The sequence below is a fragment of the Myodes glareolus genome, chromosome 7, assembly GCF_982192425.1.
Source record: "Myodes glareolus chromosome 7, mMyoGla1.1, whole genome shotgun sequence".
NCBI lineage: Eukaryota > Metazoa > Chordata > Mammalia > Rodentia > Cricetidae > Myodes > Myodes glareolus.
The window spans coordinates 100,905,511-100,977,599 of NC_142032.1; the positions used below are offsets into that span (position 1 = coordinate 100,905,511).

The following is a 72,089-nucleotide window of genomic DNA, read 5'->3' on the forward strand; positions in this document are numbered from 1 at the left end:
GGAGTGACAGGTGGTTGTGGGCCTCCATGTGAGTGCTATGAACTGAAGCCAGGTCCATTGCGCGAACTGCAAGCGCTCTTAGTTACTGAGTCCTCTCTTCAGACATTGAACGTATAGAACTGAAAGAAACAGCCAAAGCCCAAGAGGAAACTCAGTCCTCTTCCCGGGAAACTGGCACAAAAGTGAAAATTCAGTCTTGTGAAACAATATTCACTAATAACCTGCAAGCTTTGTGGAATTCTCAGGATTATCATGGCAGTGCAGAGGGACATTGTACTGTTCAGTGTTTTCCCCCGTCCCAGTTCTGGTTTCCTTAGATCTTCTGTCTCTAAGGGACCATCAGCTCTCTGAATCTGAGGGGCCTCTTGGGAAATGGACTACTATATTACAAAGTAACCATAGCCTCTTACCTGACACAAAGTCCACACTGAATGATAAAACAGTAATTTCTTCATATCACCTGCATCATAAACATTAAAGCAGTATTCAATGTGAAGAAAAAGCCAAATGGGAAAGGAATAACTGTACACACATAAATGGCAGTACATAGTTTAATAATTTGAGTAGGGAAGTAGAATATACTTAATATCATATTGTTCAAAGAAGGACCATGTTAATTTGTTACAAGACTATTTCAGTTAAGTAACTTAGGATAAGAATGATTTGGAAAGAATATATTCCAAGAAGTTGGTTGAAATAAATGGTTGTTGGACAGTAACTGTGAACAAATGGGCCACTTATAGAAAGAAGAAACATTAGGTACAAAATAAGATATCCATGAATTATTATTGGACTGTAGAAAGTGCAGAATTTCCGTGAGAATTTATTGACTTTGTTGGACTTCTGGAAATCCTTTTAGTGCACAAGTCTCAGGAATAAGACTGACAACAGACAGAAATCAAAAGGTAAGAACTCTAGCAGAAATAGAGTTAGCAGCTGCTGGCACCAAGTAAATCCAGAGATAAGTGTTCTTCTGAGTAGATGATTCTGACACTGAAGAAAATGTGATGGCACAGAGGTGACTCTTTACGAATCCAGTTAGTGTTTCTTTATGTGTGTTGCTATAATACATTAAGATAAAGCATATATTAGATTGAAAAGGGATACTGTTTTTTATATTTATATACTATACATAATATATTTTTAATTTTATATTTATATATTAGAACAGAAATATGGTTTTTGTCTTTTATTCATGTCTCCTTCTCTTAAAGGAAGAGATCCAGGTATAAAATTTGATTAAATGATTGAGAAACAAACAAAATCTGGGCACTGGGAACTTTGTTTGAAAGTAGTTCCTTTGTATTTTATGAACGTAGTTTGTATTCTAGTGAAAGAGAAAGAAAGAAAGGGTGTGGATTTGGGTGGGGGGGTAAGTGGGAAGGATCTGGGAAGAGTTGGGAGAGGAGAAACTGTAATCAGAATATATTGTATGAAAAAAAATCTATTTTCAATAAAACAAAGATCATAGAAGAAAGTAACCATGTTAGCAGAAATCTAGAGGTGAGGGCATTCTCTGCAACTCCCTATCTGGTGCTGATGTTAAAAATAAATGAAAAAATGTTAATTAAAAAAATTAGGTTTTTAAATTTTCGTATTGACAACAACAGCTGCTAGAGCTGTGTAGTGTTTATAAGTGGAGAGGCGCTGTGTTTTCGGGTTTTAACCTGCCTCTTCTCAAGTCCTTTCAATTCTACTTAAACATTATTGTTTAAGCCAGGCATGCTGGTGCACATACATACTTCAAACATTTGGGAGGCTGAGACAGAAGACTGATGATCTAGAATCTAAGTCAGTGAGTTTGGTGGCTGCTCAGGCTGTTAGTGAGACCCAGTTTCAAGTAAACAGTTACTGTTTAAAACAAGTGTGTGTGTGTGTGTGTGTGTGTGTGTGTGTGCGCACACGTGGCACAGCTGCAGATAACTAACATATTATAAAATAGCTTTCAGTTATGTGTAAAGTGTGTGTTGCTGTAGATAACTAATGTATTATAAAATCGCTTTCAGTTATGTGTAAAGTGTGTGTTGCTACACAGCTGTAGATAACTAATGTATTATAAAATCACTTTCAGTTATGTGTAAAGTGTGTGTTGCTACACAACTGTAGATAACTAATGTATTATAAAATCACTTTCAGTTATGTGTAAAGGAACAAATTAAGCAAACAGAAGAAGAAAGCCCTGCCCACAGTAAATGACCATTTCCAGATTCGATTCGAAGTAACCCTGGGTGACAGAGAAGTAAACCTGGGTGACATCCCTCCTCTTAGGAGGAGGAGGGATGGGATAAGCAGATCACATCTGGGGTCTGTAAAAGAACATGTATTTGTAGAATCACTTAAAAAATAGATTGTCCCCATGAAGGTAACATTATTAGAAAGAAAACTTGCTTTACTGTAATGACAGATTTGACAAGAATATGCTTGCTTGTTTATACTTTAGCAAAGTGTACTTGCTTATCATGTTCGGATAGCTTCCCTTAGCCCCACACATGTTTGATTCTCTCAGAGATTTGACTGCGGCTCAGGTCTCCTAGAGGACTATGTCATATGAGGGTTGACACATAGAAATTGTGTATTAAAACCTCAGTAAATCTTATTGTGATATGAGAGCTCAAAATATGCATCTCGCTTTAATTTCTTATCTTTATGTATTGCTCTAAGCTTCATCTGCTGTGTGTAATTTTTAAAACTGAAAGTTTCCCTGTTATGCTGAAAAAGTATTTTCTATTTTTTTGATGTGTTTGATAAGTCCCTGACAATTTTTTAATTCCTCATGAAAATACCTCAGAAAGTAATTTATGTTGGTCCTGAGCAGCAAATGATTGAGCACAGAATGCACAGACCACGTTGTTTTGTCTTTTCTGCATGAAGTTATTACTGGACATCCAGACATGAAGAATTCCCATTGGGGATATTTGAAAAGATGTGTCATGAAGAATTTTAATTAATATTCCACAATTTGAGGTGATAGGTGGAAACTAGACTCTAAAATGACCGACAGCTGTGTTAGAAACTTCAGAATATAGTCAGGAGAAGAGTCCTAAACAGGTGATCCTGTTGCTTCAACAACACAATGCTGATCTTTGATTCCCACAGTTCACCTTTTCAGGTGAACGGCACAGCTGGAGGAAGGGCCTGTGGCTCAGCAAGGAAACTGTTTATTCTTCTTACCAACTAAAGTGCTTATAAACAATAATTTGAGACCACCTTACTGCACAATAATAAGTGCTTCTTTATTTTATATTGTTTGGTAACTTGCCCATCAAGAGATCTTTATATGGAGTCAATACTGTTACGTAAAAATGTTTGCAGGTCACTGTTTGAAATTATGATCTTGTGTCTGAACCCTGACTGAAAATCACCGTGCTGTTGATCATGATAAACTTCTAAGTCACCAAAATGAATGAAAAACTAGGGGGATCACTTCTAGAAATAAGTGCTGGTTAGATGGCTCAGTGGGGAGAGGTGCCGAATCCTAACCTGGGTGGCCAGCGTTCGATCCCTGGTGGCTACACAGGGAGAAATGACTGCTAAAAGTTTGCTTCTGACATCCACATTTGTGTTGTGGCACATGTGTGTACAAAACATGGAATAAAGTAGATGTAGAAAGTGCTTTTTAAATGAACTAAGGAGTTAAATAATGCTCAAAATTCACAAATAAGACTCTTGCAATTGGCATTAGTCCTTATAAGAAGGCAGCGTGTGGTGGCCTAATGCTAACTAGTATGAAATTTCCTTATAGATTTGTCTTCCTGTCTCTACCTTATAAGAAAAACAACTTTGAAACAACCAATCTAAGTTTTCTTCTGCTTCTTACCAAATTCCAGCCTCCTCTGCTCAGGAATGAAGCATCACCCAGCTCTGAAAATGAAAACTGAAGGAAAAGATATTTAAATCTATATACTGTTCACTTTTGACAACCCGAAATACATATAAATTCACCTTTGATGGATTATGAATCAGTCAATTTCTATGACTGGATGTGCTTTATTCTTACTAGATTTTTGTATTCCAACAATCTAGCTAGGCCGCCTAAGGAAAAACAGTATCCTGTGATAAGTGTCTTCTTGAAATGTTTGCTGATGGTTGGAGTTTTGTGTATATTTATGGTTATTCTATTACCAACAATTGAAATATTTGTTGTAGAATTTAATCACATGTTAAGATCAGAAAAAACTAAGTAAATATATTTTCCTTTGAAAATGCAGATCCTATGCCTCTAAATGCAGATCCAGTGCCACTAAAGGTTGAGGAAATATTCCTGAAGGTTTACAGAGGCTGGGAGATGAGTCAGACCTTCAAGGTAGGTTTTCCAGCGCGATTCTAGATGACCAGTAAAACACTTAAAATTCACCTAAGCATCCTGTTTTCAGTGAGTGGGACACTTTTGCTTACTGTATTATTATTATGTTTCAGCTGAACAAAGTCTTGCCCTTTAACTTTTCATTTTATTTCATTTTTTTAAATGGAAAACTATCAGTTTTTATTTTACATACCATTTCCAGTTCCCACTCGATTCCCTCCTCCCATTCCCTTTACCTTTCTTCCCGACTCCATCCACTCCTAAGAGAGGGTAAGGCACATTGCTTTGGGAAAGTCCAAGGCCCTCCCTACTATATCTAGCCTGAGAAAGGGTTGTCAGAAAGCCGGTACAAGCAGTAGAGATAAATCCTGGTGCCACTGCCAGTGGCTCCTCAATCTGCCCTAGCCATACAACTGTCATCCACATTTGGAGGGTCCTGTTTGGTCCTATGCTGGTTCCTTCCCTGTCTGGCTGGAGTTGGAGAGCTCCCATTTGCTCAGGTAAACTGTTTCAATGGGAGTCACCATCATGGGCTTGACCTCTTTGCTCCTAATTTCACTCCTTCCACTCTTCATCTGGGCTTTGGAAGCTCAGCCCAGTGCTCCACTGTGGGTCTCTGCCTCCGTCTTCATCAGTTGCTGGGTGAAGGTTCTATGGTGATATTTAAGATAGTCATCTGACTACAGGGCAAGGCAAGTTTGGGCACCTTCTCCTCTATTACTCAGGGTCCTAGCTGGAGTCATCCTCGGACTCCCAGGAATTTCACTAGTGTCAGGTTTCTTGCTAACCCCATAATGGCTTCCTCAATCAAAATATCTCTTTCCTTGCTCTCCATCTCTGCCCTTCTTCCATCTTGACTATGCCACTCCCTCAAGTTTTCCCTTTCTTCCCCTTCTCCCCTCCTCCTTCTCTTCTGCCCTCCTTCCTCCCCTCCTACCCCATTCTGTCAGGAGATCAAGTCTATTTTCCCTTTCAAGGTGGGATCTGTATATGTTTTTCTTAGGACTCACCTTGTTACCTAGCTTCTCTAGGGTTGTATCCTATAGGCTTGTTATCCTTTGCTTTAGAGCTAGTATGAGTTTATAAGTGAGTACATACCATGTTTATCTTTTTGGAACTGGACTACTTCACTCAGAATGTTTTTTCTAGTTCCATCCATTTGCATGCAAATTTCAAGATATCATTTTTTTTTAATGCTGAGTAGTACTCCATTGAGTAAATGTACCACATTTTCTTTATCCATTCTTTAATTGTTTCCAGGTTTTGGCTATTACAAATAATGCTGCTATGAACATAGTTGAACAAATGTCTTTGTAGTATGATTGAGCATTCTTTGGTTATGCCCAAGAGTGATATTGCTGGGTCCTGAGGTAGGTTGATTCCCAATTTTCTGAGAAACCACCATACTGGTCTAGAGAGTAGTTGTAAAAACTTGCATTTGTACCAGCAATGGAGTCTTTCCCTTACTCCACATCTTGTCTATCAGCTATCATTAGTGTTTTTTATCTTAGTCATTCTTACTGTTGTAAGATGGTATCTCAGAGTCATTTTGATTTGCATTTCCCTGATGGCTAAGGTTGTTGAACATTTTCTTAAGTATCTTTCAGCCATTTGAGATTCTTCTATTGAGAATTCTCTGTTTATTTCTGAACTCCATTTTGTTTTTACTTGGATTATTTGGAATTTTGATGTCCATTATCTTGAGTTTTTTATCTGTTTTGGAGATCAGACCTCTTTCTGATGTGGAGTTAGTGAAAATCTTTTCCCATTCTGTGGGCTGTCGTTTTGTCTTGTCGAGCATGTCCTTTGCGTTAGAGAAGGTTCTCAGTTTCAGGAGGTTCCATTTATTAATTGTTTCTTTCAGGGTCTGGGATTCTGGTGTTATATTTATGAGGTGGTCTCCCGTGCCTGTGCATTGAAGGGTACTTGCACTTTCTCTTCTATGAAGTTCGTTGTGGTTGGTTTTATTTTGAGGACTTTGATCATTTGGACTTGAGTTTTGAGCACAGGGATAGATATGTATCTGTTTGCATTCTTCTACATGTTGACATCCAGTTTTGTCAGTACTATTTGTTGAAGATGCTTTGTTATTTCTATTGTATATTTTAGTTTCTTTGTCAAAAATCAGGTGTTTATAGGTGTGTAGATTAATATCCGGGTCTTCAATTTGATTCCATTAGTCAATGTCTCAGTTTTTATGGCAATACCAAGCTATTTCGGTTACTGTAGTTCTGTAATAGAGCTTGATGTCAGGGATGGTAATACCTCCGGAAGTTCCTTTAATGTATAAAATTGTTTGGCTATCCTTGGTTATTTGTTTTTCCGTAAGAAGTTGATTATTGTTCTTTCAAGGTCTGTGAAGAATTGTGTTGGGTTTTTAATGGGGATTGTATTGAATCTATAGATTGCTTTTGGAAGGATTGCTGTTTTTAATATGTTGATCCTACCTATCCAAGCGCATGGGAGATCCTTTCATTTCCTGGTATCTTCTTCAATTTCTTTCTTCAAAGACTTAAAGTTCTTGTTGAACAGGTCCTAATTTCCTTGGTTAATGCTACCCCAAGATATTTTATATTATTTGTGGCTATTATGAAAGGTGATGTTTCTCTGATTTCCTTCTCAGCTTCTTTATCATTTGTGTATAGGAGGGCTACTGATTTTTTTTAAAGTTGATCTTGTATTCTGCTAAATTACAGAAGGTATTTATTAAATGTAGGATTTCCTTGGTAGAGCTTCTGGAGTCATCTATGTATACGATGATAATCTGCAAATAGTGAAATTTTGACTTCATCCTTCCAATTTGTATCCTTGATACCCTTTTGTTGTCTTATTGTTCTAGCCAGAACTTCAAGAACTATGTTGAATAGATACAGAGAAAGTGAACAGATTTGTCATGTTCCTGATTTTAGTGGTATTGCTTTGAGTTTCTCTCCATTTAATTTGATGTTGGCTTTCAGCTTGCTGTATATTGCTTTTATTATGTTTAGATATGTTCCTTGTATCCCTGATCTCTCAAGTCCTTTATCATGAAGGGTGTTGGATTTTGTCAAATGATTTTTCAGTGTCTAATAAGATGATCATATCTTTTTTCTTTCTGTTTATTTATATGTAAGACAACATTGATAGATTTTCATATGTTGAACTATCTGTGCTTCTCTGGGATGAAGCCGCCTTGATCATGGTGGATGATTTTTTTTGATGTGTTCTTGAATTCTGTTTGCCAATATTTTATTGAGCATTTTTTTGTAACTATGTTCATGAGTGTTATTGGTCTATAATTCTTTTTCTTCGTTGAGTCATTGTGTGGTTTCGGTATCAGGGTAACTGTAACCTCAAAGAAAAAAGAGTTTGGTAATGTTCCTTCTATTATATGGAATAATTTGAAAAGTATAGGTATTAGCTCTTCTGGGCTTTTTTTTGTGTGTGTTGTTCTTGTTGCTGAGCGGCTTTTGAAGGTTATAGGACTCCTTAAATTGTCCACCTGGTCTTGATTTACTTTTTGTATGTGGTAACTATCCAGAAAATTATTTATTTCTTTTACATTTTCCAATTTTGTGGAGTACAGTTTTTGTGGGATGACCTAATGATTCTCTGGATTTCCTCAGTGTCTGTTGTTTTGCCCCCCTTTCATTTCTGTTTTTCTTAATTTGAATGTTCTTTTTTTTCCTGCCTTTTGATTAGTTTGGATAAGGGTTTGTCAGTCTTGCTGATTTTCTCAAAGAACCAGTTCTTTGTTTCATTGATTCTTTGTTTCTAGTTTATTGATTTTAGCCCTCAGTTTGATTATTTCATGTTGTTTATTCCTCCTGGGTGAATCTGTTTCTTTTTGTTCTATAACTTTCAGATGTGCGGTTAAGTCACTCGTGTGCGATTTCTCCACTTTATGTAGGCATTTAGTGCTATGAACTTTTCTCTTAGTACTGCTTTCATAGTGTCCCACAGGGTTGGGTACTTTGTGCCCTCATTTTCATGGAATTCTAGGAAGTCTTTAAGTTATTTCTTTATTTCTTCCTTGACCCAGGGGTGGTTCATCTGAGCGCTGTTCAATTTCCATAAGTTTTTAGGCTTTCTGCAATTAGCTTTGTTGTTAAATTCTAATTTTAAACCATGGTGATCCAATAACATATAGTTGGTTATTTCAATTTAATTATGTAATTTTTGAGATTTGCTTTGTTACTGAGTATGTAGTCAGTTTTAGAGAAGGTTCAATGAGGTGCTGAAAAGAAGGTATATTCTGTTATGTTTGGATGCAATGTTCTGTAGATGTCTGTTAGGTCCATTTGAGTCATGATATCTGTTAGTTCTCTTTTATCTCTGTTAATGTCTGATTGACCTGTCCATTGTGGAGAGTGGGGTGTTGAAATCTCCTATTATTAGTGTGTGTGGTTTGATATGTAATTTAAACTTTAGTAATGTTTCTTTTACATAAGTTGGTGTTCTTGGATTTGGCTCATAGATGTTCAGGATTGAGATTTCATCTTCATTGGTTGTTTCTCTGATGAGTATAAAGTGTTCTTCTCCATCTCTTCTGATTGATTTTAGTTTGAAGTCTATTTTGTTAGATATTAGGATAGCTACACCCACTTCTTTCTTGGTCCATTTGATTGGAAAATCTTTTCCCAGCCCTTTACTCTGAGGTAATATCTGTCTTTGAAGTTGAGGTGTGTTTCTTGTATACAGCAGAAGGATGGATCCTGCTTTTGTATTCATTCTCTTAGCCTGTGTCTTTTTATAGGTGAATTGACTCCATTGATATTAAGAGATATTAATGATCAGTGATTGTTAATTCCTGTTATTTTTTGGTGGTAGCGTTTGTGTGTTTTCCTTCTTTGGGGTTTGCTGGTGTGAAGTTATCTGTTGCCTGTGTGTCTGTGAGTGCAGTTATTTTCCTTGTGTTGGAGTTTTCCTTCTAGAACTTTCTGTAGGGCTGGATTTGTGGATAGGTATTGTTTAAATATGATTTTGTCATGGAATATCTTGTTTTCTCCATCGATGGTGATTGAAAGCTTTGCTGGATATAGCAGCCGGGTTTTGCATCTGTGTCTCTTAGTGTTTGCAGCACTTCTGCCCAGGATCTTCTGGCTTTCATGGTTTCCATTGAGATGTCGGGTGTAATTCTGATAGGTCTGCCTTTATATGTTACTTGATCTTTTTCCTTTGCAACTCTTAATATTCTTTCTTTATTCTATATATTTTGCATTTTAATTATTATATGGTAAGGGAACTTTTTTTGTTCCAATCTTTTTGGTGTTCTGTATGCTTCTTGTACCTTCATAGGAATATCCTTCTTTTGGTTGGGAAAGTTTTATTCTATGATTTTGTTGAATTTATTATTTGTTTGTTTGAGCTGGCGTTCTTCTCCTTCTTCTATTCCTATTATTCTTAGCTTTGGTCTTTTCATGGTATTCCAGATTTCTTGGATACTTTATGTTAAAAATTTGTTAGATTTAAAGTTTTCTTTCATCAATAAATCTGTTTCATCTATAGTATCTTCAACACCTCAGATTCTCTCTTCCGTCTCTTTTATTCTGTGGGTTATGCTTGCCTCTGTAGTTCTCGTTTATTTACACAGATTTTCCAATCTAAAATTCTCTCAGTTTGTGTTTTCTTTTGCCTCTATTTCAGTGATCATGTCTTGAAGTGTTTGAACTGTTTGCTTCACCTGTTTGATTGTTTTTTTTTTCCTTGGGTCTCCTGGGTTTCTTTGAGAAATTTATTGTTTTCTTCCAATTTTTTGTTTGTCTTTTCCTCCATTTCTCATAAGGTTAAATTTCATTTCCTTTTTAAGGGTCCCATCATCCTCATAAAATAACATTTAAAATTGTTGTCTTCAGCTTCTTCTGGGTTAGGATGATCAAGTAAGTATTCTTGTTGTATGACCGCTGGTTTCTAGGGTAACCATCTTGTTGTTTATGTCGAATGAATTCTTGCATTGGCGCCTACCCATCTCTTCCTCCAATTGGTGCCGGTAGTGTTTTTGCCTCTTGGCCCAATCCTTGCAGAGGCTGTCTGTGTCTTTGGGAGCTATTTTTTGTCTGCTCTGTACTTTCTCTGCCTATGTCTAGGAGCCACTGAGGTCTCTCTTGGCCTGGTTTCTTGGTTCATTTTATTGGTCCTCTCTGTGTAGTTGCAGACTGTGTTTCCGAGTTCCTCTGAGGTGTTGGGGGATATAAGAATTTGGGGGAAGTGAGGGACTTGTAGTTTATAGGATCTGATGGATGGGGTGGGTGTGTTGGAGCAGCCTACCTCTTGCACCCCTCTGTAGTGTTTCAGAGTTACTCTAAGGTCTCGGGGAGGTGGGGAAAGGAGGGGTTTGGGGATGGAGTGGTACATATAGCTTACAGGGTCCAATGAATGCGGTGGGGTTGTTGAAGCAGCCTACATGCAGGAAGCTTGCCTGCTGACGACTGCCTAGCGAAGCGGCAGCAGGAGGGGAAGGGTCCCGGGGTTCTGTCCCAATATGGATGACCTAGAGAGTGTGGTGGCCCACGGTGGTCTCTCACCTCTTGGTCCTCTCTGTGCATTTTAGCCTGTGTTTCAGAGTTCCTCTGAGGTCACAGAGGATAAAATGGTTTGGGGGTGAAGTGGGGTTTGTAGTTTACAGGGTCCCATCGATGGAATGGGGATGTTAGATCAGCCTACCTACAGGACGTTTGCCTGTTGGTCGGTTACTGTATTTTTTGTTTTGTTTTGTTTTTGTTTTTGTTTTTCGAGACAGGGTTTCTCTGTAGTCGGTTACTGTATTTTTAACATTCAGCATCCCTAGGTTTAACATGGAAGACAATGCTACGTATCACATTGCATCTTTCTTCCTGGTTGGTATTCCTGGGTTGGAAAGCTTTCACTGCTGGATCGGCATCCCCATCTGTCTCCTGTTTGTCCTGACCTTGCTGGGGAACAGCATTATCATCACCACTGTCAAGTCAGAGCCAAGTCTCCACCAGCCTATGTATTTCTTCCTTTGCATGCTGGCAATGAACGACATGTGTCTTACCTGCTCAGCGGCTCTGCAGATGCTTGCCATCTTCTGGTTTGGTGCACACTGGATCAACTTTGATGCTTGTCTAACACAAATGTTTTTCATTCACACACTTTGCATCATGGAGTCTGCTATCCTAGTGGCCATGGCTTTTGATCGCTTTGTGGCCATTTGCATCCCACTGCATTATGCATCAACCCTGACAACACCCACGGTGATTAAAATAGGCCTAGCCGGCCTCAGCCGAGCTACACTTATGATTATGCCATGTCCCCTTTTCATTAAGAGGTTGCTGTACTATACTAAACATGTCATCCAGCATGCCTATTGTGAGCACATGGCTGTGGTGAAGGTGGCCAGTGCTAACACCTATGTGAACAGAATATATGGAATTTTAGTGGCCCTTTCAGTGGCAGTATTTGACCTCGGGCTCATAGGCACATCCTATATAAAAATTCTCCAGGCAGTGTTCCGACTCTCTTCCCAGAGAGCTCGCTCTAAAGCCTTGGGCACCTGTGCGGCCCATGTTTGCACCATTCTTGCTTTCTACACACCTGCATTGTTTAGCTTTCTGACTCATCGTTTTGGCAAGAATGTGCCTCCAAGTGTCCATATAATTTTTGCAATCCTGTACTTACTAGTTCCCCCCACATTCAATCCGTTGGTGTATGGTGTTAAGATCAAACAGATTCGTGACCGAGTAGTGGGTCTTCTCCTTCTAAAAAAGAAAATTTCTGAATACTAAAACATTTAGATACAACTTCTGTTGAAATGTGTTCTTCACAGCAATAGTGTATTAACCTTAGTTGTCACTGTGTCCTCAATTTTTTATTTAATAGAAGACATTATATTATATATAATGTTGTATTTCTATATTTATCTTAAATATTGAATTTTATGAAAACTGCTGATAAAATTATTTATCATTTCATTGAGAATCTTCAAATTTCTCAGGTGTGGTTTTTACTTTCCTTTTCTTTTTGAGATGGGAGCTTGCTATGTAGACTGGACTGGCCTTCAACTTGCAGAGATCCATTTGCCTCTGCTTCTCAAGTACTGTGATTCAAGTTATGTGATACAAAGCCCAGCTCTAGTTCTTGTTTAATATGAACACACATTTATCCATCGCCATCTATCTTCTTGTCTGTTTCTCTTTATCTATGAAGAGAAATGAGTTTATATATATTTAGCGTTGCATTTCAAAGTAAAATAAATGTAATGGTGGTAGTTTTGATTTTAGTATATTAAAATTTATAAATTATCTCCAATAACCTTTTTCCAGTCATCAGAGAAATGAGGTTGCATGGCAAATTGCCACTCCAAAATATGGGAGGAGACAACAGAGAATCACAGTCAGTTTCAATTGATCTGAATTAGAAGGCTTTCCCTATAAGAACAGTCAGTGTAATTTTTCTGAGACATGGTAATTAATATAGCACAAAGATTCAAATCTATGTGAAGAGCCCTTCAGAAAAGAGAACAGATGAAGTATTGATTTCATTTTTCATTATTTAATATATTTCTCTGTTCAAAAAACTAGTAATATTGAGGCAATATATAGATATAATATTTTGAGATAACAAAGGAAAGTACTACTATGGTAATAGATCGACAGATTTGATATGCAAATTAAATATGATAGTAAAGACATTTTAGAAATTTTTAGAAGAAATAAAAATTGACAACATGGCCTATTAATATGACAAATATGAAACAATGCCACTAAAGTGTATAAGCAGGGATAAGTTACTGATTTATTTTAGAAAGGAGCACAGTGTAAACATTAAAAAACAGAACCAACATGAAAAAATGCTTTGCTTTAGTTCAGATTATTTTTGTTTGTTTGTTTGTTTTTCATAACAGGGTTTCTCTGTATAGCTCTGACTGTCCTAGAACTTGCTCTGTAGACCAGGCTGGCCTGGAAGTCACAGAGATCTGCCTTCCTCTGCCTCCCGAGTGTTGGGATTGAACCACCGCCTTGTGTTAGTCACAAATTCTTAAATTGTGTGTCATGGTATTACCTAGGGTAGTATATCTGCATGGGGATTGCAAATATTTGACAACAGTAAAACGTTTCTGAATCTGCAATGATCAAATAAGAAATCCAAATTAAATGAGTGATGAGCCCAGTGAGCTCCTGGGAGTGTCTCCCTGGGTAGCAACAAGTGATCACTGAGCACCAGGCATGGGTGATGTGTACTGTGCATGTGGTCATACCATGAAAGGCCAGTGGAGGCTGCCCGAAACACCTCGGTCAAGAATTGAGATCTTCTTGTGTAATGGATTATATGAAAACTTTCCTCCTTTAATCTACATGATTTAATTACAGAAAATATGGACTTTAATAGTTTTCTACTACTGTTCTTCAGAATGTAACTAATGTGTTTGAATGTTTTGTAATAATTTTTAAAAATAGCTTTTAAGGAAGATTTATTTTTATTTGTGTGTGTGTGTGTGTGTGTGTGTGTGTGCACATGTGTGGGGGCCTGTAGCGCATAGAAGATGGCAACATATCCCTTGGAGCTTGGGCTGTACTGCCTGTGAGCTGCTTGATGGTAGGATAAGAGCCCTTCATGCAGACCTGTGGCACAGCTGGAATATCTGCATGAGCTTGAGGCAGTAGCACTGTTGCAAACCGTGTGCTGTCATGTTGACAGTAGAAGCCATGAAGGAATCACTGGCGGGCAGTGAGGACTGCACTAGACCTTCAAGGTTCTTTGCACAGCACTAGAATTGCACAGCTTAAACAGACCCTACCCCAGTCTAAAGACAGTTCCTAAGTAATTAAAGAAGAACATAGATATTAAAGTGTGTCTAATATGGAGGCCTAAAATGAAAAGTAGCCTGTACAGTGAATTCAAGGTCGCTGAAGTGGACTGTGTCATAGGATTCAGAGTTTAGGATTCTTCCTCACGATGATGATGAATGCATGGCAGAAGAGGATGAAGCATGTTATTTGGAAGCTTTGAAAGAATCCCTGCTCAAAAGCAACAGGAAGCTTGGGCGTCTACAATTCCACAGCCACTCACATTCACAGACGTGGTCACCACACATGCAGCATGTCTGGGTCACTCACACTCACAGACGTGGTCACCACACATACAGCATGTCTGGGTCACTCACACTCACAGACGTGGTCACCACACATACAGCATGTCTGGGTCACTCACACTCACAGACGTGGTCACCACACATACAGCCTGTCTGGGTCACTCACACTCACAGATGTGGTCACCACACATACGGCATGTCTGGGTCACTCACACTCATAGACATGGTCACCACACATACAGCATGTCTGGGTCACTCACACTCACAGACGTGGTCACCACACATACAGCATGTCTGGGTCACTCACACTCACAGACGTGGTCACCACACATACAGCATGTCTGGGTCACTCACACTCACAGACGTGGTCACCACACATACAGCATGTCTGGGTCACTCACACTCACAGACGTGGTCACCACACATACAGCATGTCTGGGTCACTCACATACACAGACGTGGTCACCACACATACGGTATGTCTGGAGTTACTTTCCTAGAGGTTAAAAACTCTCAAAACTTTGAGGCCTCAGTGACCGATATCGTCGATGCAAATCCTCAGCTACAGGTTTTGTTCCATTGGAGGTCTGTGACTTCTATTCTAAGTAGAAGTTTAGGCTTTCCAAACATATGTGTGTACTTTCATCATTTCTGCTATTCATTAGAAATCTAACAAAGCCAGAATAAAATTAATTAAATATTAATTAAATTTTGTTGTATCTTTATTAAAATATTCTTTATATAGAAGAGATGAATGAAAATGAGGACATGATTGCTCCCAGGTATGGTTGAAGATAAAGTTTTTATTAGCTATATGAGGGAGAGGACCAGACTGAACATGGCCAGAACAGAACAGAGCATCAAGAGGGGAGGGGGAGAGTGAGCGGAGGAGGAAAGAGAGGGAGACAAAGAGGGCAAAGAGAACCAAGAGCAGAGTGAAAATGGCAGGATTATGTAGGGAAGAGAAGCTGGGGGCAGGGAAGGAAAGTTCAGGGGCTGGAGAAGATTAAGGAAGGGACTGGGAGAAGAGCTGGGAAGAGCCCACTGTTACTGGTTCCTGCAATGCTGGGAGATGCTGAAAGAACCAGGCAGCCAATGTCCACTCTGATATGATAATAGGCTTCTCAGTTAGCCATTTTCCCTAGGTTTCTTCAGGACCTAACAGCATGAGATACAGCTATGAATTGCTGCCTAATTTCCTATACTCTGTTTACAACTGTCAAGTGGATATGCAAAGAATTCAATTTCCCTAAATATTCATTTTGTCAGCAACATAGGCCGATCTCCTTTATTTATCAACTTCCATCCTTTAAATTTCTAATTTCACTGATACCAAGTTCAAACACTGAAACACATATGAGAGAGTTAATATAGGCATTACTTAGCAAGTGTCACTTATATGAGAAAAAGTATGTGGCAGTAAGACACAATATTTTATTCACTTGGATTTTTTTTTCATGAAACAACACACACATCTTCATATAACATAGCTTGACAACACTATGGAAGACAATGCATCTTGAAAAACAAAGCAAAGTGAAACATCCTGGGAGAAATGATAGGAAAAATAAAAATATAGGTGGCTGGAGAAAAGGCTTAGAGATGAAGAGCACTGGCTGCTCTTGCAGAGGACTTGTGTACCAGTCCTAGCTCACCTACAGTGACCATCATTTGCCTGTAATTCGGGTTCCAGCGGCTCTGACTCCTGCTCCTGGCCCCTGCAAGAATGCAGTACATGGACATGCATGTAAGCAAATCACACTACAAGTAAAATAAAAAAAATGATTTAAAGAAACTAAATATGTAGTCTTAGAGCATAAAATCATTTCACTAATAACCTGTCAGGGTAAGGAATCTGTGTGGCAGAGGACTCACCACAGGAGAGTGAGTGGGATGTAAATATCTGAAAACATTTCCTTAAGAGAACAACGCCTTTAATTGAACAATAGGTGCCCAAATAGGAAAACAGATTTTGACATTATTAAAGCCACTGGATTTTATTGGACTTAAAGACAGTTTAATGATAATTCGGAAATGAAAAATAAATCTAGATAAAACTATAAATAAATGAATAAGTAAATACAGAACAGATGGTTATGACTGAACATAAGAAGCACAGTCCTCAGGACTGAAGAGATGGCTCAGTTGTTAAGAGAATTTTCTGCTCCTCTAGAGGACCTGGTTTCAAATTGAATTCTCACATGGTGGTTCAAAACTGCCTGTAACCCCAGTTCTAGGGGATCTGATACATTTTGATTTTCATGGGGTACCAGATACTAATATGGTACACAAATATACCTACAGGGAAAACACTCGCATACATAAAATAATAAAATGAAAACAATCTTTAAAAAATAAAATGAAATAGTAAGTCAAAAGACAGTCCACATTCATCATCTCCTATATAATGAAAACTCTATGTTTTGTAGGGAGGAGTCTGAAATGACATATTTTTTTATCAATCATTTTGAATGTAAACATGGCTAGGCAATATCAAAAGCACAGTGTAACATATCACAACAAGGAAGCATAATCCAGAATGAGAGAGCCTCTAGTCTACATATTAAATACTCCACTTGCTATTAGTTGGTTGTATTCTTAGATCAATGTGTTGTCTCTTATTTATAATATTTAAACCATATATTTAGAATATTTTCAAAAACTCATTATTCTATCATGGGCAAAAATATTTACAGAAACCCATTTTAAGAAAAAATAACCTAAAAGACTTAAACATACTTTGTTCTCATCCATGCAAATGAGATAATTACTCCAGATATTAGATTTACAGAAATGTAAAACACTGAAGATGTCATAAATATAAACAAAAATATTTGAATTTGAGGACCTCCTATTCTATCAGTAACATTTACTATCATTTCTTTTACCTCTATGTAAATTTTTTTATTCTTACTTTTTAAAAAGAAAACAAACTATCTTTTTTCATTTTACATACTAATTCTAATTCCAGTTTCCTCTCCTTCCCCTCCTCCCATTCCCTATTCACTCCTCAGAGAGGGTAAGGCACATTGCTTTGGGGATGGTCCAAGGCCCTCCCTACTATATCTAGGCTGAGCAAGGTATCCATACAAAGAGAATAGGTTCCCACAAAGACAGTACAAGCAGTAGGGATAAATCCTGGTGCCAGTGACAGTGGCCCAACAGTTTGCCATAGCCATTCAACTATCTCCCACACTCAGAGGGACTAGTTTGGACCTATGCTGGTTCCTTCCTTGTGCAGCAGGAGTTGATGAGCTCCCATTAGCTCAGGAACCCTAAGCAAAAACATACATAGATCCACCTGGAAAGGAAAATAGACAAGATCACCTGACAAAATTGGGAGCATGGGAGTGAGAGAAGGGAGGGTGGATGGGGAAGAGGAGGGAAGAATGAGACAAGAACTTGTAGGAATAGGATAGTCAAGATGGAGGAAGGACAGATATGAGAGCAAACAAATATTTTGATTGAGGGAGCCATTATGGGGCAAACAAGTAACCTGGCACTAGAGAAACTACCAAGAATCCACAAGGTCATCAACCCCAGCTAATGCCCTAAGCAATAGTGGACCAGGTGCCCAAACTGGCCTTGTCCTGTAGTCAAAATGATGAATATCTTAAATATCACCATAGAACCTTCATCCAACAACTGATGGAAACAGAAGCAGAGACCCACAGTGGAGCACTGGGCTGAGTTCCAAAGTTCAGCTGAAGTGTTGGAGGAGTGAGAATATGAGCAAAGATGCCAAGACCATGATGGGGACACTCACTGCAACAGCCACCTTATACTTTTAAGTAGAACTTAAAATGTTACCAGGTAGAGTTACTTTTTGAAAGGCGTTCACTATAAAGAGTTTAATTTATTCATAAATATCTTTTGCAATAAATTAAGATCAAATGTGTTTAACATCATGTTTCAATTACAATCATAACAGAAAGAGATATAATTAATTAGGAAGCATTCAGGGTTTCTTTTTTAAGTTGTGAAAGAAGCCTTAAGCTAAAGCTTAGTACATGTTCACAGGGAACTCTCAGGAACAAAGGTTTGGGGTTGTCAAGATAGCTCAGCTGGTAAAGTACTTGCTGCTCAAACATAAATCAAACCCCCTGACCTTATATAAAAAGCTGGCTGTGATGGCATGTGCTTTAGTTCAAGGGCTGGAATGGTAGATGAAGACTACTAGGGCCCTTGGGTTCTCTTCCCTTCCAGAGCAGTCTAATTGTGAACCCCAGACCATCAGAGGCCACTCTCAAACAAACAAAATACAAAGCAAAAACAAACAAAAGCCAAGGAAACAAGGTGGACTGTATCTTGACCTCTGGCTTTCCCATGCACATGTACAACACACACACACACACACACACACACACACACACACACACACACACACACACACACACACAGAGAGAGAGAGAGAGAGATCCTACAAGCAAAATCTAAGGGTTTTGAGTGAGATTTGTTATTTGAAACAAAAGTAAATAAACTGAAAATCAAGAAGGATAATTACAGCAGAAAATTCTGGACACTTGATCTCGAATTTGTTTGGTCTTCACCCCATAAACAATAGGGTTGAGCAAAGGTGGGACAAGTAGGTAAAGGTTAGACAGGAGAATGTGAATGTAGGATGGAATGTGGAAGCCAAACCTATGTGTAAAAAAGGAGAAGAAGGCTAGGAGATAAAACTCCAAGAAGACACAAATGTGGGCAATGCATGTGTTAAAGGCTTTGAGTCTTGCTTCCTTTTGAGGCAGTTTGAAGACAGTTATAAATATTCTAATGTAGGAGAGTGTTATGAAAATTATGTCCAGTCCAAGTATACTGAAAGCCACAAAAAGACCATAGATCTTGTTGACACGAACATCTTCTACTGCCAGCTTGACAATCGCCATGTGCTCACAGTATGAATGGGATACAACTGTGGTCCAGTAAAAATTCAACCTGCATTTGATGAGAATGAGACATGGAGCTACAAAGAGGGCAGCTCTGAGTGTGACTCCTAGTCCTATTTGAGTGAGGAGTCGCTGGGTAAAAATTGATGCATGTCTTAGAGGATCACAGATTGCCACATAACGATCCACTGCCATAGCAAACAAAATGCCTGACTCAATACACTGGAATGTGTGAATTAGCCACATCTGCAAGAGGCAAGCATCAAAGTATATGTTTGGAAGGTGAAACCAGAATATTCCTAGCATTTTCGGTAAGATGCAAGTACTGAGAGCAATGTCTGTTGCTCCAAGCATTGCTAGGAAGAGGTACATGGGTTCATGGAGGCTTCGTTCAACTTTGATGACAACAAGGAGCAGAAAATTCCCCAAAAGAGCGATGATGTACATGCCAAAGAAAGGAATCCCAATCCAGAACTGCACCGACTCCAAGCCAGGAATCCCAATCAGGGTCAGCACTGAGGGCCTGAAGATGGAGCTATTGAAATGGGGCATGCTGCCTTAGGGACTGCGGGTATACGGCTTCTCAATTAGACCATTAGCTTGTGTTGGGAACATTTTTTCTGTTTTCAGTTAGAGAAAATTCACACAGAGACTGAGTGAATTTCTCATGGCAGTTTTCAGATATCAACTTTTCCTGAGGAGATCCATTCATGTACATCCAAGAGGTCTACACATCTCTTCTAAGTGGGAATGATTTATTTCAGAGTCCAGTTTTCTGTCTACCTGTCTCACTTTCTTCTCTTTCCATGTCTGTCTCATCACAAACAGACATCATAGACATGCATACACTCCAAATAAAAGCTTATTAGGTATATTCTAGAAAGAAAACATCTTTCTGAATATTTATGAAAAATATTCACATGAAAGTAAGGGTTGGTTTTCTGTGAAATATCCTCCTGCTATTTAAATAATTAAATATCTTCTTTGTTATATCCTTGTCAAAAAGTATTTATCCTCTTTAGAGAAATCATAAAAGGGCAATGATATATGTTTACTGTTTCAGTAAGTGCTGAATGAAGAATAAATCATGAAGAAGCTTGCTATATTTTAATATTTCATGACATGGATATTTGCTTATTTCACCTTGCCCCTGTCTTCAAGTTCTCTTTTCCCCTACCCTTGTCATTTTACTTTAGTATATAATGCTGAGTGAGATGTTCTTATGTGTTTAAAAATATTATTTCATATGTTTCCCATTATTGTGATTATTATGCTTAACCTGGAATCTAATATTATTTGTTTCAATATAGCGATGTAAATTGTCTTCAAATTTCAATCTAGCTCAATTTGGGGATCCACATAGGGTAATTTTTCTTGGATGAAATGATATCTGGAGGAAAAGGAAGGGAGACATATAAGTGAAACTCAATCTCACAATGAACAGAAAGCTACCATATAGAGATAACATTAACATTACTGGCTCATTATTTCACTATAGAGAAAATATTGACATTATTGGATTATTACTTTAATATAGAGATAATATTAACATTACTAGTTCATGACTTCCATCATTTTTACATGCTTTTAGTCTTTGGGGGAATTTATCTTTTAATTCTACATGGTATTTAAAATAAACATATATTTATACTTTCACGTAATTTTCTTGTGTTTTACCCAACACAATTGTTTCTTGCTTAACTCCCAGGTCAAACATTTTTTTTCTATAAATTCTCCTCATTTTTAATCAGATGTTAAATTCTTAAGAAGTTAGTCTTTTTGTTTTCTTGCTGATGAAGTATTTAATAATTGTAATATTTTAGAAACTAGTAAGTCAACTGGAGTTTACCTTCCATCTATTGTTTAAGTTTCAAAATAATATGATTTTTTATGTAACTGTGTTGTATGTCAGTTGTATTCATGCAGGGAGATCTGAAGAATTAGAAAAAGGAAACAATGAAGCTCAAAAATGCTAAAAGTCTTGGTTTCTTGATGTGTAAGTTTCATGGGTTTTATTATTGCCTGCTGTTCCTACAGTGACCAAAAGTAGCTTACATACCTCTGTCCGTGAGAGACTAGAAGCAAAGATGGGAGAAATATCTACTAGATAAAGAGAAAGTCAGTGCTGCGTTTTAACTTTCTTTATATCTAGGTCAAGTGCTGTGGAAATCTTTGCTTCCTTCAGATACTGTCTACTCTGAGGTGACATATATAATTAGAAATCTCCCCATATGTCAATTCCCATAGTCTCTTCACACATTACCTGAGTATTTCTTTTGGAAGTTCAGAGGCACCCATGGGAATACAATCAAGATTAATTTTCCAACTTTGTTGTGTGAGTTCACATATTAATACCAGTGTAGCTTTTCAGAGGCAACTAAAGAACAAAAAAAACGTTCAGCATTAAGAAGAGTATGGTACAATTCTCAATGAAGAGATGAGTGACCAAATAATCTTACAAGCCCCAATTGTTAACGAATCTCTGTCTTAGTACTTACGCAGAACCTGCACACATGAAGTATTACAGTGGTCCACAGTACTCCTCTCTTAACCCAAGTGACTCCAGTAACGTTCAGACAGGTTTTGAGGAGCAAACATGATCTCAACACAAGTTGACAAAGAAAGCTCTAGAAATGATATTTTAAAAAACAGAGTACTTTTTGTGGTTTAAATGACTTGTAAAAGTTATTACATCAACACCAGGGAGAAGTCAGGTCCAATTCTAGTACCACAGTATCAATACATTCAGGAAATTTCAATTCAACTTTGCAAAAGTGGGAGTGTCTTCAGCAACAGCTATGAAAATATTACTGAGACATAGAGCTAAGAACTTTCACTTTTGCAAATATTCCTTCCCACCACATTTACTTTTCTCACTAATCATAATTACTGATATCAACTGCAGAAACATGACTGATAGTCTTAGGTTGAGGTTTTATGTGGAGTAAAAATACTGTAGTTGGAAAGGGGAAAAACTCCTTAGAATTAAGGAACGAATACAATCATAGAAGTCAAAGGTTGACTTTCCTCCATTTTAATAACTGTTGCTTCTTTTAAGACAGGGTTTCTCTGGAGCTTTGGAGCCTGCCCTGGAATTAGCTGTTGTAGACCAGGCTGGCCTCGAACTCACAGAGATCTGCTGGCCTCTGCCCTCCCGTGTGCTGGGATTAAAGGCATACACCGCTTCTGGCTGGAACAACTATTACATTTTGTAAAGAGACAAAGTGTCAAATACAAAGTGTGATTCATTTTTTTAAAAATATATTTATTAAGTCTTTGACATTGTATTTTGGTTGTATTTATTTGACTCCCCCATCCTTCCACTGATAGATACACCACCACTATTCAAAGTCTTCATTTTATTCATCCCTTAAATTCCATATGGTCACTTTAGTTCTGACCATTATTCTTAGGTGGGTTACCAAACATGGGGCTACAACTTTAAAGAAAACCAACTCTTTCTCTTTGGCAGCTATCAATTGCCACTATAGTGACATATTAATATCATTGTCTGGTGGGCCAGGCCCCAGCAGTGTATGGTTCAAAGGGAAGTCACAGAGTTTGCACTTATTAGACTTTTCTGTCAGAGGGGGTTAGGAAAAAAAGACACTCACATTTTTTTCAATAGATTTCTTTTGTATTCTCTATTCTTCCACTGTATTCTTTTTTTCTGCAGTTTATATACCCCAGCAAAATATTTCAGGCAATATAAGAATTACAATGGGGTTACATTCTAATTTTCAAGTGAATGAATGTAAGTAAAAAAACATGTTTTCCATATTCCTTATGTTATTAAACATTTTATGAATTACAGGAGAAAAACAAATTATCCCAAGAACTCACATATGGTGTGGGAAGTCCTTTCTATGTGTTGCTTTCATTGGTTAATGAATAAAGAACTGCTTTGAGCCTATGGCAGGGAAGAACAGAACAATGCAGGGAAAGCTAGGCTGTATGCTGGGATGAAGAAGGGCAGGGTTGGAGAGAAGCCATGGAGCTGCCACCAGAGTCAGACATAACAAAATTTTGCTGGTAAGACACTGCTACGTGGCTTACATAGATTAATAGAGATGGGTTAAATTAATATAAGAGTTAGCCAATAAGAAACTAAAGCTAATGGGCCAAGCAATGATTTAATTGATATGGTTTTTGTGTGGTTATTTCAGGTCTAAGCTAGCCGGATGGCCGGGAACCAACAAGCAGATTCCCACTACACAAATACACACATTTCTAGCCAAGCAACTTGTTATGAGTTAATCATGTAGGCAAGCAAGCTATTCTCAGTCAGGTCTTTCATTGCATTTTGCAGTTACAAAGAAGGAACCAATTTCTTTATTACTTATCTTGAAAAATAATCCTATAGGGAATCTTAAAGGAGTCACACAATCAAACTTTTATATATGAAAAAGGATCAGTCAGCTCTACTTTAAATCTGTAGGGTGCTTTCCCACTCATCAGTAGTATTTTTGTATCAGGAGACTGAGGGCAGAAATGATTACAAGGAGTTAGTTGTTGCCTTTGATAGCTAACCCACCCTAGTAAGAAAAGTAGGTCAGTTAGTACCAATTGGACTGCTTTTTATTTGTTCGCTGACCTTGAGATAGTTTGACAAATACAATGCTACTTGACAAAAACGTCTTTGTCTAACTTTAAGTTATTTTCAAAGCTTAGTTTCAACTGCAATGCACTCCAGAACCTGAAATACATCTCCCAATATTCAGGTTAAAAGAATTTAAGCTAGCTGGGCTACTGGGACTTAGTTGGTTTGCTTAATTATTACCATAACATAAAGCACAGTCTATAGAAACTCAATAGAAACTCATGCGTTCTAGCTGTGTGACTTTTCCTTGTTTTATTTTTTGTCATCAAATCTCTAAGCAAACTAACATTATTATTATTATTATTATTAATCAAACAGTACAGCTTAAGAAGATACCATATCAATAATCTACAGGTAGAACAGGTTGTTTCCACATGATAAACACACCACATTACAGGCAGTGGGGATTTCCTCAAACCCATTTACATCATGCCAGATGCCAGAAAAAGCAACAACAAAAATATAAAGGCACAGCATAAACAAAAGACATTCTGGAGTCTGTGATCTTGGGGCCTTGTCTATCTGAGAGTCACCTCTCAGGGATTCACCTCCTGATGGGCTGACACCCTAAAGTCAGCGGCCACCTGCTGCTCTTCTGTGTCAGAGCCTTGTGGGCCCTGGCATCTTATGACTCAAATTCTTGCATCAATTTCCACTAGTATGTAGGGTCACATGACCTCACAAAGTGAAGGTTTCTCATTATCTTATGGTTGTGGGGTCCTAAAGCAGTAGAAACTCCCTAATGAATCAGATCTGACTTCTTACTTGCCAAAATCTGAGCTACTTGCCAAAGGACAAGTCACTAGAATATTTTGTGTAATAGTAAAGGTTTTGGCCAAGAATCTCATATCATAAAATAGTCATTATGTCACATATCAGATAACAATATCTTTCCTTGTTTCTCATTCGTCAGTCTGTAGTGACAACCACTCTACTATTTCTGAATATAAGTGATATCACAGAATAGCTGTTTTTCTTTTTCTAACTTATTCCACTTAGCATAACAAATTCTCTATCATTTATGCTTTTACTAATATCAGGATTTTCAACTCTTTTAGGACTTAGTAATGTTCCATTTGAAGTACATCATACTTTCCATGATCCATGAAAATGCTAAGTGCGAGAGTTTCTAGATCCTTACTACTATAAATGTTGGTTCAATAAACATTTAAGTACAGGTATCTTTTTTGAGATTTAGTATTTGTTTTCCTTAGGATATAAATATATGGCACTGAGAAGTAACTCATTCAGTAAAGTGATATTCTTGAAAGCATGAAAACCCGAGTTTCTTTCCACATAAATAAAATCATGCAATAGTGGGATAATTTCATAATTTCACAACTGTGTAGATGTAAACAAGCAGATACCCAGGGATTTCTTGTTGGCCTACTTGGTAGGCTTTCTCTCTCTCTCTCTCTCTCTCTCACACACACACACACACACACACACACACACACACACACACATTCACACACTCAGAGACATACACTGAATGTATAAATGTGTGTATATGCATGTGCTATAACATATGTTTAGTGGTCAGAGAACAACTTTGAAGATACTGTTATCTCCTTACATCATGTGGATTCACGTGACAAAACTCAGGTTATTATGCTTGCTAGCAAGTACCTTTATCTACTGAGTCATCTTCTTGGTACATTAGAAGAGTTTTTAATTGCCCCACCATTACAATCATTTAAATATTTTCCCTTGGAACTTCATTTGTGTGTTGAAGCCCCAAAATTATTTGTACCAACTCTTATAAGTCACAGCATTTCTTCTGTTATATTTTTGTGGTTGCTATCAGATATCCTATTTACAAGAAATTAATAGCATGTTTTCAAATAAAATTAGAAGAATGCAACACAATTTTTTTTAAAAGTTTCTTCAATAGACATGGTAAAATAGATGGGACAAATACCACAAGGCCTCAACACTACACAAAGAACTACAAGCAACTAAGAAAGACTAAGAGCAGGAGAAATAGTCTTTCCCGGGGAATAGCACACCAATTTTTTTTATATAATACCAAATGATCAGCCTTGAAATAATGCATACATGTAACATTATACAGGTTGAGCAAGTTATATTTTTAGAATACTGATGCATATGTATACATATATACATGTAACAACAACTAATGATAAGAGGTCATGATCGTGAAAGAGGCACATGGGAAGTCTCAAAGGGGTGGGAATGTAAAAATAATTAATCACACTATAATCTCAAAAATAAAAGATTAATATTTTATAAAGGAAATCAACAAAAAGAAATATACAGATAGATTTTCTTGTAAGATAAGTTATCAAAACTTTAAGTTTAATCTTTTGTAAGAGATAGATGGTTCCTCTTATGGTGCTCTGTCTAATTTTAGTATTTAAACCTTTATTACAGCAAATTAGAGCCACCGCCACCATAGTAGTAATTATAATAGTATAAATAATTTGTGTATTAGATGCCTATCTTATGTTGGGGACTGATGGTTAACCTTCAGTGTCAGCTTGGCTAGACTAAGAATAACCTCAGAGACACTCTTCTGAGCATTTTTTTGAGAGCATCCTCAGTGAAGTTCACCTACGATGAGAAGACTCATTGTGAATGTGCCAATACAGTCCCAGAGTTAAGGTTCTAGAGTATAGAAGTAATTGAATTTGCATTACGTTTCTTTGTTTCCTAAACTACCCAGATCCAAGCACGTTTTTGTCCCTAGGCACCCCGAGTGGACTGTGCCTTGAACCTGTGAGCCAAAATGAGTACCTCTACTTTTAAGTTGTTGTTTGTCTGGCTTTGGGTACAAGAAGAAAAGTGATTAATCTATTGTACCTGTGAATCTATTATATCAGGCAATACATTTTAATTCAAGCATAACTGAGCAGTTAATCCTAAGCACTCAATGTTATAAATAAGTTAAAAAGTACAAGTTGAGTAATTTGACTTTAAATAAACTGTCAGTTCTTATATTCTATCATTTTACACTAAAGCCACATTTTCATTTTCTACTTATTGATATGTTACTGTTATACAATAGCAATTTTATATTATATATTTATATAAATGTATATATTTTCAAGTTTCTTACTAATTGAAAATATTATTTAGTACACCAATATTTTCTCATACAATATTATGATACAATAAATTCCACCATAGTAAGTGTTTTTTTAATACCAGACTCTAAATTTAAATATGGAGAAATTTTTTCTTTCTGTTCATAGTATTATTTTGTTAAATTGATAAGTGGATTTAAAGATCAATTAATGTTTTTGAGTTTAAAATATCTGTTGATCATTTGTATATTACAGGTTCAAGCATATGTTGGAGGGATCCAGTGAACATTCACATATTATTAGATAATACATTCCAATTGCTGATTGATTTGTAAAAGGCGGGAACTTCAGTTTGGCTGTGGATATGAATGTAAATAGTCTAGGATCTGGAGTTGCAGATAGTTTATCAATACTACATGGATCCCGAGACTGAAACTGTGTTCCATGAAAGAGCAGTAAGCAGTCTCAACTGCCAAGTCATCTCTTCAAGCCTTCTATGTAGCTCATCACAGGCTAGACAAGCACCGGCCTCATATCCCAGATTGGTCCTACACTTGTGATCCTCCTGCTCTACCCCTTAAGTGTTGGGATTCTGATGTGATGCACAATTCTCAGCTATGTAGGAAATCAGCAGGATGCAACTGACAAGATTAGATATAGTGTTCAGATTTCTTTTCAGTCATGGCAGTGGGATCAGCATCCACCCTCCACATATTCATCCATACTTCATGGTACTAATCAGTAGAGAACCATTGTGCTCAGTATTATGACCTCCTGGTGCCATCTCATGTGCTCACTAATTGAAGAGGAGTTTTAAAGGCCTGATTTCAGTAATATTTCTTCTTATCAATTCTATACATTTTATTTTTACTAGATATTTTCCTATAATAAACTTTTTGCTGCAAATTGTGCCATTAGCATCTGTTTTTGAAGAACCTAACCTGTAAAAGGAAAATATGACAGCGAATGAATGACTATTAGTGAATTGGTCAAAATGTAAGCTCGTTTGATTAATAAAAGTTCAAATATCTGGATAGGGTACCTGGGGACGTTTACTTCAATGAAACCATTACTTTGCTCTTTAATTTACATATATTTCCTATTTTACGTGGAGGACTGAGATTCCTTAAAGGCAGTAGAAAATATGTTTTCCCAAAACTTGGTTTCAGTCTAGATTTTTAACTAGTGTGTTTAGGTTTCCATATCTTAATATAATTAAATTACCATCCTTTTAACAGGCTCAAGTCAAAGCTAGAATACAACAAAAGACTTGGAGACTGCTAATAAAATTTCAATAATCCCAATGTTCAGAGTATACACAAGGGAGTGACAATGGGAGGAGACTGACAGACAGGGAGAAAAGGAAAGACAACAAAGAAGGAGGGGGTAATGGGCCACCCGAATTACAATTGATCTCTGAGGAGATGCATCTGAAATAAATGCCCCTAAAAGCCAAACTTTTGTACAGTGTCTGAAAAAAATGTGTGTGACCAAATTCTTCACAAAGCTAAATATCTGAAGCTCTTGACAATGCCATTAAAGAGCGAACAAGGTCAAATCCTAAGGCGAATGAAGGAATGGAATAAACTTTCTCTTGGAAGCCTTACAGGTACCAGGGTAGAACAAAATGGGAAGCAGGTATCTGACTTTTCACTAGGAGAAATACAGCAGTATTGTCAACTCAGAACCTATGGGTGACGGTCATGGGCTCTAAAGGCTCTCCTTTGTGCCTACAGCCTGGCTTCTTTAGGGGTTACCAATTCCATTGTACATCTAAAAATGAAGACATCAAGTTAGTGTAGGGAGTTTTGGTAAGGGCATAAGGAAAGTTGCTGGGGATAATGAGGAATGAATATTTCATTAGATGCATATACTAAATTCTCAACTATTATCATTAATTTTAAACTAACAATAATAATACCAATAGCAAAAACAATACTAAAGGTAAATGCCAAGAAGTGTGTGAGAGGAAGCCAGAGGATCAATGAGATGAATTGTGTGTTTTTCTTTCCTTTTGTTTTCCTGTCTAAATTTTTAGTTTCTCTGACCTCTATTCTTCTAGACTTCTGATTTTCTTCTCTAAAATTTTCTATATCCACCTTTCTCACATGCTGAAAAGGTTGTTTTCCCCCGTACTTCTCCCAGTCCCAGGATCAGTGTCATCTTCAGAAAAATCAGATTTTCTCACTCATCACTCCTCAACTTCATCTTGCCCAGCCTGGCACATTGATTGTTCAACTAAGTCCAGTGTAGTATATTTGCTCAAGATAAAACCTCCCTGTATTTCCTTATTCTTTTCCTTACATATTTCCTATAAGTAAGTAAGTACACTTGATAAATTTCAGGGTGAATAATACAGATGTGTGTCCACCACAATTTTCATAATAACAAAACCTTCAAAGTGAGGAAGGCATTCTCGTAAGTAAATCTAATTTCTTCTTATACTTAGTCTTAAAAGCATGATGGAGACAGAAATCATTAGTATCTTTTATAAATGACAACTGCAAATCTTAAGTAGATCCCTTGGTTTCAGTACTGTTAGAAAACAGTAGTGGAATGGCAACCAAATACTGACAAGTAAAATCCAGAGATTTTGGAGACATATTTTAAACATCTAAGTAGGTCATGTGAGTAATGTCTAAAAGTACACCAAAGCACAGCTTGTATAGGAGGAGAGATGAATAGTCCACACCAAACCCAAAAGAATGTGGTCATATTTTCTCTGGATGATCCTAGATGATGACTGATTGTATCAAATGGTACCTTAGAATTCTGAGTCACAAACTTTTCTTGGTATAATTAAGTCTTATGTGACTTTATGGCCTTTAAAACATAATCAATATGCATGTATGAATTTTCAATCAATAAAAAATCCATGTGAATATGTCTAATCGATTTCTATTTTGTTTCTCTAAATAGATGATATGTTACAGTCATATATCTGGTACTACCAAATAGTGCATTTATAGTCTTTTCTATAGCATATGTATTATGAAATATGAATATATATAATAAAATATATATTTTTAAATGATATATATGTTGAAATTCTGAATTTTTTAAATAGTTTACTAGAGTTCAAGTATTTCACTGCTCAAAAAGAGATTTATTAGTTTTGGAGACAAATATATAAAGGTCAGTTTTATGTCATTTTGAAGCCTCTCCAAATCTCTAGAATTTTATCTATTGGGTAATCTTTATAGATACAATAAATATATCAAGACATATATTTAACTATCTTTTATGTGTTTGTTTATATGATTTTGGGTTCAGTTACCTGTACTTGATTTTCAAACAATGCTCAGATGCTTTCTGACATTCTGGGTCTCATTTTTTTCTGAGAATTCTTTAGGTCAATTTTTAACATCCACAGTCAAGATGAAGAGTACCATGAAAAATACTGTATAAGCACCAACACTGTCAGACACCACTCAATTATAGTGATTGCTTTCTTCATTTTGTTTGGATTATAGGATTAACAAAGACTTCACATAGATGTACTCTCCATACATAGATTATCACTAGCACACACTTACACTTACAGTGAAATCTGCATACTGTATAGAGCTGTTCTTTACATACCCTGTTTTTCCATACCTAGAAAGCTCCCAGGAATTACCATAATTGTTGGAAAGCAGGACCTTGAACATCCACATAGCAGGTAACATCTTCAAAGAGCAAACCACAAAGAACTGATTTTTATCCTCATATCTGATGTGGAAATTTTCCTCTGCAATGTCTACAGTCTGGCTCAATTCCTCCACCTGTCCATTCCTGCTCACTGGCTTCCCAGGTCTGGAGAAGACCCATCACCTGATCTCTCTCCCACTGCTGATGGCTTATATCTCCATATTGCTTGGCAATGGCACCCTTCTTTTTCTCATTAAAGATGACCACAACCTCCATGAGCCCATGTACTATTTCTTAGGTATGTTAGCAGCTACAGATCTTGGAGTAACATTGACCACCATGCCCACAGTGCTGAGTGTACTGTGGTTAAATCACAGGGAGATTGGTCATGCAGCCTGCTTCTCTCAGGCCTACTTTATCCACACTCTCTCTATTGTGGAGTCAGGGGTCTTGCTCGCCATGGCCTATGATCGTTTCATTGCCATTCGCAACCCATTAAGATACACCACCATCCTTACTGACACTAGGGTAATACAGATTGGAGTGGGTGTATTTATTAGGGCTAGCCTATCAATCATGCCAATAATCATTCGCCTGCACTGGTTTCCCTACTGTCGATCCCATGAACTCTCTCATGCTTTCTGTCTACACCAAGATGTCATCAAGCTAGCCTGTGCTGACATCACATTCAATCGTCTCTATCCAATTGTTGCTGTATTTGGTATGGGACTTTTGGATTTTCTGATTATTTGTTTCTCCTACATTTTGATTCTCAAGACTGCCATGAGCATTGCTTCTACAGAAGAGCGGACTAAAGCTCTCAACACATGTGTCTCCCATATCTGTTGCATCCTGGTCTTCTATGTCACTGTGGTTGGTCTGACCTTTATTCACAGGTTTGGAAAGAATATCCCTCATGTGGTCCACATAACAATGAGCTACATCTGCTACCTTTTCCCTCCTTTTATGAACCCTATTATCTTTAGCATTAAGACCAGACAGATTCAGAGTGGTTTACTTCGCTTATTTTCCCTGCCTTATTCGAGAACACGACTCTGATTATTCTCTAAGGACAACTTCTGAAATCTGAAGAAGTTAATAAAATTTCACGAGGAAGAAACCTGCCTGATGATTGTTTATTATTGATGTGGTATTGTTGTAAGGAGGTTTGTCTGTTTCTGGTTGCTCGGCAGCTCAGAACTGAAATAATCACACAGAAACTATATTATTTAAATCACTGCTTGGCCCATTAGCTCTAGCTTCTTATCTGCTAGCTCATGCACTTTAATTTAACCCATTTCAAGTAATCTGTGTATCACCCTGTGACTGTGGCTTACCGGGTAAAGTTCTGGTGTCTATCTTTGGCGGGACTACATGGCTTCTCCCTGACTCTACCTTCTTCCTCCCAGCATTCAGTTTAGTTTCCCTGCCTACCTAATCCAGATTCTTTGTGTATTGTCCATCTTTATGTGGCTTGTTTTTATTACTCTGTTACTTTTTCTACAAGTTTAATTTTATTTTTTTATCGTTACTCCTTTAATCTATGACTGCTGGACTCTGTCTCTTGAAAGACTTTGTTTTAAACCATTTACTTCCTTTCATAGCTCTCTATACTCATTTTCTTCTCTCTTCCAAATTTAAATACAGTTAACCAATACTGTGACTCATTTAAAGGTCTTTTTTGTCTGAATCTGTCCTATTGTGTATCTATAAATCTTTTCTGTCCAGAAGCACTTCATAAAATGTTAAGAACTTCTTAAAAACTTAAACTGTGGTCAACTATAGCCCTGCCTGCTTGCTCTGCCCAGTCCAACATGGTGGAAGAAGTCCATTTTCTGAGCCATGCACATTGCCTCAGTTCCAAGTATGCAGTGGGTCTATGTTGAGCCATTTACCAGTTTGTAATATGTTGCTTATAAACCCCATTTAAATGCTCAGTCTCCTGAAAGAGTTAGAGTTCATGTTAGTAGCACAATCCAGAAAGCCAGCATTTCAAAGCTGCAGCTTTTGTTCTGCTACTGCTGAATCAGGAAAACCTCTCTTAAAGGAGTCATGCCTCTTCTAGCAAACAGAGCCCACCCAAGAAAATGCCACTACCAAACCATGCTTAATTCTGTTCTTTTGTACCTAGAATTCATTTTTAAGCTTTCTCAGATTTTTATGTGGATGTAATTACATACGTTTGTGTGCCAATTTGTTATAAGGAGACCACTTGTTTCCCAGCTGTCCTGTAGCTCAGACCTGAAATAATCACACAGATATTATATTATTTAAAATCACTGCTTGGCCCATTAGCTCTAAAATTTTATCATCTAGCTCTTACATTTTAATCTAACCCATTTCTAGTAATCTTTGTATCGCTACGTGACTGTGGCTTACAAGTTAAAGTTCTGGTGTCTATCTCCAATGGGGCTACTTGGCTTCTCCCTGACTCTGCCTTCTTCTTCCCAGCATTCAGTTTAGTTTCCTTGTTTACCTCTGTTCTGCCCTGCTCAGCTACAGGCTCAAAGCAGTTCTTTATTAATCAGTGGTATTCACAGCATACAGAGGGGAATCCCACATCATGATATGGCATAATATACTCACAATATGAAGCACTATGTAAAGATCTCATTTTGGTGTTAACTGTTGTACTATGGCAACACATTTTGATTGGGAGCTTATGGCACCTGACATGTATATTCATATATAGTCTTTGAAACTACAGTATGCAAATATTTGCATCAAAACTGTAATCTGAGGTATGGATTTCTTATATTGGCCATTGTTTACCTAGTGGTAAGATTATTTTTTGTATTTTGTGTCAAATGAAAGTGGTTGTTGTTTCTAGAAACCTGCACTGAATGAAATGAGCTGCACAAAGTTGTCAATTCACAGTGGTTGCTCTATGAAAAGCATGTCCATAAAAGTCTGCAAAGTTACAATTTTGATAAACATTTGTAAAATAATAAAACAAACATTAGGAAATTAAACCAGAGATATAGTTTTAGTGCAGATAACCATTAACTTGGTAGGTTTGGTCCCAGACAGTGCTGAGTAGAAGTAGACTTTTTTTCCTAATAAAGTCATATAAAAAGTCTTATTTGGAGAAGAGACTGATAAGATTACACAATAGATCTTGCTACACAGAGTTCCAGATCTTGATGTGGCTAGTCTCATTTTCTTGGATGGGAAAAGAGAGATGATGGATAAATGGTTGTAACTGAAAGATAAATGATCTTTTCTGACTCTACATCCCTTTTGAAGTTGATTTTAATCTTTCTTTGAGCATAAACAAAGGGTGCTTTTGGTTCTATGGCACTTTAGCAACACATACATCCTTAGTTATATTCGTAGTTACCCTATTAATAATATCAAGTTAATGAAAAAAATAATAAAAATTCATAGTGAAAATGTGATATATACACATAGCAGTGAATACTATTTAACTATAAAGAAAAATGAAATTGCAGAAATTGAAGAGAAATGAATGGACCTTGGAAAGATTGTGGTTAGTGAGGTAACCCTGACCCAGAAAGAGAAACAGCACATATTCTCTCCTCTGTGATTCCTAGCTTGAAATCCACTGATGTAAGTGTAGTTACTACCCATCATCAAAAAAGCTCTTCTCTACAGCAAATGGAATTCATCATAAAGAACACAAAGCAGAGATCAACAGTTTGTAGAGAGCTCAGACCCAGTGGATACATCTACATCACAGCTTGTACATCTATGGCTAAGGAGCATGGCTGAAGAGGGGATAGAAAGATTGAAAGATTCAGAATATTTGTTGTGAAATCTCTTCTAGAATTTTCAAGCAAGATAAAAATAATATCTTTATAAATGGACATATTAATGTAGAAGGGGGACTTTTTGCAGGATCACTTCCCTAGACAAAGAGCTATAGGCAATTAATGACTTCTAGTAGAAGAAAGTTAACCTTTTGTAGGGATGAATTTCATTGCTTTGTGCACAGTGTTGATTTGTCAGCCTTGAAACCATATAGATAGAAAAACAGAAATTAACTCAACAGGACAAAAAGTTCTAAATGTATACAAATTAGTTTATATGTTTGATGTAAATGTGTGTGTGTGTGTGTATGTGCATGTGTACAAGAACATGCAACAAATATAGTCAAAGAAAAATAGACAATCAATTTGAGAGTGAGGGGCATGGGAGGAGTTTGAGGGAAGGTAGCTATGAGATTCTAGAGGCAGAAAAGAAAAAAAAATTCTGTAATTATATTTCAATTAAAAACACAAAAATGTACTTGAACCTGTGGTTCAATTTTTTAACTTACCAAACATATATAAATAATATATATATATATGTATATATATATATATATACACAACATAAAATACTAACATCATAACATGACATTGATTGATGAGTCATTCATTTCTCTTCATGTCCCTGCACCCTACTCTGGACTCTGTCATCCTGACCATGTCACAAAATGATGTGTCCACTTGTACAATAGTAACATAAATATTATGGCAGTAGTTAATCACTTTTGGAGTGCACTTGAGATAGAGTTCATACTTAGCACCATTGCCTGTGCCGAAAGCTCCATGGATGTACAGCTCATAAGGGAGAAAATAATATTGTAATTATGTTAAATGGACATAGTAAAAATACCTCCTTATTCCTTATCTCTTCAACTATAGAAAGTTTATCTCTCCACCTTCATCAGAGAAGCTTTATTTTGTAGGATAAGGTAATTACTATAAAGCCCCATGAATCATCAAGAGGTGAGAATAAGAGATGCGTCCTGCTCAGCTTTTAATGGGCATCTATATTACATTCATTCTCAAAAGTTCGGGCATCATTATGGAAGAGGGGAGGAAAGAATGTAGAACAGTGGGTACCAACAATAAAACTGTATTTTTTTTAACAAAAGGGTAAGTGAATATATGAATTCACAGTAGCTGGGACTGCATGTGTAAGACCTACACAAAATCCATCCACCCAGCATTCCAGCACAGATGAGAGAAAGGTTCATACAGTACCAACTTTAAATAAGAGTTTATTCTTCAGAGATGTGGCCTAAGAGAGGCCATTTTCTATAAGTCCGTCTTGTGTCGGCACACATACTACAGCACTAAAGGGACTCCATCAGTTTACAATTGAAGTACATCAAGTTGTCATGGAAAAGTGGTGAAGTATAGGGGAAGAATTCAGGGAGAGGAGCTAGGTGCTGAATCCTACCAGAACACCTTGTATGTTAATTTTCCAAACAATATAAAATATGTAATAAAAATAAAATTTACCAGAAGTTGATAGTCTTTCCCCAGATTTCCCCAAACAGTATAAATGTTCAACATTTAAGTTCCATGATTTGACTGTACAGGCACTAAAAGTTTGCTCTGGAAAGGACAAAATCACAAGTTATAGCAGATGCTTGGCATGTGGAGAGTTAACATGGTAGTGTTGTGGAGCATCTCACTGCTGTGTGTTTCAGGCTGTCCCCATCCTCTTTCCACTTTAGCATTACACCCCAAAGGGGCATCTTCCTGGGCATCTGAGGGCCCTCCTGAGCTTTGGGCTAAGATATGAGCAGTCATAGCTCCTGACTTGATCATGTGCTCTCTGGTGGATGGAACCATTATTTCCTGGTCTCATAAAACATAAGACGTTATTAAACACAAAAAGATAAAATCAAATGGGAAAGGAAGAGCCATACAGATTCCAGTGGTATTACATATCTAGATGAAGCAAGTAGGAATTTAGTTAATTTGATTTGGTAGTGAGAATAGAATTATTATTGAATATTTTTTTTCTCAGGAAGAATGTTGACTATTTTTGTTGCAGGATTTTTTATAGTTGTTCAAATCATTTTTAAAATAATTTGGAGAACACCCAGTCCATGGAGGAAATTGAAGTGAATGGAGATTGGAACTACCTTTGAAAAAATAATCATCTGTGTAACAACAGGTAATTCAGACACAGGATGGAAAAATCTCTTAAATAAGTCTGAGAAGAAAGAAGATGCTAAAACTTCTGATCTGTAAGAATTTATTGTGCTTTTATTGTATTTTTATAAATGTCTTTTGTACTTAATTTCTAATGAACAATACTGACACCAGACACTACATAGAGAACAATAAAAGAATCTCCAAGTTACCTATGATTGAAAAAATAAAGGCATTAAAGTAAATTCAGTTTGGAGTATCTTTATGTGTGTTATCATAACACAGTAAGATAAAACAGGAAGTACATTTAAAAGAAGCTGCATCAAAATGTCACAGTCTTTCTCATGAGTTATCTTCTGGTGTCAGGGTGAGAGTTCCAGGCTACGGACTGTGTCCAGACATTTAGAAGAAATGCCACTGCTCAGACTCTATGAACAATCCAGTATTTTCTGGGCTTAGAAATGAAGAAATTTTGTCAACACAGGTTAGAGGTTAGAGTAATCTTGAGGAACGTTATGTGGAGAAGATTATACTGCAGGGGTTTCCATTGACAGTAAGCCTGGGAGGGAGATGCTGTAAGCAGATCACACACTCAGAATGGGCTGCAAGTCTGTGGTCCTGGGCCCTGACAAGGAGATTTTCTTGGAGTTAATTTTCCTCTTTTTCTAGGTATGAGGCAGCTATGTTGTCTTCATAAAAGTGAACTTCCTGGAAGCAAAATGATAAGATTTTAATTATCAGGAAGAATTTTATTTATACTCTTTAGAAAGTCTTTCTTTCTAAATTCTAGGTGATCTTATAGTCTCAACTTCCTGCTTAATTTGATTGTCTTTTAAGTTCCAATCAGCCTTTTATAGGTTTAATTCTTTCAGGATCAGATCAAGAACTGGATTTTGCTTAATGCCTCTCTGAAGCAAAGTCACTGGTGGTCTTACAAACAGTAAATGTTTGGTAAATATTTAAAACCTTTTTGTAACTGAAACTTTAATTTTATGTTTTCCCTTAATTTCTTATCCCTAAACCTTTAAGCTTCTGTGGCACATGGTAATTTCAGCTCTGAATATAGTTTATTGGTAAAAATTCAAGCTCTGATTTATTCCCAGTACTAGAAACAATCTTGCTTCTTTATTAAGAACATTTTAGAAATACATTTGCATCACTCCAGAATAGAAGGTTTTAAGGTTAATTGAGGTATTCCAACTTGTCTCTTCAGAAGCCATAGTCAAACCGTTAGGCAAAAAAGACTTTCCAGAGAAACACATGGATGACACTGAGTTACAAAGAGGTAGACAATAGTCCACAGTTTTTGTTCTAGGTTGAAATTAATTTTGAGGAGAATGATTCGGGTAAAAGTTAAGGGATATAGTTAGAGGACAAGACCTAAGAATCCATGCTGTTGGCTGAGATTGAAAACCCTGACTGACGAGTCCTTCAGTCTTCCCGTCATTAGGCAGGATGAGCACCCGAAAAAGAGGAAGGGCTCAGTCTGCAGAACTGTGGCTCTCCTAGTAAACTGAGTTTATTTCTAAATCATGGGCTTATAAACAATTTTAAATATTTGACTATGTATCTTTCTATTCCTTAATTCTGTGTGTTTGTATTAAACTGTCTCTCAAGCCATCTTTTTTAGAACTAAATCTTCTTAAATAGTAATAATAGAGGCCATTGTTAGTTGATAAACATCCATTAAATGTTTGTCGGGCAGTTTCAAGTGACAGGGTGTGGAAATACTTCTGCCGTACACAAGGAAGGTTGTCTGTGACCTAACGATAGACAGTCAGGAATCATTTCAGGAAATGTAAACCTGGGAAACAAACAACCAGCCTTCATTTCCTTCGTTTGTGGCGTTAAACCACTTTCCTTCAACCTTTTCTGCTAATGGAACTTCTAAACTAATTTTATAATCTGCAACGCCACGCGACTTTGAGATGGAAGCGTATATGACTTTACAATTGGCAATGCGAAATGTGCTGACTGTTTCTGAAGAGTGATAGATTATTCATGTCTACAATTTTATATTTTGGTACTTATCAGATCCTAATGGGATGTCTAAGAATTTAGTGACTAGGATAAAATTACAAATTGAAATGATCAAATGTTCTTGCACCTATTAAGTAAGATCTATTTGTGAGCATTTTCTGAATTTTATTTATTCTCTTTGGAAAAAATCACCAGCAATAACCAAGGTTTATTAGTCATAAACTAGTTTATGACTGATACACTACTACAGAAGAAAAATGAGGAAAGTTGTAGTAAGCCTTGAAACTCAGCAAAAGTTATGAATAAATGTATTTTTCTTTCAGGTTGAAATGCTGAACCTGAAAGCATGAAGTCATTTATCAGCGTTTTCAGAGGTTTGTTTGAACCATCCCTTCTGGGAAACTGTTTTCAAGTGACTCTGGACCAAATAAGAATTTACAATGCTGTTCTCTGTTTATAGAGCACCACCCTTGGTATTTTCCACTATGCAGACAGCACGTTGGGTTTTAACATGGCAGTCAATGTTACCTGTCAACACATTACATCTTTCTTCCTGGTTGGTGTTCCTGGGTTGGAAACCTTTCACTGCTGGATCGGCATCCCTGTCTGTCTCCTGTTTGTCCTGACCTTGCTGGGGAACAGCATAATCCTTGTTACTATACAGCTAGAGCCAAGTCTCCACCAGCCTATGTATTTCTTTCTTTGCATGCTGGCAATGAATGACATGTGTCTCGCCACTTCTGCAGCTCTGAAGATGCTTGGCATCTTCTGGTTTGATGCCCATTGGATCGATTTTGATGCCTGTCTAACACAAATGTATTTTATCCACACACTTTGCATCATGGAGTCAGCCATCCTAGTAATCATGGCATTTGATCGCTTTGTGGCCATTTGTATCCCCCTTCATTATGCATCAATCCTGACAACTTCTATGGTGACTAAACTGGGTCTAGCTGGCCTGATCAGAGGTGTGCTAATGGTTTTGCCATGTCCTCTTCTCATTAAAAGGTTGCCCTACTATACGAAGTATATTATCCACCATGCCTACTGTGAGCACATGGCTGTGGTGAAGTTAGCCAGTGCTAACACTCTCATTAACAGAGCATATGGAATTTCAGTGGCCTTTTCAGTGATAACAGTGGACTTAGGACTCATAGCCACATCTTATGTAAAAATCCTCCAAGCAGTGTTCCGTCTCTCTTCCCAGAACGCCCGCTCTAAAGCCCTGGGCACCTGCGCTGCCCATGTCTGCACCATGCTCGTCTCTTACACACCTGCACTGTTTAGCTTCCTAACTCACCGCATTGGCAAGAAGGTGCCTCCAAGTGTTCACATCATTGTTGCAAGTGTGTACCTCTTACTACCTTCTGCAGTTAATCCAGTGGTGTATGGTGTCAAGACCAAACAGATTCGTGATCGAGTGATAGATCTTTTCTTTACACATAAGAAACTTTCTGACAAGTAAAACATTACCGTAAAACTTATTTTAGCAGATTTCGTTCTGTGAAGTCAGAGTACAATAGTAATAGTTAACTACTCATTTCAACATTTTATTATAGTTTAAGTAATATTTCTAAAAGACATATTTTATAATTTAATATAGCTTTATATTTACTCAATTATATTTCGTACAAAATATTTATAGAGCTATATAATTAATTCACAAATTTAGCAAGCTTTACAATTTCATCTTAAATTTATTTATAACCATCTTCTCACACTCTATATCTAACTTCCCCATACTAATATTTAGGCACCTTGAAAAACTTTATTAAATATTTTGTTTTATTTCCATTATAAAGTATGTATTGAAATCACTACTCCTATCCTTAAAGCCTGCAAAACAATTTGAAAAATGTCTAAAGCTAATGATATTTCTTCAATTTATCAGAAAAATTATGTTTCAAACTTCTAACATAAAATCTAGAGACCAGAGATACTGAAGAACCAAAGTCAAGTCAAAATGGCTGGAGACAGGCCGACCTGAAGCTCAATGTTTTGCTGCACAAATGTTATAAACAGTTTCTGATGTAAGGATAATAGAGATGTGAAAACATGAATCCATGCTTAGTGAGAAATAAAATCAAAATAGACTAAGTAGAGGTAAAATGTTTGGTTTTTCTTACTCTTTATTTAGTGTGTATCACATCATTTAAAGCAATCCCAATCACAAGACTATAAGGAATAAGATAAGAATATGAAGAATGATCATCATAATTGCTGTAAAGGATGAGAGGGAATTTCCATCAGATGAACCTTCTCTCCCTGTCCTAGAGTGTACTGATATTTGACAATGGATGTATCTTATTTTTATCTACACATTGATAACTCCAGGACAAACCACTGAACCCTTTAAAGGATACAAATGGAAATAAGATACTAAAATTCTCAAAAATATGCAACTAAACCTATAAAAGAAAAAAAGATGAAAGGAAAATTAGTAAACAAAAATTTAGAAAGTTGCTCCAAATATTGTGATAATTTTCCAACTATAAGCATAATCACAGCGAGTGTGAATTGTCTAAATATACATGAAAAGACAGATTTTTTTTCAGAGTATATAAAATCAAGTACAAGCGGTGTTTTCTGAATGAAGAACCCACATTGTTTTTGAAATAGGGTCATTAAATGAAGGAAAGATAACAAAAGATGGAAAAAAATGAAAACAAGCAGAAATCTATAAAGCAGCTATATTAATGGCCACAATTATTAACAGTCTGAACAACTGAAAACAAACCCAACTCTATCTTGCTTTACAGAAATGTACTTTCATTGTAAAAACACATATGGGTTAAAATTGAGTACAGGAAAAAATGCTTATTCCTCCTAAACACAAAACAATAAACAACTCTGAGCATCATGTTTAGAATAAAGTAGATTTTATATTAATTGACTTTGACATAATTAATGTTCAGATTTCACAATGAAGAAGAGATCTCTTCATTAAAATCTGAACAACTACCCACCTTAAAATAAATCTTCAAAAAAGAAGATACAGAGAAAAAGGAGCTATACCCAGGAACAATTAAGGGAATGAATTTCATCTCTTCTTTCCCTTCTCTTGAGAGAACAACAACCAGAATATCAGCAAGCTTATATTACTTTTAAACAACACAGTCAGCCAACATAACCAAATAAATATTCTATCCAACAGCAATAGACTATATATTGTTCATGTAAACACAGACTATGTGGAAACTCATTAAATTTTAACTTTTATTTATAGGTGTGTGTGTGTGTGTGTGTGTGTGTGTGTGTGTGCATGTTACATAACTCCTGTGAGAGTCAGAGGATGGCTTTCAGGAATCTATTCTTTTCTTCTGTCATAAGACCCAGAGATCAAACTCATGTTGGCAAGTTTGCATTGCCAGTGATTTTACCCACTGAGCTATCTTGGCAGCTTAGGAAATTGATTGTTTTTAAAATTTTACCTTTTAAGTATGTGATTTTGTTAGTTCAACCTTGTGCCAACTTGAAATACTTTTCATACAAAATATTTTGTCATGTTTTTCCCTCTTTAAATTCTTCCCATATATTCTTCACTGATGAGAAAGAGAAAGGGAAGAGGAAAGTGGGGAGGGAGATCATACACACATACACACACAATACATACACACAAAATACATGCACACATACACACAAAATACATACACACACAGAGATAGAAAGAGAGAGAGAGAGAGAGAGAGAGAGAGAGAGAGAGAGAGAGAGAATTTTAAACAATAATAAACAATTCAGAATTTAAAATCTACTTATTGCTTTGAAACAAAGTTAGGAGGAAGTGTGCCAATCTTCACTTTTATATTGGTGTTGGTGCAGAGAACTGATCCACAGTTAACACTAGACATATAGTCTACTCCTGACCTATATGTTGCCTAACCCTCCTTTTTAAGTCTTTATAGAATTTCTTTTAAAATTAACTTACAAGCATTTATTCTGATTTTTTCCAAGTGCAGAAGAAAATTTTCCCCAAATGAATGTCTTTAGGAAACTTACATGTACCGTCTAAAATATACAGAAATAAATCTACTTACAGTTTCTATTAGAAATATGTGTCTGATTTGAAGACAAAGACATTTTATGTGATGTTAAAACCAATGTCAAAGCTGCAATAAATATAGAATATATTCCCTTAGTAAAATCCCTCAGCAGGTGGGGAGACTGCTTTTCTCTACTGAACATTATGGATATTTGTAACTTGGGGATTATGAATAGTATTAAAATAAGATGTAGTATGTTAATTTATCAGTATGAACCGATGTTGATTTTTAAAAACTGTTTAGAATATCATTCCACATTCTCATGTTTTCTCTTTAAAACTATGTCTTTCATATTTTGAGATTATAATATTCATCTTTCCCCATTCATTTTTCCCTCTAAATCCTGTCAAATATGCCTCCTTTGTCTTTATCAAATTCATGCTCTCTTTTTACATTAGCTACTGTCATGTATATATGCATTAACTGCATACATGTATGTATGTATTAACTGCACACATGTATATATATTTACAGTCATATAAATAGATTTTTTCAATAGATGTAATATTATATGTATTTATGTTTTATTGCTTACCATTTGGTATCTAATGATCAATCAGTATGCTCTTCTCTAGGGAAGAGGATGATTTCTCATGCTCTAGGTATTTTTTTTTAGCAGCCTATAGTTCTTTTTGTAGCGTTGAGGACCCCTGGACTTTTCCCACGTCCTTTTTCTCGGTTGTTGTTATACTCATCCCTAGGCAGTCAGATTGGGGACAGGTTAGGCAGGATTGAAAGTTCTTTAGCTATTTACAGTGTGGAATTTCTCAGAGATACAGTAGTGGATGTAGATGTGTATGAGGCAAGACTCAGATGTGCTTTCTTTATTACTGTTCTGTCATTCAGCATATGCCATGTTTTATAATGCCCAATTTATTCCCAAATAGACGTTGCACAGATAAGACAAGCCCTATCGGCTTTCAGTACTACCCAATTCAAAATCCTTGCTATTTTATCCTATAATGAAAACATAAGAATTAACAATAATATTAATTTGGCAAAAGACTTTGATCTCCTCAAATTGAAAGAAATACGAAGTATAATTTATACAGATGAATAATTTAGACAAGAGTGAAGCACTGTGATGCCCAACAAAAAGTTCATTTTCCACTAAGATGGCTTCTTTTCTCTTTCTCGAAGTCCATGTTAAAGAAAGCTGTATTACTTCAATCAGTCTATTTCCATAGGGATCCTTTACGATGTGAGGGGAGTGAAATGCCTATCTGCAGTACCAGACAGGAAAATTGCCCATGCATTTCACATCTTCCTGAGAGACATACCAACCATGACATCACTGTGAACCTGTAACTAAGCATTGTGTTCCTCTAGGACTGACTCTCAGAAGTGCACGATACAATCTAAGTCCCAAAAGTCCACGGACATTACTGTTTCATCATAAATCTCCCTGGTTCCGTGGCATCTGTTCACACTAGGTCTAAGTGATTCATCTCTAGACAAGAGGTCTCGGCGATGAACAACAACTAAAGGTCAGGTCTCATATTCACTGCTTATCGAAACAATAATTTTTTCTTTGTCAAAGCACATCAATATTTTCAGAAATTAAAATATAGCATATTTAATATAGATACACTTTATAAATATTTTGTCTATCAATGTCTATTATCTTGATGCCAAACTTAACTAATTCTAGATTTGTTCTCACTGGATTTACTGGCCTAGAAGTTTACTATATTGTGTTTGCCATTCCTTTCTCAACCATCTATGCAACGGTATTCCTGGGAAACTGCATGATACTGCATGTGATCCGGACTGAGCCAAGCCTGCACCAGCCCATGTTCTATTTCCTGGCCATGTTAGCCCTTACAGACCTGTGCATGGGGCTGTCCACTGTACACACAGTGCTGGGCATCCTTTGGGGCTTCGTTCAAGATATCGGCCTCGATGCCTGCATTGCACAGGCTTATTTCATTCATGCTTTGTCCTGCTTGGAGTCCGCTGTCCTCCTTGCCATGTCCTTTGACCGCTACATTGCCATTTGCAACCCTCTACGCTATTCCTCCATCCTAACCAATGCCAAAATCGTGAAAATTGGAGTGGCCATCATATGCAGGAGCTCTTTGCTCATTCCTCTAGGAATCCGCCTGAAGTTCTTAAATTACTGCCGGCCTCATTTCCTCTCTCACTCTTTCTGCCTGCACCAAGACTTAATTCGACTGGCATGTTCAGATATTCGCTTCAACAGCTTCTATGCTCTGGCTCTGGTAATTTGCACCTTATTGTTGGATGCAATGCTCATTCTTGCCTCGTATGTCATGATCCTGTACACAGTTCTAGCCATTGCTTCCCGGGAGGAGAGAATGAAGTCTTTGCAGACTTGTGTTTCTCACATCTCTGCTGTTTTGGTTTTCTACATCCCCATCATTGGTCTGACCATGGTGCACCGATTTGGGCAGCACCTCTCTCCACTGGTTCAGGTCCTCATGGGCAACATCTACATCCTTTTCCCACCCTTGATGAACCCCATCATATACAGTATCAAGACTCAGCAGATACGAGTGAGAATCCAGAGACTGTTTTCCTTGAAAGGAACCTAAGTCTTCAGGTAACTTGTGTTTAAAAGTAAAGGAGTACATTCACAAAGGAAGACTGTCAGACCTGGAACTTGACTAATTAACTCATCATTTACTGACAGTTTACGTTTTACAAGACTTTCTCCTACTTCTAGACACAGCAAGCATGAATCATTTGCATTGGCTTATTTAAAATTTATGACCATTATATAAATCAGAATGTGAAGTTATAAAGCACTGACAATTGTATTAGAAGAGTTTGATTAGCTCATGATGATTTTGACTAGGAAATTTCTTTCCATACTGTGCCCAATGGATAAATGATGCATTTGTTTACTCCTATTCAGAGAAAAGTAAACTTTTATGAATATATTCCTTCATGATATTACTAAATTATCTTTTTAATTCTTATTACTCCAGTAAAATATTAATTTTAGTCTCTGCTCTCCAATTTATTTAAATGATGTAATAGAGAGTAAGCATCATGAAGATGTTGGACTTTAAAACCATTTACATTATTTTAATTAAGTATATGTGTGTGGTAGAATATGATCACACAAATACAGGTGTCTGCTGAAGCCAGCTGGACATGGCTGCTGATAGCTGAGCCAGCTCTTCTTTTTGAGAGATTGACCATTTTAGTCAGTTGAAACAGGATGAAATAAAAACTAATAGATGTCTTGCTGTTGATATGTTTTTCAGTCCAAATATCTACCCACTATTATCATATGAAGAGTAAGAAGATTAAAAATATAACTCACTGCTTAAATCATAGTGACTTAGAGTACAATAGGGTGCACGTTTGTAATTATTATGTTTAGCAATAATGAACAGTGACATAAATAGTGACTGTGATAGAGGAAGATTTGAGTGATCTGAACAAGTTTTTCTTTAATTCAGATCTCTGTCTCATTTCATTTAAAATTGGTGTATTAAAATTCCTCGATGATTTTTCATTAAAATACTTATATGTTATAAAATTAGTATAGACCTCGAAGTTCTGGTGTATGTAGTATTCAAATGTTTATATGTTCTTAAAGTAATATTTCTGCCAGCGTTTTGCCCTAGATAGTATTTTATTTTGTGTTATTTGATTTTGAAATGCCGAGGGAGTCATGAAATATCAGATTTTAGGAAATATTCTGTTGTGAGTTTTGCATCTATTGTCTGTTTTATTTTCAGGCAAATCACGCTCATTTACTACTTTCCGTTGTCCTTGTTTAAAAGAAGTTTTAGATGGATGGGTGACCAATGTAAAATCTGTAGTAAAGGAACTGGAGTGATGGCTTAGAAGTTATAAACACTTGGTGCCTTTTTAGTTGACCTGGGTTTCTTTCCCAGCACTGACACTGTGCCTTAGTTCTTTTAACTCCAGTTCCAGAACATCTTATGTTAGATTTTTGGCCTCTATTGCCACTATCCATGTATGTAGTACACTTATATGTATATGAACAAATACTCTTTTACATAAAAGAAAATTCAAATAAATAAATAAAATATGTGGTAGATAGAAGAAGAAACGTTACAAAAGATCCTATTGTATAAATTTCATTCAAATATTATTAATGTTTGGGACTCAGTTTTACTGATCTTTGTTGGTGGTTGTATTGAGGCATAATCACCAACAGTAACTCATCCACGTTAGATGGAATTCATGCTGTGGTGAACTATGAAAAATACTTAGGTTGATGAAGCCACTACCAAAATAAAAACATAGCATATTATAGCATACTGTAAGCATCCTTACAGGTGATTTTGTGTCATTAGCTTCCACAGACTCAAACTGCTGACCACGAGGTATCTCATTTCTATCGTTTGAATTTGTCATTTTGAATCACCATATACTTTTTAATGGACTAGCTCCCTTTTACTTACATAATAATTTTTATTAAATAATACACTTCAGATTCTTTCTTAATATTTCTGTGTACTGTTTTATATTTAAAAAATTCCATTTCTTTTAGTATTTTATTGCACTATTAAAGGAAAACATTTTCTTTCACATGCCAATTTATATTTTATCAATCATTATAAAAACATGATAAACATTTGCATCACATAATTGAAAATTTCCCCCCTAGTTGGTGGAATCCCTTATTTAGTGTGTATTTATTTCCTTCTATGATCCTGCTGAGATAAGGGCTTATCAGTATAGCCCTGGGTAAAATCAAAGTACTTTTCTGCTTTAGTTTTGCTCCCCACGCATTCAGAGGTGTGTGATTCACGGGGCTCAATGTGAGTGTATTCATATTTTTATATATTTTCTTTCATGAATCTACAATTACCAATTTAATTAAAAATCCCTTTAAAATTGCCATTTTTAAATAATTATCAGATCCCCACTGTATACCAAGTTCTTACCATAGATTCAGTGTGCAAGTCTGTGGGTTGATTCATAAGCGTTTAATTTCTGGAAGAGATAAAAATAAATGAATTGTAAATGCTAGGAAATAATAGGGAGTTAATTTCTTTTCAAATTATCAGATTTACCAGGGTTACTAGTCTTACAATTTTCTCTTTGTATGTTTTCTCTTAATTATTAGTGGATATAATGGGAAGTATTTCAAGTAGTGTATTGATGCAAATGGATATTTTCATATACAATACTAATTACTGAGTCTTTATTCAGCCTTGTTTTGCCAAATGCCGTCAATAGCAATGTGTCCACTTTATACTGAAGCATAAAGTTTAGATATTTCTACTTTCTATTTTGGAGTTTTCTTTTGCTGTGTAAACCTTGCTGATTGTTGTCTACACTGCTGATCTATTTTAAGTTCAATTAATGCAACCAAATAAGAAGAAAACAATCTGCTGTGTATAACTGACACCAGGTAAATTGCTGCTCCCTCAATAAGAAACTGATAATCTATGCCAGGGGATTGTTTCCCTCTTTGAGTCTCAGCCTCCGTCTTCTATGCCCATTCTTCATCAGTGGCAAGAAAATGTGAGTTGTTGACTCCATGAGGTGTGGTGGGGCAAATCGGGAGCATATTGAGTGACTTTTATGTTGATGGAGTCTAACAGGAGAATCTTGAGTTCTATTCTTCCAGATTTCATCTGGTTGTTCTCTCATGGTTTGACTCAGAAACATATTCTTGGATCTTACTCTAAAGCCTTGAAACCTGACTTACCTTCTCCTGTCTAACATTTGTGTTCAGCACCCTTGCTGAAAGAGTCATTTCTCACTGTCTGTTTCTACAGGCAACTGCAAAGTAAGCTACTGTCGAGATCTGTGTTTTGTCAAAGTGCCATGATGGGCTGTGTGGTCCTTAATACCTTGTGGAAGAGGAGACTCTGGAGGCTATTGTCCATTTTCTCTGACAGAACATGCTAGATGACCGTTTTGCTCCAGCACTGATACCACATGTTTTGTACATGGGAGTACATATAAGGGACAGATCCTCTGGTATCTATTTAGGAAAAAAAAAGTTATTATCTCTTGTTTTCTGCTTCCCCTAAGGACATAGTGTGCTGATGCACTTTTATGTCATGACAATTTCAATTAGACCCAGAAATTATGTAGTTGAAACAAAACCCCTAAGATGACATCAAGAATATCCAATATTTAAAAGAAAAATTATCTTTCCAATTCAAATAATAGTTCACATTCACTCAGCTTTGGTAGAAATCAAGAATGGAGGGGTCCAACACAGGACAATGAGATATGTAATACAGAAGAATCTCAGTCCTGATAACCCAACTCAGGGATTCCAGTCAGACCCCGAGGGCCTGCCTGATAAGCAGCCAATGAGGTGGAACATTTCAGGTTAGAGCTCTCAGGTTTAAGGCTTCTGATTCAGGCTGTGAAACAGACTGAGTACCTTCCTTTTGTGTTTTGTTCCCTCGTAGTATGTTTATATTTTCCTTCCTGTAACCATATTCTTGAAACATAGAAATCTGGCCCTCCTTGAGAGAAATCAAAACATAAAGTTTTGTTTTGTTTCCCAGAGTGGGGGGTTGGTTTATGATCACTTGGAACTTTTTTAGTTTTGGGACTTAATAGGATGATTTGGGAAGTTTGACAGAAATTGCCTGTTCACATGAAGGAGGTAAACGAAAACTAAGAACATAGTGGCTCCAGTGGTACAAGCATTAATACAGACAATTGAAAAAAGAAGCCCTGGCAAAGCCTTACGAAACACAGTCTTTAATAATGCCACTGACTTTATTTCGTCTTGGCCATCTACTGCTGTGCATGGGGTGTCTTTTTAATGGTGGTTCATATACCTAGTAAGACTCAGTTGCAGAAAACTAGTTTTTCCTTTGAAAGCTTTTATTAATTGGAGAAAGCTTCTGGCTTAGGGATGGGGCTTGTGTCCACTCTCTTTCTGTGCTGGGAATGCATCTGGCTCAGACATGCGCAAGTCCTGTGTATGTTACCACAGGTCTGAAAGCATATATGCACATCTGTCCTGCTGTGATTAACAGGTTTTGTTTCTTTGGTGTCATTTATTCACTTTGACTCTTACAGTGTTTCCCCTTCATCTTTACTAGATTTATTGATCCCTGAGGGGAGGTCTTTGATGGAGACATCTCATTTAAAAGACTGCCTGTTTTGAGGTCTCTTCCTCTGTACATTGTCCAACTGTGGGTTCTGTATTTGTTCTCTGCTGTTGCAGCAATTCTCTCTGATGATGGCCAATTAAACACATTGATTTTGAGTATAGTGAAATGTCCTTAGGATTCATTATTTTGCAACATTCCTTTAGCCGAACAGTAGTGTCAGTTATGAGTTCAATATCATAGAGTGTGCCTTAAGTCAATCATATATTAGTCAGTCACTCTCCAAACTTGTATCCTATTGTACCAGCACATGTTGCAAGAAGGTCACCATTGTAGACTGAAGGGTTTGTCAGTTGGTTTGGTATTTATCTTTCTACTTTTTGAAATGCAGAGTATTTCACAGTATCAGGAATAGAAGTCAGTAGGGATGAAGGCAATAGGTTGGCTGTATCTCAATTTCTCCATTTTCCATGAGTTGTGTGGGTGTTGTCTTCAGCAATGGAGCCTTGGTATCAAGCTGTGAAGAACAACCAACAGCTTGGGCAATATCCTGAATAGTTTGGGTATTCCCATTGGGTTCCTTTGGATATATTTTATTTTATTTTATTTATTCTTAGGAATCTCATTTTTTTATTGAAAATATTTTTAATACAATATACCCTGATTGCAGTTTCCACTCCCTTAACTCCCATAAAATTCTCTCACACCTACTCTCACTCACACCCACAAATTTTCCCCTCTCTCATCAGAAAGTAATCAAGAATCTAAAATAATAATAAAATAATCTAAAACCAAAACAAGCAAACCAAAACAGGAAACAAACAAACAAACAAGATAAAAGCCAAGAGGAAAAAAGTTAAAAAAAATTGTAAATATGGGGACACACCCCTTTACACACAGAGAAATACCATAACAACATGAAACTGGAACTCTTACTATACACACAAAACACCAGGTTTAAACAGAGTATTCTCAAAAAAGGAAACACAAAGAAATGGAAGCACTTCAAGAAATCGTCAACATCTTTAGTTGTCATTATAACTGAATTTTCTCCAAGGCAATCTCAATGAGGAGACTAAACTTTTTTATTGTTTTTATTGAGCTTTGCATTTTTCTTCACTCTCCTCCGTTTTTCCCCTCTCCCTTTCTACCTTGTCCTGTGCCTCTCATGCCCCCAATTTACTCAGGAGATCTTGTCTCTTTTTCTTTCCTATGTAGATCCATGTATGTCTCTTTAGGATCCTCTTTGCTGTCTAGATTCTCTGGAGTTATGGACTGTAGACTGGTTTTTCTTTGTGTTATCTCTAAAAACCACTTATGAGTGATGAAATATTATGTTTTTCTTTCTGGTTATGGGTTACCTCACTCAGTATGATGTTTTCAGGATCCTACCTTTTGCCTGAAAATTTCAAAATGTCATTATATTTTATCGCTGAGTAGCACTCTATTGTGTAAAAGTACGACATTTTCTTCATCCATTCTTTGATGGAGGGGCATTTAGGTTGTTTCCAGGTTCTGGCTATTACAAATAATACTGCTATGAACATAATTGAGCACATGTCCTTGTGGTATGATTGAGCATATGCAAGCAAAATAGATCCATAATCGCTAAGGAAATAGAAACAATCAAAAAAGAAGCCCAGGATGAAATGGTTTCAGCATAGAATTCTACCAGATTTTTAAAGAAGAACTAATATAAATATCCCTCAAATGGTCCTACACAATAGAAACAGAACAAACTAATCTTAAGGAAAGTTCTGAATATAGCTGGACAAATGTCCTTGTGATATGATTGTTCATCTTTTGGGTATATGCCCAAGAGTAGTATTACTAGATCTTGAGTTAGATTGAATCTAAGTTTACTGAGAAACCACCATGTTCTTTCGAAAGTGGCTGCATATTTGGCATTCCTATTAGCAATTGAGGAGTATTCCCTTACTCCACTTCCTCTCCAACATAGGCTGTCATTGGTGTTTTTGATCCTAGTCACTTTGACAGGTATAAGATGGTATGTCAGAGTCATTTTGATTTTCATTTCCCTGATGACTAAGGATGTTGAGTAATTCCTTAAATGTCTTTTGGCCATTGAATTTCTTCTGTGAAGAATACTGTTTATATATGTACTCCATGTTTTAATTGGATTATTTTGGTGTCTAGTTTCTTGAGTTCTTTGTATATTTTGGAGAGTAGCCCTTTGTTAAATGTGGGGTTGGTGAAAATCCTTTTCCATTCTGTAGACTGCCATTTTGTGTTGACAGTGTTCTTTGCCTTACAGAAGCTGTTCAGTTTCAGGAGATCCCATTTATTAATTTCTGCTCTCAGTGTCACTTCTACCCATGTTATACTTAGGAAGTGGTCTTCTGTGGCTATACGTTCAAGGCTACTGTCCACTTTCAAATGTATCAGGTTCAGTTTAACTTTATTTATGTTGAGGACTTTGATCCATTTGGACTTGAGTTTTGTTGTATAAAGAAAATGTGGTATATTTGCACAATGGAGTAATACTCAGTGATTAAAAATAATGAAATATTGTAATTTTCAGAAAAAAGGATGAAACTAAAAAAACCATCCTGAATAAGGAAGCCCATATCCAGAAACACAAACATGGTATGTACTCAATGCATAAGTGTATTTAAATGTAAAGCAAAGGAAAACCAGATGGCAATTTATGACCCCAGAGAAGTTAGGTAAAAAGGAATAACATACAAGAACAAACATGAAGGACCACAGCAAAAGGAAATAGTTAAGATTTTTCTGTGTAAACTGGGAAGGGGGTAGAAGGAAGGGTGTGGTAGATGGTATCTAGAAGGCCAAATTGGGAGAGGGATGGAGGGGAGAGCAATGAAAGAGATATCTAGATATAGGGAGCCATTATGGAGTTATACAAAAACCTGGTGCTAGGGAAATTCCCAGAAAACCACAAGGATGATCTCAGCTAAGACGCCTACCAATGGTGGAGAGAGTGCTTGAATGGGTCTTCGCCTATAACAGTATTAGTGAGTACCATAATTGTCATATTACACCTATATCAGGTAACAGATAGAAGCAGATGGAGTTACCCAAAGCTAAACACTCTGCTGAGCTCTTGGAGTTTAAGAGAGGGAAGAAGGATCATATAGCAAGGGACAGGGGTCAAGATCATGATGAGGAAAGTCACAGAGACAGCTGACCTGAGTTAGTTGGAATCCATGAACTCAGGACTGACTGCTGAGGAACTTACATGGGAATAAACTAGGCCCTGTGAATGTGAGTGGCAGTTGCATGGCTTGTTCTGTTTAAGGGGTCTCTAACAGTAAGGCTGGGACTTATCCCAGGTGCATGAACTGATTTTTGAAGCCCATTCCCTATGGTTGAATACCTTGCTCAGCCTTGGTACAGTGGGGGAGGTTCTTGGTCCTACCTCAACTTGATATGCCAGACTTTATTGACTCCCCAAGGGTAAGCCTTACCCACTCTGAGTAATGGGTGGGGGATGGGAAAAGGGAAAGTGGGGGAAGTGGAAGAAGGGGAGGAAGTGGAAGTGGAGTTGATATGTAAAATGAAAAAAGAAAGTAGTTTAAAAAAGTGTTGACATATGTTTCTGTCCCTTTAGGTACCACAGCCACTCAGTCCCAAAGAAACACACAAAGGCTTATATTAATTATAAACTGTTTGGCCTATTACATCAGGCTTATTATTAACTAGCCCTTACAAGTTAAATTAACCCATAATTGTTGTCTATGTTTAGCCATTTGTCTTGGTACTTTTTCTCAGTAAGGCATTTTCATCCTGCTTCCTCTGTTTCTGTGTTGCAACTGACTCCCTGCTTTCTTCCTCCCAAAATTCTTTTATTCTTGTTGCCCCACCTATACGTCCTGCCTGGCTACTGGCCAATCAGTGTTTTATTAAACCAATATGAGTGACAAATCTTTGCAGTTACAAGAGCATTCTTACACAGAATTTCCCTTTTTTTCCTTTTCAAAACAAGAATCCTGAATCTGTTCTCCTTTGTTTAGCTTTTCTCTTGACCATTATCCATAATAACTTGCAGCCCACACTCTAAACAAAGAAAAACATCCGCAATCAATTTTATTGGGAATGTGGGTACAGTTTTCTAGGCTGCTACTTCCTACTGATTTGGGATTCTGATAATATTATGGGGAACAAAAAAATTTAGGATTATGGTCAAGTCCTGATTGAAGTATTCTGTGGGACTGGATCATCTCAGCTAACAGTCTTGAGGATGTTCTGGATGTAGAGCTCAGAAGAAATCACAACAGAGGTGCTCTAAAATGTTGAACCATCTGGGCCATCTGCTCTTATCAGAGCTTTTCAGAGGGTATTATTGTTCAAACCTAACTTAACCCAGAATGAATCCATAGCCTCTTATTTTCTGTGGAAACAAAAGCAAAATCTCTTCACCAAAGTAATCTATATTTTGACTTAAATTTTGATGTTAAGGCATTTTCAAAATATGTATTAATCCAGCAGCATTTATAATCAAAAGTCTTTTAGCAGTTGTTGCTCCTTCCTTAGCAATCAAACAATTAAGGCAACAACACAATAACATACAGTATCCAGATTCTGTATATTTTCCATTTTTATGTGGCCTTTTTCTTTTTACTCTATTTTTTTAATTTTTAATTTTTGATTTATTGAGAAAGGGTTTTCCTGTGTATCTTTGGTTGTCCTGGAACTCACTCTAAAGACCAGGCTGGACTCAATCTCACAAAGATCTACCTGCCTCTCCCTCCCAAGTGCTGGGATTAAAGGCATGCGCCACCATACCCAACTCTCTATTTCTTTTTTTAATGGTTTTCTCTATCCTTTCTCTTTTCTCTCCCAAGCCTACACATTTTTTGAAACACACTATAAACTGTTAATAGATTTTTTTCTGTCTGAATTTGTCTTTATTATATATCTCTATCTTTTTCTGAACACATGAGTCTTCAATCTACTAAGAATCATAACTAGGATTAAAGCCACAGCTTTCGCAGCTGAATTCACCCCACTCTTTGGCTTTCTGAGAGTCTAGCTTCATGTTAGGGGTACTGATGGAAGCCATATTTATTGCTACAACTCTGTGGAATTTCTTGGTCTATGCCCCTACTAAGAATCATGCCGCTAGCTGCTCACAAACACCACTTAAGTGTTTGGTACAAAGGCCTCTTAAAAGAGCTGTGAGGTTTTTGCTGCTAATGTTGAATCAGGATGCCTTTCCTAATGGAGTCATGCCTCTGTTTGCCAACAGCAAACTGAGCCTACTAGAGTAACGATGGTTATCAAGAAACTGTGCTTGACTCTGTTCTTGTCTGTCTAGAATATTTTTTAAAGCTTTCTCAGATATTATGTGGAAGTTCTTGCCAAATGTTTCAGTGCCATTTGTTGGCAGAAGTTTCTGTCCTGCACTATTCCATAGTCCTTCAGTCCCACAGGAACACACAGAGGCTTAAAGCTGTTTGTTCTATTCTTATTAAGAAGCTTTTTTTATAAATTAAAATAATCCATATTTCTTGGCTATGTTTTAACATGTGGTTTGGTACCTTTATCAGTAATGCATTCTTAGTTTGCTCCCTCTGCATCTGGATGGTAACTGACTCTGCCTTTCTTCTTCCCAGAATTCTCCTAGTCTGGTTGCCCTGCCTATATTTCCTGCCTGACTAATGGTCAATCAGCATTTTATTATATCAATATGAGTGACAAATCTTTACTGTGTACAAGAGCATTATACCACATCAAAAGAGAAGTTCATGTGTGCAGCAGTGTGAGTAACAGAAAGTGAATGCTGTGGCATCATTAGAGATTTCTTATCTCAGAACGTTCCATCAAACTTTTCCCGTTTTGAAAAAAATATTTCTTATTATTTCTAAAATTTTAAATACATCTTATTTGTATACATTTGGCTTCATTCCTTTTACCCTAAGGTTCTTTGCATTTATATTACGATTTCTACTTTAGTGTTTTTGTGGGATTCCTGAGAGTGTGAATCAGTGGGTCTCTGTTTCTTGGGTATTCTTTAGGCTCCTTTACTTCTGTTTGTTTCTTTTGTGTAATTCTGATGTGATAGTTTTATCTTATTTTATTTTTATTTTTTACCATTAGAAGCCCATTTATTTTCTAATGAGAGACAGAAAGGGGATGAATCTAGATGGGAGGGGATATGGGGAATCTGGAAGAAGTAAAAGGAGGGAAAACTGTTAACAGATATATTATGTAAGGTAAAAATCTATTTTCAATAAAAGAAAAAAAGACAAATGAAAAAAGTAAAAAAAAATCTCACTGAATCAAATCTCTATAGCTATTAGAATGGCACGCAAAAGCAAATAAAATTGGGATGGGAGATCCAGGATCATCTGAGTAGCGACACCTCCTGACCATAAGGTCATTTATGCCCGATGAACTCAAGTAAGTTCAAAATATTGTTTTATGAAACTGTCTTAATCAACTTAATCAACTTAACCTACATAACCAGAGGGGCATAGCTTTAATCTCACCAAGTATACTGTGAGCCTTTCATTAGTGTACTAATGTACACTAATTACATGTACTAATGTACTAATTAGTTGGACAAAATCATCAAGCAAAAAATCACCCAACAAGGAAATATTCAATGTCCAATTTGACTTAATGAATTTTACACTGAAAGTAAATCACATCCCCCCAAAGACTAACAATTGAAAAATGTGGATTCACACACCGAAAACATTTCTGTACAGCAAAAGACACCATCATTCAAGTGAGAAGTCAACCTACAGAATGAGAAAATTCTTCACCAGCTGCATGACTCATAGAGGATTGGCATTTACAATACTCAAAGTACTGAGAACATTAGACACTAAGGAATATTCATATTTAGTATCCTTATATATTTATAAAATTTGTTTTTTTAGTAACCTCAGCCCTCAGACAAATGCAAACTGAAAATACTTTCAGATTTCATATTACCCCAAGCAGAATAGTTGAAGATAATTTTAAAAATGATATCACATTTTTTCCCTCAGATTTTCTCTGATTTTATCCACACCTTTATTCCACTTTAGACAGAATGTGTCAATGCTGCTAAAGGAATTTATCAATTATGTACATAGTTGCAGTTTCTATTTATGTGTGCTTGTGTTTGTGTGTGTGCATGGCTGTGTGTGACCCCACTCTCATGTAATTTCCCATGCATAAAGTATACATTTTAATAACTATATTTGTATGTTACACATGGCTTGAAAATTATAATTTTTAAAAACATTTTTCATATTTTTTTATTCTATACTCCATTCATATCTACTTTTCCTCCTTTTCCCAAAAGCCTGTGTTGTATGATTCATAGTTTAAATGATACCAAGAAGCATTTGTCTTTCTTTGCCTAACTTACTCAGCTTATTACCATGAGTTCTGTTTTATTCACAATGACACACAGGGCAATATTTTCTATTTTCAGCCTGAATAACATGAAAATATTGGGAAACATTATTTTCTTTATCAGCTTCTCTGTAGTGAAAACCTGATACTTTCATGCCAAGGCTTTTGTAAATACCACTGCAGAAAAATAGTTGCAAAAATAACATTTATGATTTAAGTTTCTTTACTGTTAATATGAATTACAAATTGGAATTTATGGAACAAACTGGTAAACATATTATTAAAATTTTGAGGAATTTTTAGACATTGTCACAAATGAATTTGGGGATTCTATTTAAAATTAGAATAAATATAAAATGATTTATAGTTTTATAAAGTTGTCTGACCCAGAAAATTTAATAAGAGATTAAAATCAAATATTTTAATCATACTCTAATTGATATAGTTGTTCAGTATTACAGAGCCACACTTCTGTTGTTCATTTTATTAGGATAGGAATAAATACAAAATTCATCAAAACAAAAGAGTTTACAATGTATCAAAGAGACACACTGTCCTGACAGATACCTATCCCTTATATAAAAATGTTTCTTTTAGAAATATGAACAAAGCATGGGAATAATTAAAGATCCATGCTTCCATTGGTGTTGGGAAAAAGCTTTGCAGAAAATGGTTGATTTTCTCTCATGATTTAGACTATTTTTTGATGAAGTCAAATTTTTAGTCAAGAAAAAATATATGTTCAATCATTTTTTAATTTTAATTTTTTAAAAAAATCTATATTTTTCATTTTACAAACTGATCCCAGTTACCTCTCCCTCCTGCCCACTCATTTCCGGGATGTTTTCCCCCACCAAATCCTCCATTCACTCCACAGAGAAGGCAAGGTACATTGTTTTGGGAAAAGTCCAATGTCCTCCCCACCATATCACGGCTGACCTGAATCACCAATGGATCATGAAAGAAATTAAAAGCTTCCTAAAATTCAATGAAAATGACCACACAATATACCCAAAATTATGTAACACAATAAGAACAGGGTTAAGAGGAAAGTTTATTGCACTAAATGCCTACATAAAGAAGCTGGAAAAATCCCACAATAGTGAATTAACAGAACATTTGAAAACTTTAGAACAGAAAGAAGCAAACTCACCCAGGAGGAATAGATGGCAGGAAATAAATAAATCAAGAGCTAAAATCAACAAAATAGAAACAAAGAACACAATACCATGAAATAATGAGACTGAGTAGATTCTTTGAGAAAATCAACAAAATAAACAAACATTCATCCAAACTAGCCAAAAGACAAATGAGAATATCCAAGCTAATAAAATCAGAAATGAAAAGGGAGACATAACAACAGACATGGAAGAAATCCAGAGAATCATAGATCATATTTTGAAAACCTATATCCACAAAATTGGAAAACTTACAGGAAATGGCCAACTTTCTAGATAAATATCTATTACCAAAATTAAATCAAGACCAGAGAAGCAACTTTATTTATAGCTATGACTGCCAAAGATATAGAAACAGTCATCAAAAGTCTCTCAACCCAAAAGCCCAGGACCAGATGGTTTCAGCTCAGAATTTTACAAGATTTTCAAAGAACTAAGACCAGTACTTCTCAAATTATTCCGTACAATAAAAACAGAAGGAACATTGCCAAACACTTTTTATGAGACTACAATTACCCTGATATCCAAACCACATAAGGACATCACTAAGAAAGCATATTAAAGACCAATCCTACTCATGAATGTTGATGCAAAAATGCTCAATAAAATACTGCAAATCGAATCTAAGAACATATAAGAAACATCATCCACCATGATCAAGTTGGCTTCATCCCAGAAATACAGGAAACGTTCAACATACAAAAATCTGTCAACGTAATCCACCATATAAACAAACTGAAAAATAAATACCACATGATCATCTCATTAGATGCCGAAAAAGCTTGTGACAAATACAACATCCTTTCATGATAAAGGTCTTGGAGAATGAAAGGATACAAGGAACATACCTAAACATAATAAATGTAATATACAGCAAGTCAATAGCCAACATCAAACTAAATGGAGAGAAACTCACAGCAATCCCATTGAAATCAGGAACAATACAAAGTTGTCCACTCTCTCCATATCTATTCAATATAGTTTTTGAGGTCTTAATTGAAACATATGACAACAAAAGATCAAAGGCTACAATAAAAAAGCAAAACTCATTATTTGCTGAAGATATAATAGTTTACATAAGCAACTCCAAAAATTTTATCAAGGAACTTCTACAACTCATAAACACTTTCAGTAATGTAGCAGGATACAAGAATAACTAAAAAAAATCAGTAGCTCTCCTGTATGCAGATGAGATAAGAAAGAAATCAGAGAAACATCACCCTTTACAATAGTAACAAATAACAAGAAATATCTCAGAGTAATTCTAACAAAACAAGTGGAAGACTTGTATGACAAGAACTTTAAATATTTGAAGAAAGAAATTGAAGAAGATACCAGAAAGTGAAAAGAGCTCCCATGCTCTTGAGTAGGCAGAATTAACATAGTAAAAATGGCAATTTTTTTCAACTGTCTGAAATTTATTAAATTATAAAAGTTTCCATTTCCGCCCCTCCTCCCAACACCCTCTCACTCCCCCCACTCCCCCTCCCCCTCCCTCTCTATCCCTAATAGCAGTCAGGGTTTCCTGCACTGTGGGACGTTCAAGTTCCTCCCCCCTCCCTCCAGGTCCAGAAAGGTGAGTATCCAAACAGACTGGATCCCAAAAATCCAACCAGATTCTCTGAACGTGGCCGGATTCTCTGAATGTGGCTGGCCCAGAGTCTTTCTGAAAAGCCATTGACAATGACACTGGTACTTGTTTCCTCTGCATATAAAAATGGCAATTTTACCAAAAGCAATCTACATAGTCAATGCAATCAATGTCCAGCAAAATTCTTCCCAGACTTTGAAAGAACAATATTCAACTTCATACGAAAAAACAAAAAACCAAGGATAGCCAAAATAATCCTGTACAATAAACAAACATCTGGAGGCATCACAGTCCCTGATTTAAACTTTTCTACAGAGCTATGGTACTGCAAATGGCCTGGTATTGGCATCAGAACAGGCAGGAGGATCAATGGAACTGAAGTGAAGACCCAGATATTAATCCACACACCTACAAATGATTGATTTTGACAAAGAAGCAGAACACATAAGATGGAAAGAAGAAAACATATTTAAGAAATCATGCTGGCATAACTGGATATCAATATGTAGAATGAAAATAGATCCATATCTATCACCATGCAAAAAACTCAAGTCCAAATGGATAAGACCTCAACATAAAGCCAGGAACACTGAACCTCATATAAGAGAACGTGGGAAGTATAATTGAACATATTGGTACAGGAAACCACTTCCTAAATACAACACCAGTAGCACAGACACTGAGAGAAACAATTATTAAATAGGACCTCCTGAAACTGAAAAGCTTCTGCAAAGCAAAGGACACCATAAACAAGACAAAATGGTAGCCTACAGAATGGGAAAAGATCTTGATCAACCCCACATCAGACATAGGACAGATCTCCATAAGGAGCCTCTTCAATGCCCATCTTGCTCTTGAAGTAATTGGTGCTGCCAGGAGCAGATGTGTTTCACTGTCATGAAAAGTCCTAATTTCTTAAAACATTTGAATGCCATATTCTGAAGGTTTCTGAAAAGATTTGATGAATACTTATCTATCTGAAATACATCTTTCTACACCTTGGAAATCTAACAAACATGACTACAAGATTGACTATTATAGGTGACTGTTTATTAACCTACATTTCTTAATTATACATTACATTATTTTACAATCACAATACCTTAATCAAGAGGAGAAATACACATATAACAAGATTGACCTTAAATTTTCATCAATAAACCAAGATTCATACCAAAGCAAATCTCTGTAGTATATCCCCTCTTAAATATAAAGAAACATTTATAAGCAATATTTGAGAATTTTGGTATAGTATGATCCAAACTGCTTCCCACTGTCTATTGGGCAAAGTGTTTTCTCTTTGGGTGTGCACACAGCAACCCTTTGTGGGGTCTTGGTCCATCAAGCCATATTAATCTGGAAGCAATCCACAGGTTCTCATTCTCTGTGGAAAGAAAAGCAGTACCTGTTTTCCAAAGCAGCATACATTTAGAGTCATATTTTGAATTCAAGATACCTTTGAAATATATATGTTAGCTTATCTTAGCAGTTCCCAGAATCAAATGTCTAGGCATTCAAAAAAATTCAAAGACAACACAATAATATACATAATCCAGATTCTCTGTGAATTTTCCAACTTTATGAGACTTATTTTTACTCTATTACTTTTTCTACAAGTTTAATATTTATTTTATTTTCTTTACTCCTATAATCTACACCCCCTCTCTTCTCTCTCCCTAGCCTATGTGCATTTATTAAAAACTGTGACCCATTTAGAAGTCGTTTCCATCTGAATTTTTCTTTATTGCATATCTGTAATTTTTTACTGTCCAAGAGCACTTCTTAACATGCTAAGTACTTCTTGAAAAGTTAAGCATCACAATTGCTAGGGGAAATATGGTACTTCCTGCTTGCCTCACCAAATCCAGCATGGTAGAGCCACTCGCTGCCTCCAAGAGCCATGCACAATGCCTCATCTCTTGGCACACAGCCAGTCTATGTTGCCACCAAGCAAGCAGTAGCACATTGCTCACAAACCCCATTTAAATACTGAGCCTCGTGAATGAGCCAGAGTTCATGTTTGTTGCACAGCCTAGAAAGCCTGCATTTCAACACTGTAGATTTTCTGCTACTGCTGAATCAGGAAAACTCTCTTAAAGGAGATGTAGCATGCCTAGAACAAACAGCAAAAAGCTGTGTGAAACTCTGTATTTTTATGCCTAGAATTCCTTTCCAGACTCTCTCAGGTTTTAAGAGGATTTTAGTTGGCCATGTAGGTGCCAATTTGTTTCAGGGGGCTGCTTGTTTTTTTCCAGTTGCTTTGACCCAAAATAATCACACAGAAACTGTATTAATTAAATCACTGCTTGTCCCATTAGTTTTAAATTCTTATTGACATATTAAATTAACCCATTTCTATTAATCCGTATACTGTCACGTGGCTGTGGTTTACCAGGTAAAGTTCACAGAGTCTGTCTCTGGCTGCTCCATGGCTTCTCTCTATATCTTCCCTTCTTTCTCCCAGCATGCTGCCTAGCTTTCCCCACCTAGTTCTGTTCTTCCCTGCCATAGGCTCAAAGCAGTTCTTTATTCATTAATCAATAAAACAACACACAGACAGAAGAATTTCCCACACCATTGGCTTTTGTTCTAACAGGTACTGTAGTACAAGGCAATGCAGAAGTTGACCAATTATTGATTAGAAGTGTGCTTAAGACCTCAGAATTTCATAAGAAAAATCGTGTCAATAGCAAAGGTTTAAAGAAAGAGTTTTCTAATACATGACAACAAGCTAAGGAGATTATAAAGAGACACACTACTTGTGCTTTCCATAATCGAATGTGGTTACCTACAAGGAGTAACCCAAAGGATACTCAAAGTATTGAAATATGGCAGATGAATGTGATCCACTTTACAGAATTTGGGAAATTAAAATATGTACACACACCATTGACACTTATTCAGGTTTTCAATGGGCAACTGCCTTGAGCTCAGATAAGGCTGATTTAGTAATCATTCATTTACTAGAAGTTATTGCCATGCCATCCTGGGTACATCCGCATAAATAAAGACAAATAATGATGCAGCATATGTGTCTAAGAAAATGGAAAAGTTTTTTGCTTATTATAATATAAAGCATATTACAGGTATACCAAACAATCCTACAGATCAGGTGGTTATAGAAAGGTCAAATTGAACTATAAACAAACAGAAAGATATGGAAAATACTCCTAGAAATAGATTTCATAATGCTTTATTAACCTTGAATTTTCTTAATGCTAATGAGAAAGGACCAATGACATCAGAGAGACATTAGATAATAGAAAAGGTCTCTGAATTAAATCATTTGGTGTATTTCAAGGATGTATTCACCTCAGAACAGAAACCGCAAGATGTGCTACATTGGGAAAGAGATATTGCTCTTATTTCCACAGGAGAAGAGAAGCTATGGATACCATCAAAATTAAAAGAGATTCAATTTGAAAATGAGAAATGACAGCTCATCCACAGAAGTGACAATCATACAAGTGGTAAAGAAACCTCATAATGTTGGGGCAGGGTTCTGTTTTTGTCTTTGCAGGTAAGTCAGAGACCCTGGACATTTTGATGCTCAAAGAGGAAAAGATAACTATTCAGAAAGGATTTTGACTTATGAGGTCATTTGCAGGATAAAATTTCATATGTACATAATATGTACATATATATAAATACCAACTGCCCAGTAGAAATATAAACTCACTAAAAATCAAATTGGGTTTCAGAATTAGACAATGCCTGTCTAACAAGCATGTTTAACAACAAGCATGTTATTAGAAGAAAAATTCAGCTTCTGTCTCATGTCAGGAGCCATCTAATATGGGACAGAAAGAAGAAAGATCTTAGAAAAAATTTTACTTTTCACTATACCTATTTTGTCTATATTGTATTTTTCATTGAAATTTTTTATATGAATAATTTTTAAGATTTTCACAATAAACAATAGATTTTCCTGCAGTAACCTTTGAAGTTTCCAGGAAGAAGATGGGGCTCCACAACAATGACTCCACCTGGTTGATATGACATCATGATACTGCTAGTGCTATTTTAAGACCTGTTTTGGTTCCAAATTGGTTAGCTGAAATGGTGTACTTTCTTACGACGTTCTGGTCAGAACTCCAAATAGAAACCTCAGAAAAACCTTATCAATTATTCAGAGACTATTTGCAATTATATCAGACAGTAATTTTGATATTTAACTATTATTTTGCTTTTACAGGATCCCATAGAAAGATCATTATCCCTGTGATGACTGAAAGTAATTTTAGAAGGCAATTACCTCTCTCCCAACAAAGCTTTTCCTTAGGGTTAGGGACATCAATAAGGGTTTGATTATAACTGGTCTAGGATTGGGGTAGGGGTAGTAGGGGTGGAAAAAAGGAAAAACTGAATGGAATAATTGGTAGATTAGTGTGAGCTTACTTACACTAATAATAATAATAGTGAGTAACAATGTAAATACTTGTGAGTTATTATTTATGCACAATTTACATCAGGGTTGATTTTTGTATATTGATTCATGGTCAAATTATATTTGTTATGTTGAATATGCTCCTATTTTCTTTTTAATATTTGTACACCTATGTAAGGTTATTTTGTCAGATTGTTTGCATGCATGGTTCTATCTATCTTTCAGACATTTTGTACATTGATATAATTTTAGAATATATTTATCATATTGCATTATACATTTCTACCTCTGATCAAGATAATTGTACATAGTTTACATTTTGAAGTCATTGTCTTCAATTGCTGCACAGTTCTTTAAAGATAGTTTAATGTTCTAATATGAAGTCTTAGTTTTTGAGCTATATAAGTATTAAGAATTATTGGTCAATAGTTATTTATGTTTGTCATACTTACAGTTAGACTAATCAGGTTCTTTAGATACATAGAGATTGTATTCTGCATAGATAGGTAATCTTCGACCACTTCAAAAAACTGTAGAACATGGCATTTAAATAATGTAGGGCACTGTTGACCTGAGACTGGCAGCACTGATCTATTCCTGAGAAAACATTGAGCACTTATGACACTCCACTTGGAGCTTCTTTTCCTCTCGACAAAACTGGTCTTTGGGCAAGGAACTGCTTGTGCCTCGACACTGACAAAGTGCACAATGTCCAGAAAGGACAAGAAGGATACAAAAAAAAAAAAACTGCCAAACTTTTCTTAGACAGGGAAGATGGTTCTGAAAATCTTCTTGCCTTGGAAAATGGGCTGTCAGTTACTCTAGGCCTTAGCAAAAGTTGGTTTCTTCATCATTGCAAATGAGACTTGGGGGTGATTGCCCAGGTAGCCAGTTATCTCTGTCATCTACCGCACATTTTAGAAGTGCTTAATTGCACTTTCTGTCTACTCACGTAATATTATTTTCCTTCTCAGGCCTTTGATGGGGTTGAAGATTATATAGTCGTGTTTATTTTCCTATTATGATTTAGCCAAGCCATATCTAATATAAGGCTTCTACTCTTTAAGATAGAATGATTATTGAAATATTTAGCATATGTTTATTGCTAAATACTGTTGATGCTGGTTGTACTTCTAATTTTATACTTGATATTTGTTCTTATATATAACTTTGTATTAGGCTTAAAATTCTTTTATTTAGACAAAAGGGGGTGTTGCTATAAGAATTCCTTCAGCCAGTAGCCGTTAAGATGCCAGTCCACTTGGGCATGACCTCTTATACTATAAGTGTTAATGTAAATGGCACACACTCTCTCTTCTGATTTCTGGATTTGGTTCCTGTTCCCTGTTCATGCAGAGGCCTGGGATCTGTGAGTGTACCACCAAATAAATAACCCTTTATTATATGCAATTCTGAGCTAGTGTGGGATTATTTTATAACTTCCATCTTCAGTGGACGACTTTTTTTGATGTGTTCTTGGATTTGATTTGCAAATATTTTGCTGAGTGTTTTTGCATCTATGTTCATGAGTGAGATTGGCCTGAAATTCTCTTTCTTGGTTGAATCTTTGTTTGGTCTTGGTATCAGGATAACTATAAAACTTATAACTTTATAACTTTTATAACTTATAAAAGGAGTTTGGCAATGTTTCTTCTATTTCTATTATGTGGAATACTTTGAGAAGTATAGGTGTTAGCTCTACTTTGATGTTCTGGTAAAATTCTACACTGAAACTATCTAACCCTGGGCTTTATTTTGTTGGTAAACTTTGGATGACTGCTTTGATTAAGTTGCAGGTCCTAGATCTAATTAAATTGTTCATATGTTCTTGATTTAATTTTGTTATGTGTCTATCCATAAAATTGCCCATTTCTTTTACATATTCCAATTTTGTGGAGTACAGATTTTTTGTAGTATGACCCAATGATTCTCTGGATTTCCTTGGTGTCTCTTGTTTTGTCTCCCTTTCTTTTCTGGTTTTGTTTATTTGAACATTCTCTCTTTGCCTTTTGATTAGTTTGGATAAAATTTTGTCTGTCATGTTGATTTTCTCAAAGAACCAGCTCTTTGTTTCATTGATTCCTTGTATTATTTTCTTTGTTTCTCTTTTATTATTGATTTCAGCCCTCAATTTGATTATTTCATGTCATCTACTCCTAGGTGAGTCTGCTTCTTTTTGTTCTAGAGCTTTCAGGTGTGCTGTTAAGTCTATAGCATGAGCTTTCTCCACTTTATGTAGGCACTTAGTGCTATGAACTCTCCTCTTAACACTGCTTTCATAGTGTCCCATAGGTTTGGGTACATTGTGCAATTGTTTTCATTGAGTTGTAATTTCATTGAGTTCTTAATTTCTTTATTTCTTCCTTGACACAAGAGTGGTTCAATAGAGAATTGCTCAATTTCCTTGAGTTTGAAGGCTCTCTGTGATGGGTATTGTTAAATTCTAACTTTAAACTATGGTACTACAATAAGATGGGAGTTACTCCAATTTTTTTTGTATCTTTTGAGGTTTGCTTTGTTGCCAAGTATGTGGTCAGCTTTAGAGAAGGTTCCTTCAGGTGCTGAGAGGAAGGTATATTCTTTTGTGTTTGTGTGAGATGTTCTGTAGATGTCTATTAAGTCCATTGAATAATGACATATGTAGCTTCTCTTATTTCTCTGTTAAGTTTCTGTCTGGTTGAGCTGTCCTTTTGGGATATTGGGGTGTTGAAGTCTCCTACTATTAATGTGTGGGGTTTGATATGGGATTTAAACTTTAGTAATGTTTTTTTTTTTACATATGTGGATGCTCTTGTATTTGGGGCATAGATGTTGAAGATTGAGATTTCATCTTGATGGATTGTCCCTGTTTTGAGTAAAAAGTATCCTTCTCCATATCTTCTGACTGATTTTAGTTTGACGTCTATTTTGATAGACTTGTTTCTTAGGTCTATTTGATTGGAAAAATCTTTTTCTAACCCTTTATTCTGAGGTAATATCTGTCTTTGAGGTTGAGGTGCATTTCTTTTATATGGCAGAAGGATGAATCCTGCTTTTGTATCCATTCTCTTAGCCTGTGTTTTTAAATAGGTGAATTGATTCCATTGATATTAAGAGATATTAATGACCAGTGATTGTTATTTTTCCTATTATTTTTTGGTGGTAGCTTTTGTGTGTTCTCCTTCTCTGGGGTTTTCTGGTGTGAAGTTGTCTGTTGCCTGTGTTTTTGTGGGTGCAGTTAGCTTCCTTGGGTTTGAATTTTCCTTCAAGTACTTTCTGTAGGGCTGGATTTATGAATGGGTATTATTTAAATTTGATTTTACCATGGAAGATCTTGTTTTCTCAACTGATAGTGAAGGAGCGCTTTTCTGGGTATTGTGGGCTTAAATCCTTGATCTTGTAGTGTCTGCCACAATCTGTCCAGGACCTTCTGGCTTTCATGATTTTAACTGAGAAGTCAGGTGTAATTCTGGTAGGTCTGCTGTTGTATGTTACTTAACCTTTCTAGGGATATCCTTCATTAGATTGGGAAAATTTTCTTCTATAATTTAGTTGAATATATTTTCTGTGCCTTTGAGCAAGATTTCTTCTCCTTCTTCTATCCTTATTATTCTTCGATTTGATCTTTTCATGGTGTCCCAGGTTTCCCAGGTGTTTTGTGTTAAGAGTTTGTTGGATTTAAATAATAAATTGGGACCATGGGGACCATGAGAGAAGGTTGAAGAAAAGGAGAAAGGAAGGAAGGGGAACAGAGAAAAATATATAGCTCAATAAAATCTATTAAAATTTAAAAAATATCAAAAAAAAATTAGTCACAGTGAAAGTGAATTTTCTAAATATACCTGTAAAGATAGATTTTTCAGACTGAATAAAATCCAGTACAGGTTGTGTATTTTGAATGAAGAATCCAAGTTGTTTTTAAAATAGGGTCATTAAGTAAAGGAAAGATAACAAAAAATGGAAAAGAATGAAAACAAGCAAATCTGTAAAGCAACTATATTAATGGTCACAGTTATTAATAATCTAAACAACTGAAAACAAACCCAACTCTATCTCACTTTACAGAAATGTACTTTAAGTGTAAAAACACATATGGGTTAAAATTGAGTACAGGAAAAAATGCTTATTCCTTCTTGCACCTAAACACAAAAGCAACAAACAACTCTGAGCAGCTATGTTTAGGATAAACAGATTTTTTATATTAAATGACTTTGACAGGGTTGATGTGCAAATTTCACAATGAAAACAAGATCACTTCATTAAAATATGAAGAACTACTCACCTGAAAGGAAATCTTCAAAAGAGAGACTACAGAGAAAGAGGAACTATATACGGGCACAATTAAGGGAATGAATTTCATCTTTTCTTTCTCTGCATTTGAGAGACCAACAACCAGAATACCAACAAGCACATGTTATTTTTGAAAAACACAATCAGCAAACAAAATCAAATTAATATTGATCAAATACTCTATCCAACAACAATAGAATATGTATTGTTCAAGTAAATATAGACTATCTGGAAACTCATTAAATTTCAAAATTTATTTATCGGCATGTGTGTACATGTTACATAACTCAAGTGAGAATCAGTGGATGGCTTTCAGGAGTCTATTTTTTTCTTCTGTCATGTGACCCAGGGGTCAAACTCAGGTTGGCAATTTGCATTGCCAGTGATTTCACCCACTGAGCTATTAAATTGTGATGAATTAAAATATTTTTATACAATACATTTTTGTCATGTTTTTCCCTCTTTCAATTCCTCACTATCTTTCTACTAAAGAGAAAGAGAGAGAGGTGAGGGAAAGGGGGAGGGTTTCAGAGAGAGAGAGAGAGAGAGAGAGAGAGAGAGAGAGAGAGAGAGAGAGAATTTTAAACAATTCTGAACAATTCAGAATTTAAAATCCACTGATTGTTTGAAACAAAGCTATGAGGAAATGTACCAATCTTCACTTTTATTTTGGTGGTGGTGCTGGGAACTGATCCACAGTTCACACTAAACATGCAGTCTACTCCTGAGCTATATGCTGCCTAATCCTCCTTTTTAAGTCTTTATAGAATTTCTTTTAAAATTAACCTGCAATCATTTATTCTGATATTTTTCCGAGCATAGAGGCAAATCTTTCCAAAATGAATGTCTTTGGTAGACTTACATGTATCCTCTAAAACATACAGAAATAGATCTACTTACAGAGATACAGTTTCAATTAAAACAATGTGTCTGATCTGAAGACAAAGACATTTTATGTGATGTTGAAACCAACGTCAAAGCTGCAATTAATATAGAATATATTTCCTCAGTAATGTCCCTCAGCAGGTGGGGAAACTGCTTTTCTCAACTGAACATTATGGATATTTGTCACTTGGGGATTATGAATAGCATTAAAATAAGATGTCATGTGTTAATTTATTAGTATGAACCGATGTTGTTGGTTTCTGAAAACCCTTTTCGAACATTATTCCGCATTCTTATGTTTTCTCTTTAAAATCATTTCTTTCATTTTTGAGATTATAATATTCATCTCTCCCCTTTCATTTTTCCCTCTAAACCCTGACAAATAGACCTCATTCATCTTTATGGAATTCATGCTCTCCTTTTACATTAACTGCTGTCATTATATATTTTTACAATCGTATTAGTAAACTTTTTGAATAGAAGTAATATTATATGTATTTATGGTTTATTGCTGACAATTTAGTATCTAATAACCAATCAGTGTGCTCTTCTCTGGGGAGGAGGACAATTTCTCATGTTTTAGGTATTTTTTTTAATGGCCTGTAGTTCTTTGTGACGGGTTGAGGGCCCCTGGACTTTTCCCACGTCTATTTTCATGGTTATTGTTTAACTCATATTCAGGCTGTCATGTTGTAGACAGATTAGGCAGGATTGAAAGTTCTTTAACTATTATATGGAGTTTCTCAGAGATACAGTAGTGGATGTAGACATATATGAGGCAAGACCCAGATACGCTTTCTTTATTACTGCTATATTGTTCAATGTGTGTCACATTCTCTAATTCCCAATTTATTTAAAATACATATCACTCAGATAATAAAAACACTGTAGGTTTTTAGAATCACCCGATCTGAAGTCATGCTATAAGTGAAAACACAAAAATTAACAATAATATTAATTTGGAAAAAACTTAAATCTCCTGTAGATTGAGAAGAAATGCAAAGTATAATTTATATATATGAATAATTCAGACAAGAGAGAAGTACTGTTATGCCCAACAAAACATTAATCTTCCACTAAGATTGCTTCCTTTCTCTTTTCCCAAGAACCCATAATAATAATAATAATAATAATAATAATAATAATAATAATAATAATAATAATAAAAGATGTGTTACATCAACCAATCTGTTTCCATAGGGATCCTTTATGACTTGAGGGAAGTAAAATGTACCAGAGAGGAAAACTGTCCATGCATTTAACGTCCTCTTGAGGGGCATAACAACCATGACATCACTGTGAACCTGCAACTAAGCATTGTAATCCTCTAGGACTGACTCTGAGAAGTGAAGAATACAATCTAAGTCCCAAAGGTCCACAGACATTATTGTATCAACCTAAAACTCCCTGTTTCCCTGGTATCTGTTAATACTAGGTGTAAATGATGTCTAGACAAGAGGTCTCTGTGATGATCAGCAACTGTCAGGTATCTACTTTTCTGCTTGCAGAAACTCTTCTTAAACAAAAGATCAATATTAAATGAGAAATGGTATATGTAATATAGAATACTCCTGCAGAAATATTTTATATTTTTAATGATGTCTATTATCTTGATGCCAAACGTAACTAATTCTAGATTTGTTCTCACTGGATTTACTGGCCTAGAAGTTTACTATATTGTGTTTGCCATTCCTTTCTCAACCATCTATGCAACGGTATTCCTGGGAAACTGCATGATACTGCATGTGATCCGGACTGAGCCAAGCCTGCACCAGCCCATGTTCTATTTCCTGGCCATGTTAGCCCTTACAGACCTGTGCATGGGGCTGTCCACTGTACACACAGTGCTGGGCATCCTTTGGGGCTTCGTTCAAGATATCGGCCTTGATGCCTGCATTGCACAGGCTTATTTCATTCATGCTTTGTCCTGCTTGGAGTCCGCTGTCCTCCTTGCCATGTCCTTTGACCGCTACATTGCCATTTGCAACCCTCTACGCTATTCCTCCATCCTAACCAATGCCAAAATCGTGAAAATTGGAGTGGCCATCATATGTAGGAGTTCTATGCTCATTCTTCCAGGCATCATCCGTTTGAAGTTCTTAAAGTACTGCCGGCCTCATTTCCTCTCTCACTCTTTCTGCCTGCACCAAGACTTAATTCGACTGGCATGTTCAGATATTCGCTTCAACAGCTTCTATGCTCTGGCTCTAGTAATTTGCACCTTATTGTTGGATGCAATGCTCATTCTTGCCTCGTATGTCATGATCCTGTACACAGTTCTAGCCATTGCTTCCCGGGAGGAGAGAATGAAGTCTTTGCAGACTTGTGTTTCTCACATCTCTGCTGTTTTGGTTTTCTACATCCCCATCATTGGTCTGACCATGGTGCACAGATTTGGGCAGCACCTCTCTCCACTGGTTCAGGTCCTCATGGGCAACATCTACATCCTTTTCCCACCCTTGATGAACCCCATCATATACAGTATCAAGACTCAGCAGATACGAGTGAGAATCCAGAGACTGTTTTCCTTGAAAGGAACCTAAGTCTTCAGGTAACTTGTGTTTAAAAGTAAAGGAGTACATTCACAAAGGAAGACTGTCAGACCTGGAACTTGACTAACTCATCATTTACTGACAGTTTACGTTTTACAAGACTTTCTCCTACTTCTAGACACAGGAAGCCTGAATCATTGGCACTGGCTTATTTAAAATTTATGACCATTATATAAATCAGAATGTGAAGTTATAAAGCACTGACAATTATATTAGAAGATGAGTTTGATTGAACTCATGATGGTTTTGACTTGGAAATTTCTTCTCAAACTCTGATCAGTGGATTAATGATGCATTTATTTCTTCTTATTTCAGAGAAAAGTAAAATTTCATAAATATATCCTTTCATGATATTACTAAATTTTCTTTTTCATTCTTATTACTCCAGTCAACTATTTATTTCACATGCATAATCTCTTCTTCCCAAGTTATTCAAATGATATCAAAGAGA

The 72,089-nt window shown here is 36.2% G+C and overlaps 6 protein-coding genes across 6 annotated transcripts; 5 read left to right on the forward strand and 1 right to left on the reverse strand.

Annotated features, from left to right (window-relative positions):
• Positions 1-11,076: 11,076 nt before the first annotated feature.
• LOC125397357 (olfactory receptor 52P1-like) lies at positions 11,077-12,027 on the forward strand. Its single transcript, XM_048429723.3, has one exon. The coding sequence runs from the start codon at positions 11,077-11,079 to the stop codon at positions 12,025-12,027; it is 951 nt and encodes a 316-aa protein (XP_048285680.3).
• A 6,793-nt stretch (positions 12,028-18,820) lies between these two features.
• Positions 18,821-19,771, reverse strand: LOC125397332 (olfactory receptor 52A5-like). Its single transcript, XM_048429670.3, has one exon. It carries the CDS (start codon positions 19,769-19,771, stop codon positions 18,821-18,823), a length of 951 nt encoding a protein of 316 aa, XP_048285627.3.
• A 10,809-nt stretch (positions 19,772-30,580) lies between these two features.
• Positions 30,581-31,555, forward strand: LOC125397334 (olfactory receptor 51B6-like). The gene has a single exon (XM_087907701.1). It carries the CDS (start codon positions 30,581-30,583, stop codon positions 31,553-31,555), a length of 975 nt encoding a protein of 324 aa, XP_087763827.1.
• A 7,326-nt stretch (positions 31,556-38,881) lies between these two features.
• LOC125397353 (olfactory receptor 52P1-like) lies at positions 38,882-39,835 on the forward strand. The gene has a single exon (XM_048429717.3). The coding sequence runs from the start codon at positions 38,882-38,884 to the stop codon at positions 39,833-39,835; it is 954 nt and encodes a 317-aa protein (XP_048285674.3).
• A 4,188-nt stretch (positions 39,836-44,023) lies between these two features.
• LOC125397361 (olfactory receptor 51V1-like) lies at positions 44,024-44,965 on the forward strand. Its single transcript, XM_048429728.3, has one exon. The coding sequence runs from the start codon at positions 44,024-44,026 to the stop codon at positions 44,963-44,965; it is 942 nt and encodes a 313-aa protein (XP_048285685.3).
• Positions 44,966-70,684: 25,719 nt separating this feature from the next.
• On the forward strand, positions 70,685-71,629 carry LOC148121558 (olfactory receptor 51V1-like). The gene has a single exon (XM_087907702.1). It carries the CDS (start codon positions 70,685-70,687, stop codon positions 71,627-71,629), a length of 945 nt encoding a protein of 314 aa, XP_087763828.1.
• Positions 71,630-72,089: the final 460 nt, after the last annotated feature.

Bases quoted from the DNA above. Each gene is read 5' to 3' on its own strand.
- LOC125397357 (XM_048429723.3), top strand. From the start codon at position 11,077: ATGGAAGACAATGCTACGTATCACATTGCATCTTTCTTCCTGGTTGGT.
- LOC125397332 (XM_048429670.3), bottom strand. From the start codon at position 19,771: ATGCCCCATTTCAATAGCTCCATCTTCAGGCCCTCAGTGCTGACCCTG.
- LOC125397334 (XM_087907701.1), top strand. From the start codon at position 30,581: ATGTGGAAATTTTCCTCTGCAATGTCTACAGTCTGGCTCAATTCCTCC.
- LOC125397353 (XM_048429717.3), top strand. From the start codon at position 38,882: ATGGCAGTCAATGTTACCTGTCAACACATTACATCTTTCTTCCTGGTT.
- LOC125397361 (XM_048429728.3), top strand. From the start codon at position 44,024: ATGTCTATTATCTTGATGCCAAACTTAACTAATTCTAGATTTGTTCTC.
- LOC148121558 (XM_087907702.1), top strand. From the start codon at position 70,685: ATGTCTATTATCTTGATGCCAAACGTAACTAATTCTAGATTTGTTCTC.